The following is a 72,089-nucleotide window of genomic DNA, read 5'->3' on the forward strand; positions in this document are numbered from 1 at the left end:
ACCCAATTCTATTTAAAAAGAGGGGGAGTTTAGAGAGATAGTGTTTTAGATAAAGAGGGCAGTAAAAGAGAAAATTAAGTGTTAGTAAAAGGGTAAAAGTGTCTTCACATACATTTCAAGGGTAGAATAGACATTTTTAGCTTGATAGAGTAATGACATTTGTGTTGGATACCTTTGGCTAAATGGAGATTGACGGCAAGGGTCAATTTGTTACAAATGTGTTAATTGAAGGGAAGGCAAGTGATTTTTCAAAATATAGGGGAGCATTCTGTAATTTACCCTATCAAGAGGTTAGTGTAATTTGTCCTAAATGAATATGTATTTGCTAGAAGTACATGTGATAATTTAGGAGAGTCTTTTGTTTTCTACTCTAATTTTTCCGTCCCTAAATTTAATAATGAGACTTGAAAGAATAGTAACCAATTCTGCTAAATCTTGCACTTATACTATACAATCCAAGCTTAATTAAAGTGCAAAAAACTCTGTAAATTCACTACTAATATTGAGTCCAGTTTCTATTCCTTCAAGCATTCTAGTTAGGATAATATCTGTTTGGGGGTGATTCAGCCTAGACTTGGACACAAATCAGGTGGCCCCACCGCATGGGACCGGCCTAGCACCACTCTTCCAATTTATATTTTCCTGCAAGCTCGCACAATAGAAGCTCTTACAAACATATCTTCCATCACGTATTTCTACATCTCACTATGATTGCACACACAGCACAAGTCCTTCAATCACTATTCATCAAAGTAAAAAAGAACTCTCGACATCCTTCAAGCCTGGAGATCTCAGGCATTTTCTGACACCTTCATACAAAGAACAAAGAGCCAAATGTCTCAGCTCGCTTCTGTCTAAGTCTACAAGGCCGTTAAGGTTATTGGGCAGCCACTCCTCAACGTTGGTATATGACCTTTGTTATCTAGGGATGGATCAAGATCATCAACCTTCCACCTGCATGATGGAAATGGAAAGGAAGTTATTATTGGCAGCAGGAAGCAGTGTAAAAAATGAAATCATAGTAAAGGGCATTGACTCACTTGTATCCACTGCTCAGTCTATTTAAGAACACCAACAGTGCCACTTTTCCCATATTCATTCCCAAGCATGTCCTAGTTCCCAATCCAAAAGGAAAGTAACTGTATGGCTTTTGCATTTCCTGGTGACATGAAAAACATTTCACATTTTTATCATCATCTTATGACAAAAAAGTACTAGTAACAATCTTAGTGTGAAATATCCAAAGCAGAGTACAGAACTTATTACATCAAATCTTGAAGGGTTGAATTGCATAGGGTCCTTGTACAAAGCTGGATCATGATGTATGCGAGTTGCGTCTACGTTAACATGCCATCCCTTCTTTATCTCGAAACCTGCCATCACCACTTGCACAATATTGAACATTTTACTTGCTTGAAGAGAACAATGAGAGAGAAACTATTTTGATTATCATGTCTTGGTGTGCACAGAAATTCTGTATGGATTAGTCATAAATAAGATGGATATTTCTGTCTGAATCTTGTTCAATCTGTTTTCTCACTTTTTTTTTTTTAATTCAATTATATGAAACGGAGGTGAAACTTGCCTTCAATTATGCAGTCATTAAGTGCAACACGCGGAAACCACAATACGATATTTGACATTCTCAATGTCTCTTTGACAACCTAAAAATTGCATGGTAGTAGTATTCAACATTACTCATAGATGGGGCTTAAAATATCATGAACAAGAGGGTATACATATCTGTTTGATGTACAATCCAAATGTGAACAACATAAGCCAACAAAATCTTCATTGATATAGAACAAGTTGGTTTAGCTGTACTAACCTTTGAGCCATAGGACATGTTGTTAAGATCTTCAAGGGTAAGTAAGTATCCATCAGGCTTGTTTCTGAGTATTGCCAATTGCTCTTCCTGTAAGTACATCAAAATAAGAGCCCTTTTTTTTTCTTTTTTTCTTTTTTTTTTTTTTTTTGTATTAATAGGCTGAGCTGATAGTTTGGAGATCTTCTACTGGACCCTGTATGGTCAAGGGTCTCTAGGTTTGATAGAATCACTTAAGTGTTGGAAGTAGGCATAAATTCTCACCCTGAGCTTGTGTTGGGCTTCTTTGTTCTCATCCAAGAACTTGACACTCCACATCATTGCAGCTGCAGTGGTGGTATACCCAGCAATTATTAGTGTCAATAGATTATCCTTAATTTCCCAGTCATCAAGCTTTTCACTGGTTGTATATGAATCTCTCTGTAACATGGACTGCAAAAAATCTTCAGGAGACTCCTTTCCACTCCGTCGACTGGCAATCATCACTTCAAAAGTTTCCATGAGCCTTTTACGTGCCTGCTTAATTTGTTTCAGTTAGTAGCAAATAACTGTTAAGCTAAGGATGAATAAGATATTGTAATTGTATGTCACAAAATTAATGCTCATTTTGCAAAATATAATCCCCTTTTTTTGCTTTCCGTTTCTCTCATTTGTTTTTGTATTTAGTTTTTACAGTGAACAATGAGCAAGATGTTCTATGGTATCAGTAGAAATATATAAAAAGAAGAGAAATGAGAGAATTGCGTAAAGGCTTGAATGATATGAATTGCTCATTCACAGCTCTAGTATTTATAGATAAAATGAGTACATGCTCATATTACAAGAAAGGAAACTAAATCAAATCAAAATCAAATCACAACTTATTTTAAAGCATATTCTATAGCATATTCTATAGCATAGTCAAATCTCTGCTACTATGGTAAGTCATACCATAAATCGTGATATCATATATGCTAATATATCCATAGTCAAATCTCTGTTATTATGGTAAGTCATATCATAAATCATGGTATCATATATGCTAACACTCCTCCTCAAGTTGGTGCGTGGATATTTGAAACGTCCAACTTGGACAATGCATTCTCAAACACAATCTTGTTGACGCCCTTTGTAAGAATGTCTGCAAGCTACTGAGAGCTTGTGACGAATGGAGTGCAAATTTGACCAGAGGTGATCTTCTCTCGAATGAAGTGACAGTCCACCTCTATATGCTTAATCCTGTCATGCTGAATGGGATTTGCTGCTATGCTAATGGCTGACTTGTTGTCGCAGTAGAGTGAGAATGGAAGCGACACTGGAAGGCACAAGTCTATCATCAAGGTTTTCAGCCAAAGCAACTCACCTACCCCAAGAGCAATAGCCCTATACTCTGCCTTTGCATTAGATCGAGAAACAGCATCCTGCTTCTTACTGCGCCAAGTAACCAAGTTACCACAAATAGTGGAACAATAACCTGAAGTAGAACTCTTATCTGAAATTGATCCTTCATAATCAGCATATGTTCAAGCCTCAACACGTAAGTGACCATGATTGGCAAACAAAATACCATGGCCTGGACACCCTTTTAAGTAGCGAAAGATCCAAATAGCTGCATCAAAGTGGGGCACGAAGAGAGTGCATGAATTGACTCACGACACTTACGACATAAGCAATATCAGGTCGAGTCATGGATAAATAGATGAGCTTCCCCACAAGTCGTTGATATTGACCAATATCTGACAACAACTCCCCCTCAGAATCAGCGAACCAATGATTCTGCTCAATCGGAGTATCAGCAGGACAAGCGCCAAGCTGACCAGAAGCAAAAAGCAAGTCAAGAACATACTTGCTTTGAGAGATGAAAATGCCAGTCTTGGAGCGAGCCACCTCAATGCCCAAGAAGTACCGTAGGGGACCAAGATCCTTAATCTCAAACTGACGGCTAAGATAGCTCTTAACCTCATCAATTCTGGTAGTATCATCGCCGATAAGAACAATATCATCGATATACACAATGAGAGTAATTGTCTTACCGCCTGAATGACGTAAAAACAAGGTATGATCAGCTGCACTTTGATGGAAACCAAACTTGAGCATAGCAATGCCAAAGCGATCAAACCAAGCTCGAGGATACTGCTTGAGGCCATACAAAGAACGATGAAGACGACATACCATACCAGAATGAGCAGGAGAACGAAAGCCCGGAGGAGGAACCATGTACACCTCCTCCTACAAATCACCATTGAGAAAGGCATTCTAGCTGAAATAGAGGCCAAGATCGAATTACAACAACGGAAAATAATACACGAATGGTATTCATCTTGGCAACAGGGGCAAACGTCTCCTGATAATCTATGCCATAAGTTTGAGCATATCCCTTGGCAACCAATCGGGCCTTGTAACGAGCAACTGACCCATCTAGATTATGCTTAACTGTAAACACCCAACGACAACCCACAGCCTTTCATCTAATAGGAAGCGGAACCATGTCCCAAGTCTGATTTTTCTCAAGTGCTTGTAGTTCTTCTGTCATAGCATCACGCCATTGAGGTTGTGCTAGTGCATCTGTAACACTAGAAGGAACAAGAACCGAGGCAATAGAAACAAGAAAACTCCGATAGGAGGGTGAGAGAGCATAATCAGAAACAAAATTAGAAATAAGGTAAGTACAAGAACGTTTACCCTTTCGAAAAGCAATGGGGCGATCATCAAGCAAAACAATAGCTTGAGAAGGCGGAGCTGGTGCCAAAGGAACAGGCCAGTCGATCGTGGGAGAAGAAGCTTGTACCTGTTGTCTCCGATTATAAACCTGTGAAAATGGAACAATTCCCCCTGCTGGAGGGGTATAACGAGGAGGAATCATAGAAGAAACAGGTAATGGTAGAGGAGTTGAAGACAGAAGAAAGTGATCATCCATTATATTCAATAGGAACCATTCACTCTAAGAACCAACTGAACCACTATAGTATGGTGTATGCTCAAAGAAAGAAACATCCATGGATATAAACCGCCGACGACTATGAGGATGGTAACACCTATAACCTTTTTGAGAGTGAGAATAGCCCAAAAACACACACTTCAAAGCCTTAGGGTCAAGCTTTGTGCGAGTCTGCCCCAACTGCTGAACAAAGCACACACACCCGAAGACTCGTGGAGGAATCAAAAAAAGAGATGAATTGGGATGTAAGATTGAAAATGGGGCTGCAAAGTTAAAAATCCTATAAAGAGTCCTATTAATGATGTAAACAGCGGTAAGAACTGCATCTCCCCAAAATGACTGGGGAACATTCATGCCAATGCAGATTGCTCTGGCTAAGTCAAGGATGTGGCGATTCTTTCTCTCAGAACGACCATTCTGTTGAAGAGTTTTAACATTAGCCATCTGATGCTCAATCCTAAATTCTGTACATAACCGTTGTACCTCCCCATAAGTGTACTCTGTACCCTGGTCAGATTTGAATTTTTTAATGGTACGACCATATTGAGTCTGAACCATTGTCATAAAATTTTTAAAACTAGTGTATAACTCATTTTTTGTTTTCATAAGATAAACCCAAGTAACACGACTATGATTATCAATGAACAACACGAAATATCGAAATCCAAGACTAGAAGTAACTGGGCAAGGACCCCACACATCTGAATGAACAAGATCAAAAGGTGTTAAAGCAGATTTATTACTACTAGCAGAATAATTGGAACGAACATGTTTAGCCATATGACATGTTTCACAGGATAAATTTGACACTGCCACGTTACAAAATAAGGAAGGAAATAAATGTTTCAAATAACCAAAAGAAATTTGTCCTAAACGCATGTGCCAATGCATAAGCTGGGCTTTATTAGATGAAACACTATTAGAAAATGAAGCTGAATGCGCTTGAGGTGACAAAGAAACATCCAACAGGTATAAACCGTCCACTTCACGCCCACTGCCAATCGTCCGTTTCGACACCAGATCCTGAAAAATACAATGAGAGGGAAAGAACGTTACACTACAATTTAATTGTTTGGTAGCGCTACTAACAGAAATAAGATTTGTAGTCAACTTTGGAACATGAAGTGTATTTGACAAAGTTAATGAAGGAATAACTAATATGTGACACTTCCCAGCAGTGGAAGATGGAGAGCCATCCGCAAGGCAAACCTTGCGTTGGTTAGAGCAGATACTATAAGATTGGAAGAGTGAGGACATACCAGTCATATTGTCTGAAGCACCAGAATCAATGATCCATGGTATTGAAGATGTAGATACGCTATGTGCAGATACAACAGTACCTGAGTGGGCATAAGTGGAGGTTGGCTGAAATGATGCCTCCATTTGGTTGAAGAATTGCTTGAACTTGTCCAAATCAGCTTGAGTCTAGGTAACTGTGGCAGAAGATGTAGAGGCAGGGTTGTCAGGAGTTGACAACGAGACTGGTTGTGTAACAGAAGGTGCAGAGGATCGAGGCTGTTGTTTCTGTTGCGGTGGACGTCCATGTAAAGCATAACAACGAGATTTGATGTGACCAATTTTTTCGCAATGGTCACACCGTCCACGTTGTCGTCCCAGAGGAGGACCGGTGGTAGTGCTCTAAACTGACTAGGATGGTGAAGTTCTTGGAAGGTTGGGAACCTGAACTGCCATAGCAGAACAATCAACAGAAGCAACACCTAATGGATAAGTTCGGCGGCTCTCATCTAACAACACATAAGAGTATGCATCTTCAAGAATAAGGAATGAAGATAAGCCCAATAAATGAACATGAGCATACTCAAACTCATCGTTCAACCCGGCAAGAAACTGAAACACTCGATTCTTCTCCACAATTCCTGCATATAAAACTGCGTCATTTGGATCCTTCCAAGAGTGGAAGGAATCATAATATGACATCTCCTCCCAAATAGCACGAAACTCGGCGATGTAACCTAAAACTGTCAAGTCACCCTGAGAAATCCTGGTGATATCTCGCCCCAGCTGGAAAATTCGTGCATTATTCTGCCTCTGAGAATAAGTGCGTTGAATTGAATCCCAAATCTGCTTAGTAGTCTTCATAAACATATAGCCAATAGCTATGTTTGGTTGCATTGAATTGACTAGCCAAGACATAACCATAGCGTTATCTGCAAACCACTATGGATATGCCTTCTCTGACTCAACTGGCTCTTCATCAGAACCAGTAATATAGCCAATCTTGCCTTTTCCACCAATAATCATCTTGGCAGACTGTGCCCAAATCAAATAGTTGGAACCATCTAACTTCACTGTGGTGATTTAAAGTCCTAGATTTCTGATGAGTTGGTGGGAAAAATGGCACCACCACCCACAGTACTTGAGCCCAAAGAATTAACAGTTGAGGACCTTGAATATGCCATAATTTGTCACACGACAATAAAAAAAACACCAAAAATAATACAAATTCTGTTAATAAATCAAAGGATCTCCTCAGACCATAAACAATAACAATGTTTCCCCAGATCATTCCCGAAAAATCCAAATACATACCTTTTTTAAGGACCACTGTCCACTTACGTATAGCCAGACAACCTCCTTCTTAATATCCGGAACCTTTTTGTAGACTATTTTTTTTTTTACCCAAGCCCTTCTAGGTGTTGGAAACCAACTATCCCAATTTACCCAACCCTAGAAGAGTGAAAAAGAAATTGTAAAACTTAAAAATACATGTTTTCAATCACAAAACAGCAACATAGAAAAACATGTGTAGGCAACGTCACACAATGTCACAAACAGCCTAAGGTAGCTGTCGCACAAGTAGCAAGGCTGCTGAAAGGTGTAGAAAATGTGTTGGCTCTGATACCAAGTAAAAATATACAAAAAGAAGAGAAATGAGAGAATTGCGTAAAGACTTGAATGATATGAATTACTCATTCACAGCTTTAGTATTTATAGATAAAATGAGCACATGCTCATATTACAAGAAAGGAAACTAAATCAAATCAAAATCAAATCACAACTTATTCTAAAGCATATTCTATGGCATGTTCTATAGCATAGTCAAATCTCTGCTATTATGATAAGTCAAGCCATAAATCGTGGTATCATATATGCTAACATATGTATAGTCAAATCTCTGCTATTATGGTAAGTCATATCATAAATCGTGGTATCATATATGCTAACAGTATCTTTGTTCCAAACTGGCCAGTACACAATTGTCGTTCCCATTAAAAGATACTGGAAGAGGCAAATTAGATGCAGAGCAAACATTTGACATCATTTACACAAAGTGACTTGCCTCGGATTTGAATCCAGTCTGTATAGGTGCACCAAGTAATGGCCCCCAAAACAGTCAGACTTCTAATTCCAGGCCCTTTGAGTTGGCCTGGTCAAAGTCCTTGGACATGGAAAGCCAAACTTACCTTAATGCCTTTGTAGTATCTGGTGCCAGGAATCATGACAGGAAAGGATAACATGGCATCAGAAACATCGCTGCAGTCTCTCTCGAGCTGTCGTAGCAAGTAATGATCAGTGATGCTCATCAGCATGTCACACATTGCATCAAATGTTATCTACACAACAGAAATATACAATGAGGTTAGCAACCTGACTAATACTAATTTCTTAATTTTTAATAAATACTAATTTGTATATTTTTATTTATTATTATTATTTTCTATACCATGTGGCAGACCCTATTCATATGTAATAAAGGTAATGACGACGACAACAAAAACAACAAAACACACGATAATTAAAACATAATAAAAGACAAAAAGATAAAAACAGCAAACACCAAATGCGAGTGATAGAATCAGGTTCCTACCTTCATACTTACGTCGAGCATTGGAAAGCTTTTGCCACCTTCTTCTAATTTCTTCAGCCTTTCACAAAGCATGTGATCAAGCTTCTGAACAAACTTAGATAAAGAATTCATAGAGAATTGATCAGAGAGGATACGCCTAATCCTTTTATGACTCTCTTGAGGAGAGCATAGCAAGCTCTTCTTTCCTACAACATCTGCCATTGATTTCACATATCCTTTGTTGAATTGCACAAAGTCATTGGAAAATATTGCTTTTGCACCTTCAACACTTGGAACAAACACATGAATTTTGCCAAGTAGTCTTGTTTTGAACCACTCGCCATGCCTAATTAATCATCAAATCTATATTAGTTATTTAGCTTCCAGGAAGAACTAAACTTTTGTAAAAGTGCATAGCATATCAGCATTTATATTTACAGAAAGTGTCAAAGTGTATACAAATTTGATCCAAGTAAAAAAGAAAGGAATGATTAGAATCTAACAAAAATTTATCGAAAGTCTCATGCATGAATTCTAAATAGTTGAATAAAAAATTATATTTCAGCAAACTTCAATAGGGGGCTGCAGAAAGAATAGCATATCTAGGAAATGAAAATAAAATTAAGAATAAGAAAAATGAGAAGCTAAATATTTTTGTACTGTGACTAAATTGAATTAGGCAGAAGAGAAATACTAACCATAGTCGTCGGAGTCTCACAAACTCGTACGATCCTTTGGTACTATTAATGGCTGAGAAGAAAGAGAGAGTTTCACCAACAAAAGGTAAGCCTAGCCGGCCAGGGATGCTGCCTTTCTTACTTGCAACTCCTCTAAACATGTTTGAGATGAAAAATGTTACTCCTAAACAAAAAATTGCAGCAAAGATGATATCATAATAGTTCTGTACAAGGAAGAGAAACTCTTCTTCTGATAGAATCAACATCTTCAGCCTTCCTTGGAATTAAATCCTGGAGTCCAAGAAAAAAATAAGTTGAAGAGACTCGAATTATGGTTCAGCAGGTCGGAATCTTATATATGGATAGAAAGATGAGGCTTAACAGAACCTGCTTCAGAACATTGCTTTTGACTGCACCACTCAAGAACAATGCCAAGCCGCTCTAGCTTAATTACAAGATTTAATTTGGTATGTAAAGATGGTATCTATACTACATGTACTGCTAGGAAACAGTGAGTCGACTCTGAGTTTAGCTTAGTGTTAATTGTCACGTTGATTAAAGAAAGGGAGATATTTTAACGAATCTTTCAAATTTTGCATGATTACTGATATGGACTAAAGATTGTGTGATGTTTGATATGCCCTGCCACGAGATATCAAAAAGCTTTTCTCTGGATGATATTGTGAATGTAACATATATGCTTGGCGACTACATGTTGCAAATTCTATAGAATGTGTGATGATATTTAATCACAGGAGAAATAGATTATTAATGATTATATAGAAAGGCACCAATGAATGAACTATACTCTAGTTTTTTTTTTTAATTCTTATTTTTTGGTAATCATATCTGGCAAATATAAAAGGAAGGGACTAAGTCAATTTAAAAACAAGGTGTAATAGCACTTAGTTGTCATATTATTAGTAGTGCCCACATAAGATGCCCACTATGAAGAGGGCTTAGTGACAAACTGGAGTCTGTCCACTGATCATTATTGTGGCATGTAGATGTTCAAAAAGTACCCATTAAACTTGGTGTAGGGGGACAATGTTTTATAATATGATGCGACATGAATTAAACTTTTTTTTTTTTTTTTTTTTTTTGGCAAATTAGGGGGAGGAAAGACTTGAACACCCGTTCGGGGAGCTGGGTGCTCTGCCAACTAGGCCACCAGTAATGCGACATAAATTACTCCAATAGAAGAAGTCTAGATATGTGGAGAGAGTTTCCTTTTGTATGGTATGAACATATTGGAATATGGTTTTTGTACTTCTTTTGTATGTTAAATAATGATATATAGTTCAGTGCATATATGAATCCAGTTCATCACTTTTATCAAACAAGTTTTCGAATAATAATAAATTCAGATGCTTTCGAGGCCCACTACACACACATGATGTTTTGAGTGGATTGGCTAATCCGATTGCCTAACCCCACTCTTCCAATTAACTTTTTCCTGCAAGCTCATACATTAAAAACTCTTGCAAACATATATTACATCACATATTTCTAGATCTCATTATTAGCGCGCGCACAGCACAAACCCTTCAATGTCTCTATTTATCAAAGAAAAAAAAGAACTCTTGACACCCTTCAAGCCCTGAGATCTCAGGCATTTTTTGACAGTCATAAAAAAAATGCATACAGAGCAAAATGTCTCAACTTGCCTCTGTACAAGTCTCATTTGACATGGTCGTTAAGGTTATTGGGCAACCACTCCTCAACCTTGGTACATGTGTGTTGCTTTCCAGGGATGGATCTAGATCATCAACCTTCCACCTACATGATGGAAATAGAAATGAAGTTATTAGCAACAGGAACATTGGTAAAGAAGAAAAATGATACATCCCGGAGAATGCTGACCTGCCAACCGGGAGTTGTGCAAGCGGAGATGTGAATCCCATCACCATGACATCATGTGACGCCGTGGCGGGGCGCACAAAACCACTCACGTATTCCCTTCTCGGTATCTCCGAATTCGGACAATCTTGTTAAACAATGAAATCATGGTAAAGGGTATTGACTCACTTATATCCACTGCTCAGTCTGTGTAAGAACACCAACAATGACACTTTTCCCATATTCATTCCCAAGCATGTCCTAGGTCCTGATCCAAAAGGTATATAACTGTATGGCTTTTGCATTTCCTGGTGACATGAAATACATTATTCATTTATATCATCATCTTATAACAAACAAGTACTTGTAAGAATCATAGTGTAAAATATTCAAAGCAGAGTACAAAAGTTATTACATCAAATCTTGAAGGGTTGAATTCCATAGGGTCTTTATACAAAGCTGGATCATAGTGTATGCAAGTTGCGTCAACGTTAACATGCCATCCCTTCTTTATCTCGAAACCTGCTATCACCACATGTACAATATTTAACATTTTACTTTAATAGAACAATGAGAGGTACGAATTTGATTATCATGTTTGCGTGTGAGCAACAATTTAGTATGGATTAGACATAAATAAGAAGGATGTTTCTGTCTGATGCTTGTTCGATCTGTTTTTCTTTTTTCTTTCCTTTTTTTTCAATTATAAGAAACGGAGGTGAAACTTGCCTCCAATTTTGCAGTCATTAAGTGCAACACGCGGAAACCACAATAAGACATTTGACATTCTCAATGTTTCTTTGACAACCTAAAAAATGCAGGAGTTTAGTATTCAACATTACTCTCGTCTTAAATTGATGTGGGTAAAAGATAAAGAAACAAGTGAGCACACATATCTGTTTGATGTATAATCCAAAAGGGAACAACATTAGGCATCAAAATCTTCATTAATATAGAACAAGTTGGTTTAGCGGTGCTAACCTTTGAGCCATAGGACATGTTGTTAAGATCTTCAAGGGTAAGTAAGTATCCATCAGGCTTGTTTCTGAGTATTGCAAATTGCTCTTCCTGCAAGTACATCAAAATAAGTGTCTTTTATAACTTTAAACATTGATCTTTTGAGAAACTGAAATACGACAGAGGACGTTTATTTACTTTTATTTTTTATTTTTTTGTTTGTAATAGGCTGAGCTGATAGTTTGGAGATCTTCTACTAGGGACTATCTGATCAAGTGTGTGTACGTATGATAGAAGCACTTAAAATTGTTGGAAGTAGGCATAAATTCTCACCCTGAGCTTGTGTTGGGCTTCTTTGTTCTCATCCAAGAACTTGACACTCCACATCATAGCAGATGCAGTGGTGGTCTGCCCAGCAATTATTAGTGTCAATAGATTATCCTTAATCTCTAAGTCATCAAGTTTCTCGCTGGTTGGATATGAATCTCTCTGTAACATGGACTGCAAAAAATCTTCTGGAGACTCCTTTCCACTTCGTCGACTGGCAATCATTGCTTCAAAGGTTTCCATAAGCCTGTTACGTGCCTGCTTAATTTGTTTCAGTTAGTACCAAATGCTTCTAAAGTTATAGATGAATAAGATACTATAATTGCTTATCACAAAATGCTCAATTTGCAAAATATATTCCCATTTTTTTGCTTTCCATTTCATTCTGTTTGTTGTTTTGTTTTTGAATGTAGTTCTTACAGTGAGCACTGAGCAGGATCTACTATTGCAACTTTGACGGCAGCCGTTCCCATTAATGAGGATACTGGTAGAGGTAAATTATGACTTGCCTTGGACCCAAATCCATATTTTATTTTAGTGGGTTAGAGTTCTTTACAGGTGCACCAAGCAATGGCCCCCAAAGCTGACAGAGAAAGGATACCTTGATGTATACTAATTTCAGGCCCTTTATGTTGGCCTAGTCAAAGTCCTTGGACATGGAAACCTTGATGTATCTCTTGGACAGTAGTCAAGCTTACCTTAATGCCTTTGTAGTATCTGGTGCCGGGAATCATGATAGGAAAGGATAACATGGCTTCAGAAACATCGCTGCAGTCTCTCTCGAGCTGTTGTAGCAATGTTTGATCAGTGACGCTCATCAGCATCTCGCACATTGCATCAAATGTTATCTACGCAACAGAAATTTTCATTGAGGTTAGCAACCTGACTAATACTAATTTGTTTCCTATTTGTTTCTTTTTTTTACCCTGAACTGTGTGGCTGACCCCATCCATATGGGATAAAAGCATGGATGATGATTATGAATTTTTTTCCGAACCTATTGAAATTTCTTATCAGAATAACTTGCTTTACATGTCACATTGATACATTTGGGTTAATAGCACAGATATTATTTTGTTTTTTTTTTTTTCTTTCAGTTATAGATACATGTGTCAGAACCCTCTCCTCTCTCGACACACTTTTAGAAAATAGTTTTAGATGAGCCGTTGAAGTTCAATATCATATTTTCTATGTTAACACCAATATTGACAACAAAAGGCCAGGTATTGACAACATAATAGAAGACAAAAAGAATCAAAACCACAACACCAAATGCGAGTGATAGAATCAGGATCCTACCTTCATACTGAAATCTAGCACTGAAAAGCTTTTGCCACCTTGTAATTTCTTCAGCCTTTCACACAGCATGTGATCGAGTTTCTGAACAAACTTAGATAAAGAATTCATGGAGAAAGGATCAGAGATGAGACGCCTAATTCTTTTATGACTCTCTTGAGGAGTGCATAGCAAGCTCTTCTTTCCTACAACATCTGCCATTGACTTCACATATCCTTTGTTGAATTGCACAAAGTCATTAGATAATATTGCTTTTGCACCTTCAACACTCGGAACAAATACATGAATCTTGCCAAGTACTCTTGTTTTGAACCATTGGCCATGCCTAATTAATCAGAGTTAATTAGATTCCAGAAAAAAACTAAACTTCTGTACTCTAAAAGTGCCTAGCATATCGGCATTTATATTTACAGAAAGTGTCGAAGTGTATACAAATTTGATCCAGGTAAAAAAGACAGGAACGGTTAGAATCAGACAAAAACTTATTGAAATTTCTCGCGCATGAATTCTAATAGTTGAATCAAAAATTATATTTCAGCAAACTTCAAATTGCCTTGGACTCCTTTCTATGAAACAAAAATAAAATTATAAATAAGAAAAATGAGAATCTAAATATTTTTGTACTACAACTAAATAGAATAAAGCAGAAGAGAAATACTAACCATAGTCGTCGGAGTCTCACAAACTCATAACATCCTTTAGTACTGTTAATGGCTGAGAAGAAAGAGAAAGTTTCACCAACAAAAGGTAAGCCTAGCCGGCCAGGGATGCTGCCTTTCTTTCTTGCAGCTCCTCTAAACGCGTTTGAGACGAAAAATGCTACTCCTAAAGAAAAAATTGCAGCAAAGATAATATCATAATAGTTCTGTACAAAGTAGAGAAGCTCTTCTATTGATAGAATCAACATCTTCGGTTTTTCTTGGAATTAATCCTAGAGTCCAAGAAAAATATAAGTTGAAGAGACTCGAATGATGAGGCTTAACTGAAAATGCTTCAGACATAACATTGCCTTGGACTGTGGTATCTCAAGAAAGATGCCAAGCCTCTAATTTGAAAGATTCAATTTGGTAAAAGACAATATGATAAATTAAAAAATAAAATATTGGCTGTTTAATCAAAGCATGCTTAGGGATATATATATATATATATATATATGATACGTGTAGCCTTCCTAGGAAACAGTGAGTCAATTATGAATTTAGAGTTGATTTGTCACAATGATTAAAGAAAGGGATAATTTTACCTAATCTTTCAAATTAGGGAAATTATGGTTATGCCAAGCCTCTAGCTTCCAAGATTCAATTTGGTAAAAAGACAATATGCTAAATGCAGCCTGCACCGTTGTCTCAACCTCAACAATGATTAATCTTTCAAGTTTTGGATTATACCAGGGGATGCTTGACGATTTTGTTCCTTTGGAAATGCAATACAGAACAGTGATGAGTTAAAAGGCTTGGTCCATGATCAGTGTCTATATAGACCATGAAAACATAAAGTGAATGAATTGATCAAAATTTAAAGATCTACCACTTGTTTCTGTTTCAATTATGGACCTCTTGATGTTTACTAAGCTTAGCAAGTAGTCCATCATTTTTCTTTGCAGGTTTTGGAGCTGAAGACAGGGTGTTTGTCCCTAAAACTTTGCTGTAAAGTCTATATTGTTTGTGTGGGGGCACCTGTGTGCATGGAATAGCTTGCTGTAAAGTTTATTATATGTTTGTGTGCAGGTCTTTTTTCTAGTCCAATTCCTGTGTCTGTCACACTAGGTGAGGGTGGGTGGAGTGTGGGGGTGGAGACCCAGTGATTAATCATGCCAAGACCAATATCGAAGTGTTATGGTGTTAGAGAGATTCTGTCCCACATTAGATCCGAATGGAAAAGAAATTAGGTATATGCAGTCGGGTATGTAGCACTATCTAATAGTTTAAGGTTTTGAGAAATTTTGACTGTTTTGGGGACAGGTAGAGGGTAGGGTTCTCTTTCTTTTGCGTGGGTGACTAAGGATTTAAGTCTCCGCACAATAATGTACATTTAGGTTTAAACATTTTTTTTTTCCCAGAATATCAAGCAATTCTAAACTTAAAAAACCTATGCAAATTGTAGATATGTGAAGTATTTACAGTAGAGTGAGAGAGAGAGAGAGAGAGAAGAGTTTGGGCCAAAACATAAAAAGGCCCATAAAAAAAACAGAGACCGTATAGGCATGACATTTGCAAAAGATCAAGGCTCAATTCCTCAAATTTATTCACAGCCCCATAACTTATACCCAAGCCCTTGTGATCCAAAGCTAGTTGATTTAAAGGGCCCAACCTGGCTCGAGAGTCAAGATCTACACTTAACGAAAGGAGACCCGGGGGAACAGTATCCACAGGTATTCTAGTATATTAAATTCTACAATATTCCAGGTATTATACTCCTAAACCCTTTCAACTGTTAGATTATTCATCAGGTTAGTTTTACCGTTACATCCAACGCCGGAAATCGGAGTAATGGCTTAATTCTTCTCTCTTTCAAAAGGCTTCAATCTCATTTCCATATTTCGCATTTGACATGACTAGCTCGAATAACACTTGAAACAAATATTGAAAAATTGTACATGTCTGTTCTCTCTTTCAAAAGGCTTCAATCTCATTTCCATATTTAGCATTTGACATGACTCGCTCGAACCACACTTGAAACAAATATTGAAAAATTGTACACTTAAACACTTGTTAGGCTTCGTTTGGAGAGAGAGAAAAAAAATTTGAAAGGATCGCCTTGACTTTTGGATAATTTGGAAACAAAAAATTTCACACACATTTATTATTCATTATTATTGGAGTTCTGTTTTATGAAACTCAACACAATTTCTCGGTACATAGGACATTAAGGGTCCGTTTGGATGGCGATAACGTTATATGTTATGGTTTGGTATGATATGAAAACAACCGTTTTGGTATTGGTATGTTTTTAGTAGAAATCGGATCCATGTTTGATAACGATTGTTTTGTTTTTGATAATTGTATATCAGAAACATAATAACACGTTTGGTATTGTCATGCGTTTTAAAGAATCCGAAAACAAAACACGTTTGGGAAGTTAGTTTTGTTATCAAAAATTCTGAATCAATAACAAAAACCTGTTTGGTAAAGACTGTTTTGTTTTTGTTTTGAAAAATTATATATATGAATACAATTATAAGTTTATATATAAATAGTTCATTTTTCTTTATGATTTGAGATAATTTGTTAAAATTAAAAAAAATATATATATTCTGCATTAGAGTTGGAAAAAAAAATTATGAATAAATTTATATGTATAATGGCAACCAAACCAAAAGAAACAAAGCCATTTAGCAGATCTTTGCATTCCATTTATCTTTTTCTTTTGGCTTGCATTCCATTTAACTTTGTTTTGTTTTGTTTCATATATATATATATTATATAAATTCATGATGAATGTAAGCAAGAGATCCTTGTAATTGAAACTAACAAGAAAAGCCAAAACATTGATCTTCTTGAATTGGTCAGAGTTGAGATTTGATGGACAGTGAAGCTTGTGAATAGTTTTACTTCACTGAGATTAGTTTGAAATTTTGTACTGGAGGTCCTTCAAATTGGTAATATTTTTTTTGTTTAGTCACGAGACCATTTCCCCTTTTCTTGAGTATTTATTTTGATAACTGACTTATGAATATTTTATACAATCTCCAACCATAAGCAGAATTGATAAATATGAATACAGATTAAAAACAAGCAATCAAGGAAGATCCCTCTCTTACAAGACTGAACAACATTCACATATATAATTCCACTTATAGTTTTGCTTTGTACATCACAATCTTAAAAACTTGAGTGTTGCACCATTCACATCTATACTTCCACATATAAGGAGCTAGACATTCCTTAAAAATAGTATGTGTGTACACACACACTTCATTACACTTACTTAAAATGTACACAAAACTGGAGATCACTAATATTCATTCCATAAAATGTACACCCACTTCTTTATACTTGCATAGGCCTCCATTTTATTAACTTAGAGATCACTATCTTCCTGGAGTTGTAGCAGCTGGAGAATGCTTCCTATCAATCCCACTGGACATTCCATAAAATATAAAGCAGAGTTAAATTCAATTTTTTTGATTTTTTTTTATTTAAAAAATTCGGCATGATTTCCCCTTAAAAATTGACATTTCCAAAATTCCAAAACACAATATACACAAGGGACACCGCCCACAAAATTAATTCAACAAGGGACACCGCCCACAAAATTCATTTGAATAAGGGACACCGCCCACAAAATTCATTTAATAAGGGACACCATCCACAAATTTAATTCAAGCAAGATATATCTAACCTTTTTTCAGGCTAAGCTGCAAATTTAGAGTGTAAATGACCTCATGCAAAACAAAACACATGAACAATATTAGAGAAAAACAAAATAACATACGGTAGGAATGAAATAATTAGAAGTAGTAAGCAAGATATATCTAACCTTTTTTCAGGCTAAGTTATAAATTTAAAGTGTAAATGACCTCGTGCAATTGGACAAATGGGTGTGTGCGATTACCTAGAGAAAGAAAATAAAAATAACAAATAACAAATAACAAATTTGATTTTTGATCTTGAAACCATGGTCGTACAGTATTGAATTGCCTTTGATGTGATTCCTTCAAAGAGCAGGTGATCATTGGCTCTCAAGACTTTGCAAGGAAAAAATACTCTAATAAGGCACACACAAAATTCATGTGATTACTACATACCACTATCTGAAAACCACAAAATATAGAATGAGAAATGGAATAAGTATGTCAAAATGTCATCCAACAAAAATGTAATACCCCGTAATTTTAAAGAATGTATTTAAATTAATTTTGTGTTAGGTTAATTTATTTTATTTATTTGTGCATACTACATTATTATATTATGTTCATTTAATTGTGCATGTAAAGTAATTGTGTATGTTAAAATAGTAAATTTATTCATTTAATTATGCATGTATTATTAATAATAATTTTATTTGTTGGTTATGCTTATATTAATCATTATTAGCTAATTAAAGTATTATATTTGTGTTATATAGTATTATGATGTTATAATGTATTCTTTTGTAATAATAATAATTATATTAGTTTAATAATAATAATAAAAAAAATAATAATATAATAATCATATAATAATAAAAGTTTATTAATAATAATAATAGTTATAATAAATCAATGTAATGATGGAAAATTAAATACTAGGATAGAATTTCATTTACTATGGTAGAATGGTGGATCAAATATCTTGATTAAAGATAGCATTGTCTTAAAGCCATATAGGTAGGAATATGAGAAATGGGTGAGAAGTTATTATAAATTAGATATTTGTAATATTTATATTATATATTTTGTGTATAAATTAACTAGCTTGCCTTAGAAAAAAAATAAAAGGGAGTTAGAAGCAAAGTATAAATTCTAGAGAGCTATTTTATAAGAGTGAAAGGAAAAGAGAAAGAGAAAGAAGCTTGGACCGGTGTAGGCAATTTTACCCGACTACGCGCAGACCGGCGGATTTATTTTAAATCCAAAAAGGCAAGTTATTATCTACTTTTCCCCTTTGAATTAATAAATTAATTGTTTAGCTTATTTTTATGCATAGAGCCAAGGTTTGGAGGTTAATAAATTATTAATTTTATTTTATTAAATTAATGGAATTTTAATTATATAGGATGGTATATATTTATTTAATGTCCTATGAAATTAATAATGGCTAAAAATAATTAAATACGACTTTAGGGATTTTTCTAGAATTTTCTAGATTTTTCCGGGCATTTTCTGCAATTTCCGGCGACCTTCCGGCGAGTTTTCCGGTCGCCGGCAGTGGGGGAGACGACCGGAGTGATCCGGTGCGACGCGGCACACCATAGGAGGGTGTACGCGCGCATCCTGGCCATTAGTGGAGTCTGATTGATCCGGTGCATCGCGGTCCATGATACCGCGGTACACCCGGATCTGTGGGCGTTGGATGGAGGGAAGATAGGGTGAGATGATCCGGTGTGACGCGAGTACGGAATCCGGATGCAGCCAACCAACCAGGAAGTGACACGTCAGCAAGGCACCCTTAGTGCGCGCGTGGCAGCGCGTGCGCGCGCGTGGGAGCGCGTGGCTGATGCCAGACGCGCGTGGAGGCGCGTGGGAGAGTGGGGAAGGTTGGGCTGCGCGTGGGGAGGCTCTGGGAGGCGCGTGAGGGCGCGTGTGGGGTCCCTACAGCTGCTGGAAATTACCAGAATACCCTTAGGGCCTGTTTTGTAAATTCCAGAACCTTAAACTTGGATTTTTAGGTACTGTGTTGGTAATTACGGGTTAACGGGCCATGAAATTATTATTTTAACACCCGTTACTTATTCTTATGGCTGATTAATCTTTTCTAAGCATTTATTGGCTCGTTCGCAGTACGGATACTAATGTGATTTATTTAACGACATTGTTAAATATAAATAGTGTTATTATCGTATTTAATGGTATCAAACATTACTGTTAAATTAAATAAGGCCATGGTTTTAATCAGATAAATTATCCATGATATCTTATAGGATGTTTATACTGTTAATTGATATATAAACCATGATTATTATGCTGTGTGCATTTCAGGAAATAAATGGACTGTTTAATTATGTCGCATTTATATTATATGGATGTGTTGCCATATAGAACCATATGAGCTGGCTAATAAGTTTAGACTCATTTATACCTTATGCATTCGTTGCGATAGACAGATGTGTGGCTGTCGGGGTATGTGGTTTAATATTATTGGCATGTGTTGCCTAATTGACATACTCGGTATATTTATTAATATTATTGGCATGTGTTGCCTAAATTGACATTCTCGGTACATTTATTAATATTGTTGGCATGTGTTGCCTAATTTATATGCTCAGTATATTCATCAGTACTTTGCGAGGTGTTATCACTGTGTAGTTCGTTATAGTCTGCGTTGTCAGTACCGTACACCATGTATAATAGCTGATTTCCCGGGTAGGGAAAGGCGACACTTGACCACCTAGTGTGAGTCTAAGTGATCACCGTCTATTCTGGTTGAGGTCATGTTATACATCGGATAGTTCCCGTAGGATGTATACAGATATAGTACTCATCCGATTCATAATGATTAATTTATTTGATTCTCTGATTTGGGTCATAGTAGAGAGGACTTGCTCGTGGGGTTGACCCACCATTGTTGTTATTTCAGGATACGGTCAGTATCCGTTTCAAGGCTGAGGTTAGCAGTGTGGGACCATCATCCGAACTCATCTACTCCTACGATCCAGTGCAGGGTAGAAGTTTTATGTAGTATTTCAGTTTCAGTTTTTATTTACTTTTGACGTTGAACTCTCAGGGTTATATTTAGGGATCCCTGACGTAGGATTTCCAAGTTGTAATGAAGTACTGTATTAAATAAAGGATGGATGGATGTTGTATTATTTAATGTTTCTTTCCTGTCTAAATTCTTTTAATTCCATCATTTTGTATTCCATGCTTGTATATTGCCAATTGTTTTGATATCCCTCGTTTTTCGTGTATAAGCCTGATCAACTTATGCGTGAAAAATGTGGGGGTGTTACAGTTGGTATCAGAGCCAGGTTCGAGTGTCTTAGGGATCTGTGATTACTATACTTCCGCGTTGTGTATTCTGATAATTAGAGCCTAAGTATTAGGGTTCTTTGTATTCTTTTAGTCGGTCCATGATAATGTACTGACGTTAGATTCTTTCTGAATTTAATAGAAGGATGTCTCGGCGTGGGACAAGGAATGCGAACCGTCATCGCAGTATTTCCCCAACTCAAAATGAGAATCAGGAATTTTCTCCTCAAGTTGCTGATATCATTGCACGAGCGGTGGCAGCAGGAGTAGCATCTGCTCTACGAAACCAGCAACCTCCTCCGATAGTACCTGTTCCTGAACCAGTGGCACAGCCAATGTCATGGGACAAAGTTCGTCACTCGTTCATCCGGGGAAATCCACCGACATTTGCGGGGTCCACAGATGTCTTGTTAGCATATCAGTGGAAACAGGAGAGCGAGCGTCATCTTCGGATGGTAATCTGTACCGAAGTGCAGAAACAGATGCTGGCTACGTTTATGCTGATAGGCAATGCATTGCAGTGGTGGGAGTCTGTTACTACTGTCGAAGACAGGACCAGATTGACGTATGCTGAATTTCAGACTCGCTTTGACGGCAAGTATTTTCCTATGTCAGTAAGATCAGCGATGAAGACCGAATTTCTGGATCTGCAACAGGAAGATATGACTGTGGCTGAGTATGAACAGAAGTTCATAAATTTGTCATTATTTGCACCAGAGGAGGTCAATACGGAAGAAAAGAAGAGAGACCGCTTTGTGAAGGGATTAATATGGCCGATTAAAGTGGTGATCTTAGGTAGTCCTGCATATACTACTTATATCCAGGTGGTTAATGCCGCCTTACAGCACTGCCAGATGAGGAGTGATTACCGGAAGTCCAAGGGAGATAAGCGGACTAACCGAGACTACCAGACAGTGGAGAAAGGAAGCAACAGTGGTGCCAAGTCCAATGATCGGGGCAGATTTCAAGGACATCAACCTTGGAAGAAAAACAAAGGAAACCTAGATGTGCAGAGGGATGGAGTCCCTAATCAGGGTAGACAAGGTGGGATACCTCAGACCGGACAGGAACAGTGGTCGGGAAATCAACAGAGAAGGCAGGCAGGTCCTTTTACGGGACGTTGTTATCACTGTAGAGAGATTGGGCATCCGGCCAAGATGTGTCCCAAAGCTAAGCAGGGACAGTATGGGCAGCCGAGACCTAATCAGCCGTTACCTCTACCGGCCCCACCGATGCCACGTGGGCAAGTTCAAAATGTTCCGGCACTTCCAGCACCACCATTTCCTCCGGGACAACCTCCACAGCAGTTGCATCATGGCAGAGTTTATAACTTCATGCCACATAATGCGCAAGCTCCTCAGGCTATTGAGGGTATGTTTTCTATACATGGTAGAACTGCTCGTATACTGTTTGACACTGGTGCATCACATTCTTTTGTGTCTAGATCTTTTGTTATCTTATCTGGTATGACGACTCAGTTATGTGACCAACCTCTTAATATTTATACACCATTGGGAGTTGGCGCAATTTTACGAGAGTATAGCGGTGATATCCTTATAGATATGGGCCGACTTCGATTTCTTGCAAATTTGTTAGTGTTAGATATGCATTCGTATGATGTTATACTTGGGATGGACTGGTTATCTCAGTACCATGCTCAGGTTAACTGTTACGAAAAGTCTATTGGATTTTCTATACCAGGACAGGAGATGTATCTTCTTGTTGTACCACAACCTGATAGAGGGCCTAGCACTTATTTATTCGTTCTTGAGGAGGACTCACAGGAAGCGACTGCGGTATCTCTTGACAGTATCCCGGTAGTACAGGAATTCCAGGATGTATTCCAGGAAATTCCAGGCTTGCCACCGAGTCGAGAGATAGATTTCGTTATTGATTTAGCTCCAGGCACTACGCCTATTGCTAAGGCGCCGTACCGAATGGCACCAGTGGAGATGCGAGAGTTGAAAGATCAAATTCAACAGTTGCTCAGCCAGGGATTTATTCGCAGGAGTACTTCACCATGGGGAGCACCAGTACTGTTTGTAAAGAAGAAGGATGGATCTCTTCGTCTTTGTATTGATTACAGAGAACTGAACAAGGTCACTATTCGCAACAAGTACCCGTTGCCCAGAATTGATGACCTGTTTGATCAGTTGAAGGGAGCTACTTACTTCTCAAAGATCGATTTGAGGTCTGGTTATCATCAGCTACGAGTCAGAGAACAAGATGTTCCAAAGACAGCATTCCTCACAAGGTACGGATCTTATGAGTTTCGTGTTATGCCTTTCGGTTTGACGAACGCTCCAGCTGTCTTTATGGACTTGATGAATAGAGTATTCAGAGAATACTTAGATCAGTTTGTCATTGTTTTCATTGATGATATTCTGGTTTACTCTAAGTCGGAGAAGGACCATGCCAGACATTTACGCACAGTATTGCAGACACTTCGAGAACATCAGTTGTTTGCGAAGTTTGAGAAGTGTGAATTTTGGCAGAAAGAGGTCAAATTTCTGGGACATGTAGTGTCAGAAGAAGGGTTAGCAGTAGATCCAGCCAAGGTTGCGGCCGTTATGGAGTGGGGACAGCCTACCTCACCGACAGAGATTCGCAGTTTTCTGGGATTAGCGGGGTATTATCGCCGGTTCATCCAGGGATTTTCCAAAATTGCGGGTCCACTTACTCATCTAACTAAGAAGAATGTACCATTTGTATGGGATGATTCTTGTCAGACTGCTTTTGCTGAATTGAAGAGTAAGTTAACTTCTGCACCTGTCTTAGCCACACCTCAGAGTGGAATCGAGTATTTAGTATTTACCGACGCTTCTCTGAAGGGTTTGGGTTGTGTGTTGATGCAAGAAGAGCGACCAGTTTCTTATGGGTCTAGGAAGCTTAAGCCTCATGAGCTTAATTACCCGACTCACGACCTAGAGCTCGCCGCAGTGGTTTTTGCCTTGCGTATTTGGAGACATTATCTTTTGGGGGAGACTTTTCGATTGTTTAGCGATCATAAGAGTCTACAGTATTTGTTCACACAGAGGGAACTGAATATGAGACAGCGCAGATGGTTGGAGTTCGTGAAAGACTATCATTTCTCTATTCAGTATCATCCAGGGAAGGCGAATGTTGTAGCAGACGCACTCAGCCGCCGACCCTATGTCAGCCTTTCAGCTTTGTTTACAACAGAGTGGGATGCTTTGAAGACTGTTGATGAGTTAGCAGACGCTTTTATGGCATGTGTGGTAGTAACTCCTTCTATCATTCATCAGGTCATTCAAGCGCAACTCTCAGATCAACAGTGTATTGATCGGGTTTCGGAGTTAGCCTCCGGAGATGTTCCTTTTTATTCTATAGGGACTGATGGAGGATTGAGGTACAAGGGACGTTTAATTGTGCCTTCAGCTGATAATTTGAGAAATGTTGTGATGAGAGAGACACACACTTCTCAGTTCTCTGTACATCCAGGGGGAGACAAGATGTATCAGGACATGAAACGCCAGTTTTGGTGGGCCGGCATGAAAAGAGATATAGCTATCTTTGTCTCTAAATGTAGCACCTGTCAGATGATTAAGATTGATCATCAGAGACCGCCAGGATCGTTACAGCCACTTCCCATACCAGAGTGGAAATGGGAGAGTATTTCCATGGACTTCATAGAGGGATTACCTACTTCACAGCATAATCACAACTCTATTTGGGTCATTGTTGATAGATTGACCAAGTCCGCTCACTTTCTGCCTGTTCGGTCAAACTTTACGTCAGAACAGTATGCTAAGCTGTATATTGCAGAAATGGTGAAACTTCATGGAGTACCATTGTCCATCGTATCAGATAGAGATCCGAAGTTTGTATCGGGATTTTGGAGGAGCTTTCAGCAGGCTTTGGGTACAGAACTTTATCTTAGCACTGCTTATCATCCTCAAACAGATGGACAGACTGAGCGAGTTAATCAGATTTTAGAAGACATGTTGCGGGCATGTGTTCTTGATTTTAAGGGCAATTGGGAGGAATATTTGCCGCTTTCAGAGTTTGCTTATAACAATAGTTATCAGAAAACTATTGGTATGGCACCATTTGAGGCTTTGTACGGTAGACCGTGTAGGTCTCCTGTCTGTTGGCTTGGAGTTGGTGAGAACAGCTTTTTGGGTCCTGAATTTATTAAGGACACGTCAGAAAAGATCGCTATCATTAGGGATCGGATGCGTACAGCTCAAAGCAGACAGAAAAGTTATGCTGACCGTCGAACTCGTGCTTTGGAGTTTAAGGTTGGTGATCAGGTTTTGCTTAAGGTTTCTCCTATGAAGGGAGTAATGCGGTTTGGGTCAAAGGGTAAGTTATCGCCTCGTTTTGTGGGTCCTTTTATGATTACAGATCGGATTGGGGCAGTAGCTTATCGTCTGGCTCTACCAGATAATCTTCATAGGGTACATAATGTTTTTCATGTATCTATGCTGCGAAAATTTCTACGGGATGAAGATCGATACCAACACATTGATGTGGGTGAGATTGAGTTGCAACCCGATGCAACCTATTTGGAACAACCTTACTGTATTCTCGATCGTAGGAATCAGATACTGCGCACGAAGACTATTCCATTAGTACGTGTACAGTGGAGTCATCATAGTGCTACAGAGTCTACTTGGGAACGGGAAGATATTATCCGTGCCAAGTATCCAGAACTTTTTACTACAGGTATGTAGTGAATTTCGGGGACGAAATTCCTTTATTAGGGGGGGAGAATGTAATACCCCGTAATTTTAAAGAATGTATTTAAATTAATTTTGTGTTAGGTTAATTTATTTTATTTATTTGTGCATACTACATTATTATATTATGTTCATTTAATTGTGCATGTAAAGTAATTGTGTATGTTAAAATAGTAAATTTATTCATTTAATTATGCATGTATTATTAATAATAATTTTATTTGTTGGTTATGCTTATATTAATCATTATTAGCTAATTAAAGTATTATATTTGTGTTATATAGTATTATGATGTTATAATGTATTCTTTTGTAATAATAATAATTATATTAGTTTAATAATAATAATAAAAAAAATAATAATATAATAATCATATAATAATAAAAGTTTATTAATAATAATAATAGTTATAATAAATCAATGTAATGATGGAAAATTAAATACTAGGATAGAATTTCATTTACTATGGTAGAATGGTGGATCAAATATCTTGATTAAAGATAGCATTGTCTTAAAGCCATATAGGTAGGAATATGAGAAATGGGTGAGAAGTTATTATAAATTAGATATTTGTAATATTTATATTATATATTTTGTGTATAAATTAACTAGCTTGCCTTAGAAAAAAAATAAAAGGGAGTTAGAAGCAAAGTATAAATTCTAGAGAGCTATTTTATAAGAGTGAAAGGAAAAGAGAAAGAGAAAGAAGCTTGGACCGGTGTAGGCAATTTTACCCGACTACGCGCAGACCGGCGGATTTATTTTAAATCCAAAAAGGCAAGTTATTATCTACTTTTCCCCTTTGAATTAATAAATTAATTGTTTAGCTTATTTTTATGCATAGAGCCAAGGTTTGGAGGTTAATAAATTATTAATTTTATTTTATTAAATTAATGGAATTTTAATTATATAGGATGGTATATATTTATTTAATGTCCTATGAAATTAATAATGGCTAAAAATAATTAAATACGACTTTAGGGATTTTTCTAGAATTTTCTAGATTTTTCCGGGCATTTTCTGCAATTTCCGGCGACCTTCCGGCGAGTTTTCCGGTCGCCGGCAGTGGGGGAGACGACCGGAGTGATCCGGTGCGACGCGGCACACCATAGGAGGGTGTACGCGCGCATCCTGGCCATTAGTGGAGTCTGATTGATCCGGTGCATCGCGGTCCATGATACCGCGGTACACCCGGATCTGTGGGCGTTGGATGGAGGGAAGATAGGGTGAGATGATCCGGTGTGACGCGAGTACGGAATCCGGATGCAGCCAACCAACCAGGAAGTGACACGTCAGCAAGGCACCCTTAGTGCGCGCGTGGCAGCGCGTGCGCGCGCGTGGGAGCGCGTGGCTGATGCCAGACGCGCGTGGAGGCGCGTGGGAGAGTGGGGAAGGTTGGGCTGCGCGTGGGGAGGCTCTGGGAGGCGCGTGAGGGCGCGTGTGGGGTCCCTACAGCTGCTGGAAATTACCAGAATACCCTTAGGGCCTGTTTTGTAAATTCCAGAACCTTAAACTTGGATTTTTAGGTACTGTGTTGGTAATTACGGGTTAACGGGCCATGAAATTATTATTTTAACACCCGTTACTTATTCTTATGGCTGATTAATCTTTTCTAAGCATTTATTGGCTCGTTCGCAGTACGGATACTAATGTGATTTATTTAACGACATTGTTAAATATAAATAGTGTTATTATCGTATTTAATGGTATCAAACATTACTGTTAAATTAAATAAGGCCATGGTTTTAATCAGATAAATTATCCATGATATCTTATAGGATGTTTATACTGTTAATTGATATATAAACCATGATTATTATGCTGTGTGCATTTCAGGAAATAAATGGACTGTTTAATTATGTCGCATTTATATTATATGGATGTGTTGCCATATAGAACCATATGAGCTGGCTAATAAGTTTAGACTCATTTATACCTTATGCATTCGTTGCGATAGACAGATGTGTGGCTGTCGGGGTATGTGGTTTAATATTATTGGCATGTGTTGCCTAATTGACATACTCGGTATATTTATTAATATTATTGGCATGTGTTGCCTAAATTGACATTCTCGGTACATTTATTAATATTGTTGGCATGTGTTGCCTAATTTATATGCTCAGTATATTCATCAGTACTTTGCGAGGTGTTATCACTGTGTAGTTCGTTATAGTCTGCGTTGTCAGTACCGTACACCATGTATAATAGCTGATTTCCCGGGTAGGGAAAGGCGACACTTGACCACCTAGTGTGAGTCTAAGTGATCACCGTCTATTCTGGTTGAGGTCATGTTATACATCGGATAGTTCCCGTAGGATGTATACAGATATAGTACTCATCCGATTCATAATGATTAATTTATTTGATTCTCTGATTTGGGTCATAGTAGAGAGGACTTGCTCGTGGGGTTGACCCACCATTGTTGTTATTTCAGGATACGGTCAGTATCCGTTTCAAGGCTGAGGTTAGCAGTGTGGGACCATCATCCGAACTCATCTACTCCTACGATCCAGTGCAGGGTAGAAGTTTTATGTAGTATTTCAGTTTCAGTTTTTATTTACTTTTGACGTTGAACTCTCAGGGTTATATTTAGGGATCCCTGACGTAGGATTTCCAAGTTGTAATGAAGTACTGTATTAAATAAAGGATGGATGGATGTTGTATTATTTAATGTTTCTTTCCTGTCTAAATTCTTTTAATTCCATCATTTTGTATTCCATGCTTGTATATTGCCAATTGTTTTGATATCCCTCGTTTTTCGTGTATAAGCCTGATCAACTTATGCGTGAAAAATGTGGGGGTGTTACAAAAAAGAAGACAACACAGATCAGTACAAAACACTCTAATAAGGCACACACAAAATTGAAAAAGAAAAAAGAAAAAAGAAAAAGGATTTTTAAAAGAGAACAAATTTTACTATCGATCTTGATAATTGATAAAAGATAACTTGATCAATCAAGATGACTTTAGAAAGAAAAGGTGCCAAAAGTTTACCAAAATTGTTCAATCAAAAGATAGTTATACTTGACGATAATTCAGCTCCAGTGCCAACCATATCTCATTGACATTGTAAGTGATCATTCACACACTAAACCACCAGGTTCAAGGGAATAAGCAGAAAGATAGTATTATTTCATTATTTAGACTCCACCTTTAACATATTGAAGTATGTATTTGGTTAAGCAACTTTTATCACACATGAAAATTCAGATGAAATTTGAAAAGTTATACTTTGGCCTAAATTTAAATGTGTGAGTTTCAAAGGTACCACAAAATTTGGAGAGTGGATGAACAATTAATTAATAATTCACTACAAGATTTGTGCTTTCCAAAATTAATCTTTCAATTTAGGTCTTTGGATCAAATAAGTTTCAGGCACAAAAACTTTAAAATCGTCATGATGTAATCAGAAACAACTTGTAATCACTAAGAAGTGACTGGGGTCATAATTTGAGCTTGGTTTTTGATAAGTATTTGAAACCTATACTGAAAGATTAAATTCACACCTACAAATGAGTCTTTGACATTGAAATTTATTTGTTCAGTTGAACAGAAATGTGTACATCAATATAAGAGTATAACAGAGAGAATCATTACCCCCTCGGCCCGGACGTAACCACCACTGATATGCTTGTCACAATGAACGGCCTTGATGAACTTATCCCCAATACTGCATCCAGATTTCTCCAAATGTTCCTTCAATAATTTGAAACCCCAAAATCGCATACAAAAATGTGTACATCGATATAAGAGTATACAAAAGCCTCGAACTACCTCGCATAACGACTGATGAACTGAGAAGGGTTAAAGTTGAAACCCCAAAATCGCATCAAAGAGATGCGCGAAAACAGAGACAAATCATACAACAGACATAGATCTGAGAATCGAGAATTTGGATTTTGCTACTGTATATATATATATAGAGAGAGAGAGAGAGGGAAAGAGCACCTGAAAGAGCGTCGATCTGTGGTTGCGAACAACTCTAGGGTTTCAGATTCGGGTCACAGAAATACATAACAGAGAGAGGATTGAGCTGAAAACCAAGTACGGGAGGGTTGATCGATTTGTATCCTAGCAACGACGATGTAAGGAAGGTTGAGATAGATCTAACTAGCTACGAAGGTGTAAGGAAAAGGATGTCGAATACTTGTCGCCCATGAAATCGCCTGCAAAGGAGCTGCGTGATGAGAGAGAAAATGACGATGAAAAATGGTAGGTTTTCTGATATGTGATTTTTTAAACTTGATATCACCGCTACAGTTAAACGAGGGTTGATATGGTTTTGGTTTAGGTTGATATGGCCGCTACAGTATACCATATCACCCAATATCAACAATTCTTTGATATGGGTTTTGGCCCAAATCTCATAATGTTTTTACACTGTTCAATATCACATCAGCTCACTCCAAACATGATATTGGCCCAAAAATGAAACCAAAACATGAAAACAATAACAGATATGGGCCTTCAAACAGGCCCTAAGCTCTTATACTCTTTGGAAGCCAATTTGGACCAAATTTGAAACAATTTTTCTGCTGTTAGTTTGGGCTGGTTTCGAGTATTTCCTAATTTCTCTATTACCTAAAATATTTCCTAAAATAAAATAGAAGATTAAAAAATAGAAGGTAAAAAGTTGAGTCTTGATAGGAGACGGAAAAAAAAAATGAAAATTTAGTGTTTGTCTGTTCCAAGTTGGAAATTGTTTCTAATCAACTCCTTTCTAAAACAGGATTTGGCCCTTTTATAATAACACGCTATTTCTTCATCAAACACAATACCTAGCTCTCTCAAAGATTCCTTTCACAAACTCCAAACATGTCCTCCAAATCCAAATTATCCAAAGCCAAGGCGGTTCTAACCACCATAGGCTCTCTGGCTGCCACGGCCATGGTGGTCCGCACCGTCGCCCAAGACTTCATGCCACCGGAAGTCCAAGACTACCTCAACCTCCGCGTCCGAAACTTGCTCAAATACTTCTCCGTCGACGAATTAACATTGGTCATCTACGAATTCGACGGCCTCATCTACAACCAACTCTATGAGGCCGCAGAGGTGTACTTGGGCACCAAAATCTCCCCCAACGTTGACCGCCTCAAAATCTCCAAACCCGAGAAAGAAAACAACATCAGCGTCACTGTTGAACCTGGTGAAGAGGTAATAGATGTGTTCGACGGCCACAAATTTAAATGGGTATTGTCCTGCAAATATGTACAGCCCAGCACCCACCACAGAGACACGAAGTCGTCGAGATCGATTCTGCCGTCCGAGCTCCGGTCACTCGAATTGTCTTTTTGCAAGGAACTGAAAGAGAAGGTTCTTGGTTCTTACTTGCCTTACGTGTTGAATGAAGCGAAGTCGAGGAAGGAAGAGGAGAGGACGCTGAAGATCTTCACGATCAACCACTGCAACTTGTACGGGAAGAGCCCGGTTGACGCGTGGACTCCGATCAATCTCGACCATCCGGCCACATTCGACACGCTAGCGATGGAGGAGGAGATGAAGGAGATGGTTTTGGAGGATTTGGAGAGGTTCGTGCAGAGGAGGGAACTGTATAGGAAGATTGGCAAGGCTTGGAAGAGAGGTTACTTGTTGTACGGACCGCCCGGGACGGGGAAGTCGAGCTTGATCGCGGCCATGGCGAATTACTTGAAGTTTGACGTTTATGACTTGGAGTTGTCGGAGTTGCAGTTCGATTCAGAGTTGCGGCTGTTGCTGCTGGGGACCGCGAATCGGTCCATTCTTGTGGTGGAGGACATTGACTGCACCATTGAGTTGCAAGATAGGATTGGTGGGCCTGAAGATTCAGAGAAGAAGACTAAACGTAAATCCGAGGATGAAGATGACAAGGTCGGTTCTTTTGTGCTCGTTTGTTTCTTCTATTCTCAAACTATTATAAAAAACCCCTTTTGTGAAATTATGAGCCCTTTATAAGTCAGTTTTTTTAAATAAAAAAAATAAAATAAAAAAATCAATAATATTTTATTTTTTTATAATTATTCCCCCTATGAAATGCTCAAAACTGAGTCGGCATTATTTGGGCTTTTGAGAGTTTAGATGTCGACACTTGCATAACAATATATTTTGAAAACTCTAAACACAAAAAGTGATTAGAACTTCCTCGAAATAGCTACACTCACGCAAAGCAAGATTTATTTACTTATCGTATATGAAAGTAATATAGTAGCTGATCCTCGTAGCTACTTGGTACTAACTGATTTTCAATCACAAATTTTGTAATGACTCCTACTACATGCAGGTGACATTGTCGGGAGTGCTGAATTGCATTGATGGTCTGTGGTCGACTTGCAGCGAAGAGAGGATCGTAATTTTCACGACGAATCACAAAGACAAACTGGATCCTGCATTGTTGCGACCGGGTCGGATGGACGTTCACGTCCACATGTCGTATTGCACTCCTTGTGGCTTCAAGCTTCTTGCTGGTAATTACCTTGGCATTAAGGAGCATGAGCTTTTCGGGGAGATTGAAGCCCTAATTCAATCCATAGAGGTCACCCCAGCCGAAGTAGGCGAGCAGCTACTCAAGAGTGATGAACCCACTGCAACACTTCGTGGTTTAATTGATTTCCTTCGTCACAAGAGAAACGAAAATGAAGAGGCCAAGGCTAAGAAAGCACTAGAATCAGTTGAGAAAGAAAGCAAGACTTCTGCAGTGGAACAAGAACAAGAACAAGAAGAGATCAGTGTGACATAGAAGATCAGAAACAAGACCTAGACTTGGAAATTTGAAGGTGTCCAATTACTATGTTGTTGAAGCAAATTGAGATAATACAGAATATATACTGACCATTCTTTTATTATCAACTCTACTGATATGATATCATTGTACTTCCATAAATCTTTGTTCAACTGGGTCATTCAATCTAAGAATAACAATCTCAATAGCAGTTTTTCCTTTTTTATTTTCTCAAAGATATTATGCTCAAGAGAAAAATAAGAATAACTTAATCTCAATATCATTTCTTTTTTAGATTGAGAAGAAATAAATTTTGAATGTTAATGTCAATTTTATTTTGGGAAAATTGGTAGGAAATAAAAATTGAGGCAAAGGGAGAAATTAATTTTACCTTACCTTAGCAAACAATTCTCTCACACTATAATTAAATGTAACTTTCTTAGTTTCATAAATAAATAAAAAGTTAAGCAATTAAAATTCAACAAATGATATTACCCAATTCTCAAAGAATTGTCCTATTCAAATTAATCGAGTCGAATTATGCCAAGTCTTCTACAGACACTTCCGAAGCTTAAATAATTTTGATTCTTTATCGGGTTAAAAAAAAAATCACTTCTTCAAAATTTTCACCTCGATTTAATTAGATGGAAATAACAAAAGAAGAAATAATTAAAAACCATAAAAGTTTTTTATATAAAACATAATAATATCGAGTAAGTTTCATATTATTGTATCTATTTAATGCAAGGGACTTGGGCTAATAGCCTTGGGCCTGTGGGTGCCTTGGGTTGGTAGGGGTTGCCTGTTTCTATTGATCGTGGCTTGTATATTTCATTTGGGCTCACCCCACCCTTTGTATATTGTACTTTCTTTATATATTTTGTTTGACCGAATATTATATATATATAATCTAAAGTTAGATATATTTTTCTGCTAAATATTATTGATGGAAATAATATAAACGAATATTATCAATAATAATATCCCAATAGGAGAAGAGTCAACAATTGGTGATAGCACCTCATATATTCAAATGCATAATGAGAATTCCAATATAATATCCCTTATCTTCAAAACAAGACTAATTAATCAAATTAAAATTATAAAATTCAAGGAAAAAAAAACATAGGCAATTATTTGTGAATTTAATTCAATATATGAATAGTAATCAATATATACAAATTACAGTTGAATTTATGGTCATAATTATGACAACAAAAAAATAATAATTCTTTCTACCATGGCTTTTCTGGAAGATAAGGGTCTGATACCGCTAGGTCACCGTTAGTAATATTAGAAAACTTAAGCAATTATTTGTGAATTTAATTCAATATATGAATAGTAATCAATATATACAAATTACAGTTGAATTTATGGTCATAATTATGACAACAAAAAAATAATAATTCTTTCTACCATGGCTTTTCTGGAAGATAAGAGTCTGATACCGCTAGGTCACCGTTGGTATTATTAGAAAACTTAAGCATAATATTAAAAAACTTATTTGTTTAATTTAATAAAATAAAATCTAATTAGAGAATGAAAAATATAATATTAAAAAACTTATTTATTTAATTTAATTCAATAAAGAGAAATCTAATTATAGAAAGAAATATATAATATTAAAAACTTATTTATTTATTTAATATTATAGATTTCCTTCTCTAATTTTGTTTCTTTAAATTTACCTTTTTTAATGTAAATAATTTTTATTTTTTTGAATTGTATATCACCTATAAGTAATATGTTTGTACCAAAATTCATTCAAAATATCATAGCACATATTCTGGTCCTTTAGCCAACTTAAAGCCTTTTTGTTGGTTTGGTTTGTTTTTCTTTAATTCTTATTGTTGGAGGGGGACGATCCCCCTTACCGAGGCTGGTCCATTAAATTTTTTTTAATATGTTTAGACATATTATTTGTAAAATATTACTTTGTATCTCCTGAAATTTATTTCTTTCAAAAATATTCATAAACCTTAAATAATTTTTTATACATATAGGTAATTAGGGGTGGCAATTCTTATTTGTGGATATCGTGTCGTGTCAATGTAAGGGTATTATACTAAATAGGTAAATCCAAACACAACCCATTTAATAATCGTGTCAAAAACAATCCATATTAACCCAACTCATTTAATAAACAGGTAAAGATGTTAACCCGTTAATAACATATTTTTCAAAACGAGACTTTTAATATTTAATTAAATAATAAATAACAGAAATAAATTGTCACAATTAACCCAAATATTTAAAATAAAAAGAAAAATCATAAGGCATAGATAAGGTTTATATTGAAATGACTTAACTATTCATAGTAATTGGGTTTAAATAGGTAACATATTAGATAAGTCATATTCACAATTATAACATATTGAGTTAAACGGGTCATAAACGGGTTACGCGGGTTGAACTTCTCAACCTAACCCGACACGATTAAATAAAGAGGTTAATCGTATCAATTCATTTATGACCCGACCTTGTTTAAGGTTAATCCAAACCCGTATTGTAGGTGCAAAATTTCGCTCAACCAATAATGATTGAGAAAAATAAAACAACTCACTCAAAAAACAATAAGAATAAATAAGAACAATGTATAGAGAAGCGTAGAATTGCTTGATCCCTTTATTGGAGGTCTAAACCTCTATTTATATACAAAAAATTGTAAAATTATAGTAGGACTCGCGTTACTTGCCCTCCAATTCTTTCTATATAAACATTTTTTACTAATAGAGTTCTTTCCATTGTCTAATTTTCCATACATAGAACTTGCCTTGTACAGAACTTCCTATCTCAGAATTTTCCTTCTACGGTAAATCCTTCAACTGGTAGGACGTGTGCATTCTTGAATAATTGGGCTGAACATACTTTGATCCGGCTGAGCTTAAGTAACGGACCGGATGTTAAATATTAACAAGTTGGGCTGATGACCTCTTGATTCGGCCTTGATGGAGGTTGGAGGACAAATAACAATGGTCTTGGGCTATAAATACCCTCAATTTGGGCTTGAGCATGATGGGCCTTATATGTCCTTGGAATGTAGATATGTGTAGTGATGACACGTGCGTTTTTTATTGGAAGGAGTTTTTTTGCCTCCACACTTTACCCCAAATTTCATTTTTAATTGAGTGACGGCTCCTATTAAAGAGGGAATTGAAACCGGTTTTTTACTTTGCTTCAGAAACGGTTCGAGGTCTTTCATTATTACTCCGTCATACAAGATTTTGCAAGAGTTACATTCGCCCTTGCTGCACTTCTGCGTTCTTCATTCCATCGCTTTGTCAGGTTAGTTTTTTTCGCATCTTTCTCTTCAATCTTTCATTATGAGTACTTCATCTACTCCCGAACGTATAGACATTGGGGATTCTGAATCCACACCTTCATCTTCCCCCGTTCGCATTAGGGCTCCCCTTCCTAGGGTTTCTACAGATCGTCTTTCGTTGAATCAATTAGGTACTTCCCCCCTTCCAGCCGAGACATCCACCTCAGGCTCTGATTATGTTCTTACTCATGAAGAGAGGAAAACAATCATCTCTATTCGCCGCATCAAGTTCTCTATTGCTTCGGTAATGGAAGAATTTGATATTCCTGAGGGAGTAGAAATTGCAGAATATCCCGAGGGTGCTGATTTTACCTCCGGCGAGGGAATTGAAGAGAGTGAATTGCTTCTTTCGGTAGGACATCTTAACACCCTCCGGTTCCCTCTTCATCCCTTCTATCATTTAGTTTTCAACAAGTTAGGTCTTGCCCTCCTTCAGGTAAATCCTAATTTCTTTCGCATCCTTTCGGCACTGTTGGTGAGCCGGAAATTAGAGGCTCTGGATTTGACCTTTGCCGACCTTCTGCTTACTTACAATATATCTAAGCATGGGACCGAGCCTGGTCGCTTCTTTTTTACCTCTCCCCTTCATCAGAGGATATGCACGAACCTTCCTTCATCCGAGAAGAAGTAGAAAGAAAGGATGGTTATAGTTAAAGGAAAATGGTTCGTGCCCCAATCAATTACGCTCCCCATCCCGCGCAAGTTCGGGAAATTAGGTATAGAATACTTAACCTCCCTTCATACCAAGTGTTCTAGCTGTTTTCCTTGCCAAGTCTTAATGGTTCGCCGTACTTATGAGTTTCTTGGTGTTTTTTCAGCTACATTCCCATCCTCCGTAGCAAGGAACAGACTTTCTTTTCTTGAGGAACGAGTTTGGAGTGACCCCTCGCCTATCGAGGACCTGCTAACTTCTTCAAACCTCAAGGATATTGCCTCCAGTGCTGTTGCTGCAGACCTCATGGATCTGTCTCTACCATCCTTTGACAGTTTCCCTATGACTGAGGAGGAGATACGGAGGGCTGAGGCTTTTAAAAAGAAAGCCGAAGATGCCCAACCCTTGGTCGTTATTAGATCTACTGAGGGTGAGGTGGAGGCTGAGGAACCACCAATGAAGAAATCTCGCCTCAACCCCCCATCCTCTGGCAAAGGCAAGGTCCCTTTTAAAAACAGAGGGAAAAAGGCTGGAGAGGCCGAACCTGAAGATGAAGTCAGGGCCTTTGTTCTGGCTGAGACTGGGGCTCCTTGGACTCCTTCCTTCACCAAGGCTGACAAGTCAGTCCTGCACTCAGGGGATTCTGTGATCACAGACCCTTCAGTTGCACTGGCGGTGGCTCGAGGGATGTGGCTCCCAAAGGACGAGGAAGCCATCAGCCAAATGGGGTTGGAACAATTACTCCCCTCTGCCCCGGTCCGGGCCATAGAGGTTCGCATTGCTCCTTCAGAATTATATTACTCTTGCTTGCTTATGTTTCCATTTATGCTCATATTTGTTCCTCTGTTATACAGAGTCTATACCACACCATGGCCCTCTGTGCCACTGCTGAAGCCCAATCCCTCTCCATCAAGAAGCTGGAAAAGGATCTTGACAATGCAGAGAAGAGAGCCACCACTGCCTCTAGCAATCTGAAGATAGCTTCCGAAGCCAAGGATGCGTATAAGAGGCAGTTGGCTACCTCTGAGGCTAAGGTGGATTCTCTTCAGGCCGAAGTTCAACGCCTGACCGAGGCTCTTAATACTTGCTTCAAGGCGGGGAAGCAAATGCAGGGGCGCTACTCCTGTCTGGCACACCTGGCTAGTGCTAAAGCGTTCCGGTCTGGCTATAATCAGGGCTCAGGCCCTAGGACGATGGATCCGGATGCTTTTGACAAGCAGGTGGGGGTGCACTTCCCATATGATGAAGGGCCAGAGGCTTTGGAAGCTGAAATCCGCTTTGCCGAGATGGTGAAGGCGCACCTGAAGGGTACTCCTAGCTCTTCTGCCCCTGCGGCTTCAATTCCTCCTACCCCAAGTCCTACTGTAGTGGATGCTTTTGAATCTACTCCCTTCGATCCGAAGAGAAAGTAGAACCATGTATTTTGTTTTTATTGACAGTATGTTTGGGATAATGAATATAATTTTTTGTCTTAGGCTTTCAATACCTGATTTGTTTTTGCTGTATGCTTTTGATACTGTTCATATTTTTCTGACTGGTAATGTTTTTATGACAAACAAAACACATTGTCTTTATGCTTCGAATTTATGCTATCCGAGAAAAAGCAAGGATGGTGGGAAGAAGGAGATCCTTTTAACAGTTTAGTTGATATTTCAGGATGATTCATATGGACAATGATTTAACTGTTAAGTGAACTCTCCTTGCCTTTGACTCGCCTGCAGTAGACGAGTCATGATGAACTTATGATATATCCAAATCCACAGGGTATTAAACACTTGGAGTCCGGAGGAAAGAGTTCTGATCCGGGCACCAGAGGTCTGAAGCGAATTATTCCTCGGCACTGAGTGTGGAAGAATATTGCTGAATAGGACACTTAGGGTCCGAAGCTGTCTCGGACACTTAGGATCCGAGGCGAATTAAACACTCCCTGGCGCGGAGCCGGAGGGGAGGTTTTGCCGAGCCGGACACTTAGGGTCCGAGGTGAGGTTTTTGCCGAGCCGAACACTTAAGGTCCGAGGCGCTGTCTCGGACACTTAGGATCCGAGGCGAATTAAACACTCCCAGGCGCAGAGCCGGAGGGGAGGTTTTGCCGAGCCGGACACTTAGGGTCCGAGGCGAGATTTTTGTCGAGCCGAACACTTAGGGTCCGAGGCGAATGACCTACTCCCCGGCGCTGTGCCTGAGGGGAGGTTTAAATGTATTACTCCCAGGCGCTGAGCCAGAGGGGAGGTTTAAATGAATTACTCCCAGGCGCTGAGCCAGAGGGGAGGTTTTGCCGAACCGGACACTTAGGTTCCGAGGCGAATGAATTACTCCACGGCGCTGAGCCTGAGGGGAAGTTTGTTTATATTTTTTCTCAAACAACTTATCATGAGGCCGAGGATTCAAAAATGATAAGAGGCCAAGAAAGCGAGTAACAGTGGCTGTGAAGTTTCCTATTTGTTGACTTTGGAGACTTTCCTCCTCCACTGATACTCCCTTCTTGGCAATCAAATGTTGTGGACCACGCATATATGAACCGCATTTCTTTTCTATTTCTATCCGATGTGGGATATAGACTGAATTTTGTCAAAAAGGTCGGTGTAAGGAATGCCTCTGGTATCGAGCTTGACAGCCTTAACTACCAGTGGGCCCTCCTTACACCGTAATTAACTATTTGAATATTCCCATATATAACAGAATGTAGCACATACTTTTTTGTCGATATGGGATAGAAAGTTTTAAGCATAGGCCATAACTCATGTTTTTTTTTTTCTTTTTTTTTCTTTTCTTAAAAATCATTGTGACGAATGCTTTTTAGCAGTTTGCTTCTAATTGCATAAAAATTGCATAGTGTGACTTGGCATGCATAAAAATTGCCTAATGCGACGCATGCATAAAAGTTGTATAATCATAGAGTAATATGGCCCCCATTTTTATAGAAAGAAAAAAAAATAGAGTAGAGTTGTACTGAATATAGAAGCAAAATAAAGAAAAGTTTGGCTGACTGTGGACATACTCAGCCTTATTTGTGAAGAATTTGTAGCAAAATTGACAAACTTAACTAATGGAAATACCTTTTAAGGTGTATTGCGTTCCAAGGACGCGCAATGGGACGTCCGCCAGCTTCGGCCAAACAATATGCTCCTTTCCTCACTACTTCGGTAACCCTGTAGGGTCTGGTCCAATTAGGTTCCAGTTTCTTTACACGAGGTGTCTCCTGCTTCAAAACCCAATCGCCTACCACAAAGCTCCTGAATCTGACGCGTTTGTTATAACTGTTACACACCTGCTGTTGGTATGCCGCGAGCCGAATTGCTGCTGCATCTCTCCTTTCGTCCACAAGATCAAGGCTATGTTCGAGTTGTTGCTCATTGTTCCCTTCCAGTACCAAGGATGTCCGAAGGGTTGGGATTATGGACTCGGTAGGAATGACAGCTTCGGATCCATATGCCGTAGCAAATGGGCTTTCTCCCGTGGGTCGTCTTGGAGTGGTTCGATAGGCCCAGAGCACTTGAGGGAGATTCTCGTACCATTTTGTCTTTAATTTCTCCAATTTTTTCTTTAAGCACCCAAATATCGTGCGATTAGTTATTTCAGCTTGCCCATTGCCTTGTGGATGACTAACTGCAGCCAATTTTTACAGGATTCCATGTTCGCTAAAGAACTTTCTTGTACTTCTGTTATCGAGGTTCTTACCATTGTCCATTACGATGACTTTTGGTACCCCAAACCGGCAAATAATGTTGCTCCAAATGAAATGCTTTACTTCTTCGTGGGTGACGCTAGAGAAGGCTTCAGCTTCCACCCACTTGGTGAAGTAATCCGTAGCCAGAAGCACATGCTCCTTTTTTTCCATGGTTTTGGGTAACGGTCCTACTACATCAATCCCCCATTGGGCGAACGGCCATGGATTAGCCATGGCGTGCAAACCTTCGGCAGGTTGATGCTTTATTGGACCATGGCGCTGACACTTGTCACATCTTCTTGAGTATTCTTCGGCATTCCGAGCCAAGTATGGCCAAAAATAACCTTGGGTTAGAATTTTGCGTGCAAGAGATCTTCCTCCCGAGTGATTTCCACAATCTCCTTCATGAATTTGTTTTAGAATTGTGAGAGCTTCAATAGGGGTTAAACACTTGAGATAAGGACCGGAGAATGACCTTCGGTACAACTGGTTATTGATGATTGAGTACTTAGCCGCGGTAAGCCTAAGCTTCCTTGCCTCAGCTTTTTGATTTGGGAGAACTCCCTCTTTGAGGTAGGCCTCGATTGGATCAATCCAGCATGGCTCGCGTGAAACTTCCGGGATCACCATCACCTCTTGCCGGGGATTAATGCTGGGTTCTTCGAGAACATCGATTGGAACAAGCCGAATCAACTCTTCGTCTGAAAATGATGCGGCTGCGGCCAATCGATCTGCTTCGGCATTTTCATCTCATGGTACCTGATGGAATTCGATTTGATCGAACTCCCAGATAGCATTCTCTACAGCATCTTTGTATGACTTCATACGTTCCTCCTTGGGATAATAGTGCCCTGTCACTTGATTGATCACAAGCTGTGAGTCACTAAAAACTTTTAAACACCGTACCTGTAGCTGTTTAGCTAGCCGAAGTCCGGCAAGCAACGCCTCATACTCGGCCTCATTATTAGTAGCTGGGAAATTTAGCAAAATTGACTGCTGCAGCTTGGTACCCTCGGGTGTTGTGATGTCAATCCCGGCCCCTGCCCTTTTCTGGTTGGAAGAGCCATCAACCCGTAATTCCCAGTACGGCTCTTGAAGTGTCGGTTCCTCAGATTGATCTTCATACTCTAGTAGGAAATCCGCTACTGACTGCCCCTTGTGAGATACCTTCGGTGCATAGGTGATATCAAAAGAGCCAAGTTCAATAGCCCATTTTGTAATTCGACCAGACAAGTCTGGTTTAGCTAGGATAGCCCGTATAGGGTAATTTGTAAATACCACTATGCTGTGAGATTCGAAGTAATGTCGAAGTTTCCTCTTTGCATAAATTAACGCCAGGATTACCTTTTCCGTCTTGCTGTACCGTGTCTCGGCATCCGTCATCGTTTTGCTTGAGTAAAAGATTGGGTACTGAACCTTGCCTCCTTCTTTAATCAACACTGCACTTGTTGCTACAGCTGATACTGCCAAGTACAGGATGAGAGTGTCTCCGGGCGTTGGAGCAGAAAGGATTGGGGGTTTTGTCATGTAGCTTTTCAATTGATTGAGAGTTTCCTGCTGCTGAGGTCCCCACATATCTTTATTTTTGGATCGAATAGCATCAAAGAAAGGTTTATACTTATCAGATAATCGGGATATGAACCGGCTGAGAGCCGCAATTCGGCCGGTTAGAACTTGCATTTCTCTGCGGGTTTTTGACTCTTGGTTCTGTATGAGTGCCTTTGCCTGAGCTGGGCTTACTTCTATTCCTCTTTTATTTACGATGTGCCCGAGGAACTGTCCTGACGAGACGGCGAAGGAGCACTTGGTGGGGTTCAGCTTCATATTGTACCTCTTGAGAGTATCAAAGACCTCCTGGAGGTGCTTCAGGTGGTCCTCTTTCCGTATACTTTTGACCACCATATCATCGATATAGGCTTCAATTGTATTCCCCAGTAGATTATTAAAAATTTTATTGACAAGTCGCTAGTAGGTGGCTCCGGCATTCTTTAGACCGAAGGGCATCACTCTGTAGCAGTAAGTGCCCGTCTCTGTGATGAAAGCGGTTTTCTCCTCATCTTCAGGATTCATGGGAATCTGATTATAGCCGGAGTATGCATCGAGGAATGTGAGCCTCTCATAACTTGTCGTACTATCCACCATTTGATCAATCTTGGGCAGAGGGAAGTTATCTTTTGGGCAAGCTTTGTTAAGGTTGGTATAATTTACGCATACCCTTCATTTCCATTCTTCTTTTGAACGACTACTACATTTGAGAGCCATTGTGGGTATTGCACCTCTCGAATGAATCCTGCTTGTAATAGTTTATTTACTTCCTCGGCTATTATGCGATTCCGTTCAGGTGCGAACCGTCGGTGCCTCTGTTTGACTGGCCTAAATTCTAGGTTAACCCTCAAACTATGGCATGAGACCGTAGGATCGATCCCCACCATGTCCGAGTGATCCCAGGCAAAGACATCCGAATTGCACCGAATGACCCTGATCAATGCTTCCTTCTCTTCGGCTGTGCAAGATGAGCCAATGTAGGTGACCTTCTGAGGGTCTCCGAGGACTACCTCTATAGCTTCGAGGGACTCCTCGGTAGGTGCTTCAGCCTCGGCTTCTTCCTCTGCCTTAAGATACTTGGGCAGAGGATACTGTAACTGCTATTTGATTGCGTCTTTGGGATTCGCCTCTAACTGAGGTGATTTCGACGCCTTCTTTGCTTCATGTAGCGTTAGCATGTAACATTCTTTTGCAGCAACCTGGTCTCTCCAGAGGTCGATGACCTCCCTGCCATCTGGGGATAAACACCTCATTACTTGATGAAGGGTAGAGGGGACTCCGTTCATACGATGGATCCAACCTCTCCCTATAATGAGGTTATAAGATGGATGAATCTCCGTCATGACAAAGTTCTCCTTCAGAGTCCTCTTTGCTGCAGTAACGGATAGATCGATCACCCCAAGCGGATTCACCTTAGTACCATCAAATCCCATTAGGGGGCTGGAAGTTGGCCTGATGGACGATGGTGAAACCCCCAACTGATCAAAAGCTGCTTTTGTAATGATGTTAGCGCTACTTCTCGGATCTATCAGCACCCTCCTGATCATATAATTTGCTACTAGGAGGCTAATGACCAAGGGGTCCTCATGCGGGCGCTGGACTCTAGACAGATCATTGTTACCGAATCCAATGTTGATGCTGCCTGGTGCAACCGTGTTTACCGAAGACAATCTTCGTATCTTATGAGCCTCTCTCAGCCTGGATCTGTACAATTCTTCAGACTCTTCGTCATCCTCTGACCTTCCGTGTATGGCATGGATAACCTTTACCTGACCGCCCTTCACCCGTCGAAGGTTAACCTCCCGAGGTTTTACGTACTCCTTCGTGGCAAGATACTCCACCAACTCTCCTCTCGCTATCATGCTTTCTACCTGTTGCTGAAGGGACCTGCAGTCATTGGTGGTATGTCCATAGTCTCTATGGTAGGCACAATGTTTGCTTTTGTCCCTCTGCTCCAAGGGTTGTTTCATGGGCTGAGGAGTTGCGAACCTCGTCTTATTTTCTTGGAATAGGCGCGCTAAGGTAGTACGGAGGGGGGTAAGCCTGTCCTCTGTCCTTCGCCTCTTCTCAGGCGCTTGGGTGACTTGTGTGGCGGTATGAGGAACCTTCTGCATCCTTGTGCTTGCAGCTTTCTCTCGAGATTTGTTTTCCACTGTGACGAGAGTAGCGTGCTGTGCACGGTGGGCTACGTTTTCCTCCAACCGAATGTAGATTTGTGCCTTAGCGTTCAAAGTCTGCATATCCGGGGGGGAATATTTGATCAAGGATGTATGAAACTTGGTTCCCTGGATCATTGCCAACTTAAATGTTTCGATTGCCGTGGCAGGGTGGCAATCTGCTATCTCCGAGGCTTCCATGTTAAACCTGGATGAGAAATCTTGCAGAGTTTCTCCCTTCCTTTGCCTTATGGTGAAAAGGCTGGCGATACTTTTCTTCTGCTTCTTATTTCCGCAATACTGGGCTAAGAACATAGTGCACAAGGTCTCATAATCAGGGATAGACTTGTGTGGCCTATTCCTGAACCATTCTAACGCTGCTCCGGTTAAACTGGTAGGAAAAACCTTACACATCCACGGATCGTTATGATCGTCCAGTACCATCTTTTGCGCATAATGATTGAGATGCCGAGAGGGGTCTCCTGCCCCATCGAACTGGGTGAAGGATGGCATAGTGAACTTCTTTGGTCTCTCCACAAGGTACACATCGTCAGTAAAGGGGGTCTTGACCAAGGAGTTCTTGTGCTCTTTAGCCATCTCGGCTGGTGTCTAAACTCTTAATAGCTTCTTTTCGTCGAAGGCATCTTGTACGCGTGCGCCATCTGGAATGCCATTGGACCATACCGTAAGCCTATGGCTAGACTCGGCCTGTTCGTCCTGTGTGCGGCACGGGAGATTATCCGAAGCAATCGCCTCGGACCTTGTCCCTTGCTTTTACTGAACCTCATTAGGTCGAGCCCCGTTGGGTGGTGTCCCGTTGGCCGGAGGCTCGTGAACTGGAGGTAAATTCTGGGTGGGAGGTGGTGCTGCAGCATCGCCTAGTGGTAGTTGTGGCGTTAGCCTGGCCATTGCCGTGTGCAGCGTATGAGTCTGCTGCTGAAGCGCAGCTATCTGGGCGACACTCGTATCGTTTGCTTGCCGGAGTGTCTCAAATTGGTGCAAGAACTCCTCTCGCATCTTTTGCATCAATTCTATCTGTTGATTCATTGCTGACTCTCCGTTTGACATTCCAGATACGACTAAGGATTTGATTTGAAGAACAAGTGGGATTATATTTTTATACGATTCCCACAGACGGCGCCAAAGTGTAGGTGTAAAATTTCGCTCAACCAATAATGATTGAGAAAAATAAAACAACTCACTCAAAAAACAATAAGAATAAATAAAAACAATGTATAGAGAAGCGTAGAATTGCTTGATCCCTTTATTGGAGGTCTAAGCCTCTATTTATATACAAAAGATTGTAAAATTATGGTAGGACTCGCGTTGCTTGCCCTCCAATTCTTTCTATATAAACATTCTTTACTAATAGAGTTCTTTCCATTGTCTAATTTTCCATACATAGAACTTGCCTTGTACAGAACTTCCTATCTCAGAATTTTCCTTCTACGGTAAATCCTTCAACTGGTAGGACGTGTGCATTCTTGAATAACTGGGCTGAACATACTTTGATCCGGCTGAGCTTGAGTAACGGACCGGATGTTAAATATTAACAAGTTGGGCTGATGACCTCTTGATTCAGCCTTGATGGAGGTTGGAGGACAAATAACAATGGTCTTGGGCTATAAATACCCTCAATTTGGGCTTGAGCATGATGGACCTTATATGTCATTGGAATGTAGATATGTGTAGTGATGACGTGTGCGTTTTTTATTGGAGGAAGTTTTTTTCCCTCCACAATAGTTATTAAGGTATATTTTGTATGTCGCATGATCAATTTACTGGTGAGATATTACCGGCCGATCGCCGGATGGAATCATTTGCAACAAAATTGTATAGTTTAGAGGGTTTTTTTTACGGTTTTTGTAGTTCAGGGGGTTTGTTACTGATTGGCCAATAGTTTAGGAATTTTTTTTTTTTGCATTTAACCTTAAAAATACAAGTAACAATTTATTTGTATTAAAAAAAATTGAATGATTAAAATTCAGATCATCCAATTCGATCCGTGTTGAAATATGGATCCGTGTTGAAATATGGTAATGTGTGCAATAATGTATCAAATATTGAATATGTTTCCGATCATATCTTCCTAACACCTCACATTAGCAGAAAAATAATTAAACTATCAACTTTTTGTCTGTATTGATCATTTTTTAATATCGAAAGTGTAGAAAGAAGTATACCCAAAAAAACATTTGATAAGAATACCTTCTTACCGAAAAAAAAATATTGAAACAAAAAAAGGTTACAAGGATGCAGAGGCTGAGTCTTCCGGGTATCATCGATGAAGTTTCATCTAAACCTTTTTAAGATCACACAAGAGGCCCGTTTTCACTTGCTCTTCCCAAATCCCAAGACAACGGTGGATCAAACTCCATAAGCAATACACTAGCAAAGCCAACGAAACTTCATATGGGGATTTATATAGTTTCATTGCATCTTCCCCTCTTTTTCCTTGTTGCATCTCTCTCTCCCTATAGTCTTTGGGCATGGTGTCTATATAAATAGAGTGAGTCTCCAAGACGAGAAAGGCCAAATTCACTTATTTCTATTTCCAACCATGTTTTCCCTGTCAGAAATGTCCTCAGCCATGTCCAATCTGTTATCGGCCTGCGCCTCATTGGCTGGTTCGCTGGTGCTGATTCGTACCTTGGCCAAAGAAATCCCGGACCCTGTTTGGTCTTACCTCGATTCAGGCATTCGCTACCTCTTCACACCAAACTCAAATCAACAAACCATCGTCATCGACCAGCATTGCTGCGGATTCTCCTTCTCCCCCAACCAAATCTATGATGCCGCCGAGATATACCTCCGCGACAAGATCAGCCCCTCCACCAAACGATTCAAAGTCACCCAGCCACCCAAACAGAAGAATCTCAACGTCGCTATCGAAAAGTCACAAGAATTGTTCGACAAGTACGAAAACATCAATCTCAAATGGAGATTGGTCACGGTCGACTCCCAATCCCAATTACTCGTTGGTCAACCCGCTGTTGAAAAGCGATCCTTGGAGCTCCGTTTCCACAAGAAGTTCAAAGATAGAGTACTCGACGACTACTTGCCTTCCGTTTTGAAAAAAAGCAAGGAAATCAAGGACGGGAATAAGGTAGTGAAACTTTATACCCCGAGCGGCGGTCAAGTTCCTGGTCTCGGAGGAGGAGCTTGGGGATCGATCATTCTGGACCATCCGGCGACGTTCGATACGTTGGCAATGGAACAGGAGATGAAGAAAATGATAGTAGATGATTTGGACAGGTTCGTGAAGAGGGAAAAGTATTATAAGAAGGCAGGGAGGGCATGGAAGAGAGGGTACTTGTTGTACGGACCGCCGGGTACAGGAAAGTCGAGCTTGATTGCGGCTATGGCGAACCATCTCAAGTTTGATGTGTATGATTTGGATCTGACGATTCTGCGCTCCAATTCCACACTGAAGAGCATGCTGATGTCGACGACCAACCGGTCCATAATTGTGATTGAGGATATAGATTGCAATGTGGAGATGCAAGATCGCAAGATTCCCCGGTATGGGATGGATCCTGTTGACAAAGAGGTTGGTTGAAACATATATACTGCACTCAATACTTTTCATAATATTTTCTCCAACTTGTTGCTCCATGTGTGTTATTCCTGCAGTTGACACTGTCAGGTTTATTAAACTTAATAGATGGGCTGTTGTCCAGCTGCGGCGAAGAGCGGATCATTGTGTTCACCACCAACCACAAGGACGTGCTCGACCCTGCTCTATTGCGGCCTGGTCGCATGGATATGCACATTGAGATGTCATATTGTACTTTTCAAGGATTTAAGCAATTGGCCTCCAATTACCTTGACATCAAAGGTGATCACGGGCTCTTTGGCGAGATAGAGGGCCTCATAGAGAATGTAAAGGTCACCCCAGCTGAAGTTGCTGGAGAACTAATGAAGATTGAGGATCCCAATAATGCTCTTGATGGAGTTGTCAAATTCCTCAAGCGTAAGCATATGGAAGTCATGGAAAGCAAAATCAGTAATGTTGAAGCTCCTGAAGCAAAAAGGATGAAAGTTGATGGGAGTGAAAAGAAATCGCCGACAACAGGCAGAAAAAGGGGCGTTAAAGTCAGAAGTCGCAAGCGGTGAACTAAAAAATATATATGTATTTGTTAGTATTGCTTGGTAGAATAATTAAAATTCGAATCATAAAGTGTTGAAGTCTGGGTTTGAGTTTGTGCGGTTTCTTTAAGCCTTTTATAAAGAGTGAATTACTGAATTGTATTGTATAAGTAGGAAGGGACCTGGGCAGCGGCACGCATGTATCTGTGTTTAAATGTTTTTTTGATTGGTAGAATAATAAAATTGCATTTTACGATATTTTTGTGTTTGTGGGATAGGCAATATCAGATGAAGTAGAAGATGGGAAGAATGAAATTGATCCAATATTAACTTATTGTTGGAAACGGGGTATACAAAATAAAAACTTTGGATGAAATTTGGAATAGATTTCGCTAAGAATTTTTTGCGGATCTATAGACCAGCGCGTTACTCTTCACAAGGAGATGAACGTGGTATATTTACTTTCTCAAATCCGTTTCTGGGTGAATGAGAAATTAGATTCAAAGTGAGGTGTTTGAAAAACCTAAATGGAAAAAATGTTGAAACCAATTGAAGTTTAAATAAGTCAAGCTTGGGCTTGGATTTGGGCTTGGGCTTTGGCCTAATCGTAAAGTCCGAATTATTCCTTTTATTAAATAGAATTTTAGATTGGGCCTATTTTTGGGTTGGGCTTATTTAAATGGGTTTCACAAATGGGTGGGTTTTTTGGGTGGTTGGTTTTTTGAATTAAAAAAAAACTACTTTTTAGTTTTTATAAAGAGTTACAACTTTTAAATTAAAAAAAATAATTTTTTAGTTTTTCTAAAGGGTTACAGCTTTTAAATTAAAAAAACCACTTTTTAGTTTTTTCAAAGGGTTACACCTTTTTCCGAACTATCATAACCCGTGGTTGCACCCACCCGAAAAAGTACCTTACTACCTATAAATACCCCCCTTTGGATCATTTGCAAATTACACCAAATTCAGAAAATTCTTCTTCTTCCTTCTCTCTTTAGTCTGTGGGTTCGAGCCTTAGTATTTGGGTTCGAGCCTTAGTCAGTCACTCCGAGTCCGAGTTCGAGTCAGAGAGTACTACACCGAGCCGGTTCGCCTATTCCTTTGGTTTGCAGTGCTACTACCGAAGGAAGACAAGTCGTTGTATCCTGGGAGATAAACGCCACTGAGTCCGTAAGCACCATAACGGGGCGAATCTGCCTTAAGGACATAGAATCAAATTCTAACTTCGACTTTTAATCAGGTTCCTTTATTTATAATTTTTATTTTATTTTATTAAACTATACATTATAAGTAATTATATATATAGATTATTATTTTATAATATTTATATATATAAGCATTATATTATTTTATATTTACAGATAATATTTAAATAAATAATACTATAGTATATGGTATACTCAAATCGTATTTTTGGACAACAATCTTAAGACAGATTCATAGTATACTATAATTTAATTATTTAAATATTGTTGTATTTTATTTCTGTAAATTTGACTGTGATCTGTATATTTAATTTTAATCAGACAAATGGCAAGTATGAGTACTACTATGCCTAATGTTCTCGTCAGTCATGGGGAGAAGCCCGAAAAATTCAATGGGGCGGAGTTTAAAAGGTGGCAACAAAAAATGATGTTCTACCTTACAACTCTGAATCTAAGCAAGTATCTAACTGAGACTGTGTGATACCCCTCGGATCCGAGACACGGGTTGATCAGGCCCAGGCCCGAGCCCGAGAGAATATCAAACAATTAAAGTATTTATAATGAACACGGAATACAAAATGAATTAAGAAATGAAATTAAAGCTGAAAAGAACTAAAAACAGAATTTGCAAAATATTATAATTATCAAAATCCATCAAACCTAAACTCCATCAGTTTACAACTCGGGAATCCATCCATTGGACCCCTTATTTAAATTCTCCAAACGATACTGAAATAATAAAAACAAAATCCAAAGCTAACATAGAGAAAATTCCTACATAATCGGAGGAGTGAATAGCTGTATCTGCTCTGCACGTCCAAATTCTAACCCTGGAACTGACGAGCACCTGAAAAATAAAGAAGTGGGTCAGGCCCACATGCAAGTCCTGATCTACTACAATCCAAACAGTAATCCGATACGCAGATACATCCTAGGAAGACTCAACAATATCTAGAGTAGTCAATATATGTCTATAGTACACACTATAGGACGCTCGCTAGTCCAGTAGGTTTGTCTCAGCCTGAATAGAAGGCAACATGCGAATACGCACCCTAGGGTGGGCATGAGTACCTAGACCTACCAGGGAACAACACCTATGTCCAGTTATCCATCCTAGGCGATATACGCGCCCTAACCATGGTCCTGAGACTCAAGCTCATACCATGGCACATATAATAAATATATAAAGTCCATACTCCTCCTAATACATAGTACCATCCATCTGTGTGGTGGTCTGGTATATGTATATCCATCCGTCCTAAAACCATATTAAGTCATTAAACTATTTTGTTGACATGACACAAGTAGGTGATGAACTTAACTTATAGGGTTAATCCATACCTTAATCTAAAGTAGATAGGATTTAGTGTTTGACTAATCCATACCTAGTATGTCACCGTCCCATACCGGTACATACAATCCTCCAATTAACGAAGTTGACAAAAACAAAAATAAGTATTTATCAACCATGCTCCAGAATTAGCACAAATATAGTTTAACATGTATATAACCAACTTATGCATTCAATATAAGATTTAGAATCCCAATTACAGTCCGTTAAATTGATAGAGTAGAATTACACAATCTACCTCTCCAAACAGTACCATAACTGATGCAATGTAAAATAGATTTTAACACCAGTTGATCCCAACTAAGCATACATATAACTATACAACAGTATACTTATAACACAGCTACAAAACATGATTTATAAATCCAAGTCATGCAGAGAAATAAAATTCCAAAAATAGTAGACAATAGAAATTAATTTTCAAATCATCCACCCACGGGTTCACTGTTTAATCTTAGATTAATTCCATTCTTAGTTCCTATTTGTAATCATACTTCCCAACAGTTTTACAAGTCTTAAACATTAAATTACAACATCCAGTAGCCTTTAAATAATTTTAGAAAATCCAATTTTAGCCAAAAAGTCCCTAAAACTCAGTTCTGTGCGTTTTAAAATGGAGCAAGCTCTTTAAAAACTTTGAGCCTGCTCAAAACCATTTGGAGCCTGCTTTAGAAAACTTTTAGAGCTTGCTCTAAATCATTTAGAGCCGGCTCCAACTCTTTGGGAGCCGGCTCTAAGGGTTTTGGGAGCCTGCTCTCCCTCCCTTAGCAGCCGTTGTCCGTTCCAGTTTCGTTTTCTCTGATTCCGGTGATTACCAGAGCCTCTGTAACATGTTTTAATTTTTATTCTAGGTTCAATCCCAGTCCTAGGTACATATTTGAACCACTGATATTCAATGATAGCATGCATGGAACATAGGTTTAGAAGCAACGATCACAGAACCTTAGTCTGAAATTTTAAGCAACTCACAACAGATTAATTTGGTGACATTCAATACTGTGTTAATTACTTATACAAGGGTTCATTTAATGTCTCAGACTAATTCTCAAGCATAAATATATATTCACAACAAGAATTTAACACAAGATTCAAAAACAATCCGCAGCAAAATCAAGTAGCAGGAAAATCAACAATCTTTGCAAAGCAGTTAATTCACGAGAGTAAATGAAATTCATACATGCATATAAAACTTGTTATAAAGTTTATTTAAGTCCATTTTATCCTTGTTTTAATCCCTGGAGTCTTAACTAAGTATGCACAGAACACAGATTAAAGGGATAGAGTGGAACATAGACTTGCCCTTGAATTTCAGATTTGAAATTCTAATTCACCGTCTCTGTGTGATATGCTTGTATCCTACACTGTAGTTCCCCACTACCACGCTCCTTCCTCCTTGAGTTGCTTTGCTAATCACTCAAGTTCACTTCGTGTTTCCCTTAAATCTTTCTCTCTGTAACGTACGCAAACTCCCTCTCTGTTACTCTGTACCCATATATTTATAGAGTTATACCAAAACCCTAAATTAATTAAAGCCCTAACTAAATCCTAACCGGCCCATAGAAGTTAATTAAAACCTGTGTCGGCTAATACGTGAATATACAGAAAACACAATCCTACTTTAAACCAATTTAATTAAATAAACCCCATTATCAATTAAGTCAAATAAAACATCATAAAACAATTTAATTTAAAACAATGTAATAAAAGAAAACCAAACAATTGAATCAATTAAAATAAAACATCATAAAACAATTTAATTTAAAACAATGTAATAAAAGAAAAAAAAAACAAATTTAAATAACCATGGAAGAAACACACAATTAAAATAATTTAAATAAAAGATTAAACAATTAAATAAATGCCAGGACTATCCTTTAAAAATTAGGGGTATTACAGACTGCCCCAGTGTTAGATGAGGGTGAGACTGACATTACCAAGCTAGGAGCTGTTGATACATGGAAGCATGGAGACTTCCTATGCAAGAACTACATCCTCAATGGATTGGACAACACTTTATATGTGATACCCCTCGGATCCGACACACGGGTTGATCAGGCCCAGGCCCAAACCCGAAGGAATTTCAAACAATTAATATTTTATAATGAACACGGAATACAAAATAAACTAAGAAATGAAAATTAAAGCTGGAAGGAACTAAAAATAGAATCCGCAAAATATTATAATTATTAAAATCCATCAAACCCAAACTCCAAAACTCCATCAGTTTACAACTTGGGAATCCATCTCTAGTGGACCCCTATTAAACATCCAAACGGAAGATAGAACAACTGTAATAAACATCCAGAAATAAAACTATAGAGAGAGCCCTACATCGTCGGAAGAGTGAATAGAGACCTCTGCTCAGCACGAACACATCTAAGCCTGCAACTGTCGTGTACCTGAAAAATAGAAGTAGGTCAGGCCCACGCGCAAGTTCTATACTACTACAATCCAAACAGATGCCCGATACGCATGTACATCCTAAACAATTCAACAATAGCTAATAGTCTGTAAATATATATATAGTCACACTAAAGGACTCCCACTGGACTACAGGCCGGTCTCAACTTGAATAGAGGTAACATGCTAAAACGCACACGAAGTGGGCATATGTACCTATACCTAAATAGGGTACACCTCTAACCATCATAGCGAGCTACACATCCCGATGCATATACGCTCCCTAACCATCGGTCCTGAGGCTCAAGCTCATACCGAGGCACCATAACAGTACATATATAAAATCCATCCAAAATCCCTGGTATTGCCGCTCAACAAGTAGTTGCCATGACAATACAAATCCACGGGACTTAACTTTTAGTTAATCCCATCCTTATTCCAAGTAGGTGGGTAATGGTATTGTTTTAAACACCAAACCCATCCTTAGTATGCCACCGTCCCATACCCGTGCCTACTTTCCAATCCTCCAGTAGTCAAAAATACCAATAAACCAAGTATATATCAACTAAATTCCAACATCCAACATTCAATGTTAACAGTGATAAAATAAGCATTGATAAACAGGGTCACAGCAACAACATATACTTGCCCAGTTTAAGTTGTTCCCTTTAGTCTGATATAAAGACAGAATTAATTAAAACTTCCATTTAACACCTTACAAATGACATACAGATATGTAGGGTATGTATCACAAAATCCTAACCTCCACAGTTGATATTAACTGTGATAATGTAAGCATCAAAATAATATTCACAGTATGTATGTAGACATGCTCAAATTATAGTGTTCCACAAAACCGATCTAGTGTTAAACTCAAATCCTCCTAGTATTTAAGTTCCAACAGTTGCTATTACAGAAGTTAAGATAGCTATCATCTAGACCCATCCTTCCAATAATTTATACTAGCAGTGGTAAGGAAAAACGTGAACCACAGAACCACAATGCATCCACAAACATGCTTAGTCTAGGTTGAACAAGCATACAACACTACTGTAACTACCAGTTTCATAGCAAAACAGATATCATTTTAGTTTGGTTTAATCTTCATTAATCCTGAAATTATTTAAGAGTGCAAAGAGTATGAAGCCTAAGGGAAAGAGTAAGGATAGAATCTTGCCTCAGAAACTTTTGTTCAAAGTTTCAACGTCGTCTTCGTAAAAAAAGTCCCGGCGAGTTCCAAAACTCGGTTACTGTTCATGGGTACGAAACACTATACCCGAACTCAAAATCTAATCTTCACCGTTCAGATTGTGCGACACTGAGTCATGAACCTATCCTCCAAATTTCAGCTCGATTGGACCACGGACGAAGCAGGATCGGATGTTTGATGAAATCTGGGCAGAATGGAAAAAACCTGTGCGACCCAGTTACTGTTCACGAGTACGAATCACTGTTCCCGAGGTCAAACTATAATCTCCACCGTTCTGATTGTGCGTCACTGAGTCATGAACCTCTCCTCCAAAATTTAGCTTGATCGGACCACGGACGAAGCGGGATCGGATGTTTGATGAAATCTGGGCAGAATGGAAAAAACCTGTGCGACCCAGTTACTGTTCATGAGTACGAATCACTGTTCCCGAGGTCAAACTCTGATCTCCACCGTTCAGATTGTGCGTCACTGAGTCATGAACCTCTCCTCCAAAATTCAACTGGATCGGACCACGGACGAAGCAGGATCGGAGCTTTGATCAAACCTTGGCAGAATGTGAAAAACTGCGTTTTTCCTTCTCCACTTCCACAAAACGTGTGCTTTGTTAAAAAAAACCCTACACAGACGTCTACCTTATACTTATAGAGTTTTCCTAAACCCTAGGTTCATTTAAGTCCAACTCATAATCCTAACCGGCCCATCCAATTAACGTAGAAACCTACGACGGCTATAATATAAAACCCTAATTTAAACTGTAATTAAAACCCTAGTTAGATGTATTTACCTAATTACCCTATTCACCATTAAATACTTAACAAATAATCTAATTGAACAAAATAATAATTAATAAACCCAATTAAACCAAATAAGACACACATAAAATAAGACACACATAGAATAATTAAACCAATTACACTTAAACCATTAATGCCAATTAAATAATTAAAACACTAACAAGTAATTCCAATCAAATAACTAAAAATAAATATCATTTAAATAAATTAAATCATCACAAAAAAAAAAAAAAAATTAAGCACCTAATAATAAAAAAAAATAATGACACATAATCAAATAAAATGCACGTAAATAATAAATTAAATACCATTAAATATCTGGAATATCATTTTTTTAAAATTAGGGGTATTACATTCTTCCCCCCTAACAAAAGGAATTCCGTCCTCGAAATTCACTCTTACCTTCTTCCAAAATTTCAGGAAACCGTGAGCGAATGACATCCTCTCGTTCCCAAGTGGACTCAGACTCATTGTGATGACTCCACTGAACACGAACCAAAAGAATAACTTTATTACGAAGAATCTGATCTCGTCGGTCGACAATACGACACGGTGGCTCTAAATAAGTTGCATCCGGCTGCAACTCAATCTCCCCAACATCGATATGCTGATACCGATCCTCATCTCGAAGAAATTTCCGCAACATGGAAACATGAAACACGTTGTGGACGCGATCCAAAGTATCCGGAAGTGCCAACCGATAAGCAAAAGCTCCAATGCGATCCATAATCATGAATGGACCAACAAATCGCGGTGACAACTTCCCTTTCTTCCCAAAGCGCATAACACCCTTCATAGGAGACACTTTGAGTAGAACCTGATCCCCAACCTAAAACTCCAAAGCACGAGTACGACGATCAGCATAGCTCTTCTGCCTACTTTGGGCAATACGCATGCGATCTCGAATAAGAGCAGTTCCACTCAGTAATGAATAGAGCAGAAGGACTACCAACAGGTCGGCGACTGAGTGCATCCGCCACTACATTCGCTTTCCCTGGATGGTACTGTATAGAAAAATGATAGTCTTTTACAAACTCCAACCACCTGCGCTGTCTCATATTTAGCTCCCGCTGAGTGAACAAGTACTGCAGACTCTTGTGATCACTGAATAATCTGAATGACTCACCCAACAGATAATGCCTCCAAATACGCAAGGCAAAGACCACTGCTGCAACCTCCAAATCATGTGTTGGATAATTAAGCTCATGAGGCTTAAGTTTCGGAGATCCATAAGAAATCGGTCGCTCCTCCTGCATCAATACACATCTAAGACCCTGCAACGAAGCATCCGTGTAAACAAGATACTCTATCCCGCTCTGCGGAGTAGTCAGAACCGGTGCAGAAGTCAGCTTCCTTTTCAGCTCATCAAAAGCTCGCTGACAGTGTTCATCCCACACGAACTGTACACCCTTCTTGGTCAGATGAATGAGTGGTCCTGCTATCTTGGAGAACCCCTGGATGAATTTCCTGTAATATCCTGCCAGACCGAGAAAACTCCGAATCTCAGTAGGTGATGTAGGCTGTCCCCACTCAACTACCGCTGAAACCTTGGCCGGATCCACTGCTATCCCCTTTTCTGACACCACGTGACCCAGAAATTTCACCTCCCGCTGCCAAAATTCACACTTCTCGAACTTGGCATATAACTGGTGCTCACGAAGCGTCTGCAAGATTATGCGAAGATGTCTAGCATGATCGTCCTCCGACCGAGAATAGATCAAGATGTCATCAATAAAGACAATAACAAACTGATCCAAATAAGCCCGGAAGACTCTACTCATTAAGTCCATGAATACTGCAGGTGCATTAGTCGTCCCAAACGGCATAACTTGAAACTCATAAGAACCATATCGCGTGAGAAATGCTGTCTTAGGAACATCCTGCTCCCTGACCCTCAGCTGATGATACCCAGAACGCAGATCAATCTTGGAGAAATATGTGGCTCCCCTTAACTGATCAAACAAGTCATCAATCCTGGGCAAAGGATACTTGTTACGAATCGTAACCTCATTCAACTCCCTGTAATCTATATACAGACGAAGCAAACCATCATTCTTCTTCACAAACAGAACCGGTGCTCCCCAAGGTGATATACTCCTACAAATAAAACCCTGGCTGAGTAACTGTTGAATCTGATCCCTCAGCTCTCTCATCTCTACCGGTGCCATCCTATAGGGTGCCCTAGCAATAGGCGCAGTGCCTGGAGCTAAGTCTATCACAAAATCGATCTCGCGACTAGGTGACAACCCTGGAATCTCCTGAAATACATCCGGGAAATCCTTTACAATCGGTATGTTATCCAATGACACAGTAATCCCCTCCTCGTTTTCCTCCTCCACATGGAACAAATAGGTGCTACCGCCCCCTTTAAAACGTGGCATAGCTACTACATACATATCCTGACCAGGTATGGTAAAAATAATAGATCTATCAAAACAAACAACTTGGGCATGGTAGTGAGACAACCAATCCATCCCAAGTATTACATCATAAGTGTGCATGTCCAGGACCAATAGATTGGCTAGAAATCTGAGTCTGCCAATATCTAGTGTCACAGGCCCATCACTCTCATGTATAATAGCTGTATCACCCAATGGTGTAGAAATACCCTGAGGTCTAGTGCATACCCTCGTCCTCATCCCAGATAAAGCAACAAAAGTCCTAACTACAAATGAATGTGTAGCACCCGTATCAAATAAAGCACGTCCATGCAAACCATGAATAATAAACTTACCCTCAATAGTCTGAGGTGCCTGAACATCCTGTGGCATGGGGTTATACACCCTGCCATAGTGCAACTGCTGTGGTGTCTGTCCCTGAGTCTGCGGTAGTGCCGGTAAAGCCAGATGTGTCTGTCCCTGAATCCGTGGAACCTGTGGAGCTGGTAGAGGCACTGGCGCCCTCTGTCCCTGCTGCACATACTGTCTCTGTCCCTGTCCTTGTCCTACTTTAGGACACTGCCTGGTGGTATGACCATACTCTCCACAAGTGTAACAACTACCCTGGAAAGTACCAAATGGCCTCTTCTGTCGGTTAGCCTGTGGCTGACCCTGTCCTGCCTGTGGTCCCCCATTCTGTTACCTCTGAATATGTGATACCCCCTAATTTTGGAACACGGATTGATCAAGTCCGCGCACAAAATCGAGGGATATCAAAACAATTTAAGTATTTAACAAGCACAGAATACAAAGATGAATAATAAAGAATAAATAAACCGCTGAAGAAAACTAATAAATAAATATTACTTAATGATTCTCCAACAATTACAATTCAGAAATCCCATAACTCAAGGACCCCTTAAACATTATCCAATAATCCAATACTATTTAAAAGTACACAAGATGAATAGACGAATGACAGTCTCCCAGCTGCGGATCCTCAACCTCGAGACTGGAACCTCTAATAACCTGAAAACTAAATCGTGGGTTAAACCCTACGAGCAAGTTCACTCTACCAGGCCTCTGAAAACCAATAAGCAGATCATCTCTGATCAAAACCAAACCTAATAAAGTTTTAACTTTAATAAAGCACGATATACATGTCTATATATAATTATATATACTATACTAATCACATCCATTAATAGGTTTATTAAATTTCCATACCTATTAAATAATTATTAAAATAATATTCATACCTAGACCAATCTACCATTTCATTTTATAAAAACTCCTTTGACCTTAATCCCATCCTAGTCAGTTGTTTAATCATTTAAACAACAAATTATAATAAAAGAAATACTCTATTTAATCCCAACCCGATAATGATTTTAATTGTTTAAATCACATATCCAAAATCCAAGTTTTGACAAATCATCCACGTCTTCCCCAATATTATTTTATTAATGTAAAATAATACACTAACCAGTAAGTACTAAACTATTCTCATTTAAGAATATCTAACCTTAATCCAATCTATACATACAACAACTATAGATGATATTTTAATCATCTAACACATAACAACGTAATTATGCTTTGGCAAATCAACCATGCCATTGTAAATATTTTTATTTATATATTGGCAATTCAACCATGCCTCCATAAGTATATTTATTTATACATTGGCAATTCAACCATGCCTCCGTGTATGTATATTTATACATTGGCAATTCAACCATGCCTCCACAGGTATATTTATTCATACATTTAATTAGCAATTCATCCATGCTTTCCATATATGTATTCTATTCATACAAATATTTAGGTAATATATTTAATCATTTGACAATTCATCCATGCCCACACTTTAACCATGAATTAACTTTAAAATTAACAATACGCTAAATCATACATAGCCATCACATGCATATTATACGCATATTATTAATTTAACAACCAGCCTATTAAGATATGCCAAATAAGAATGATAATATTAATCATCTTAATGATTTATATATATATATACCTACACATATGTTATTTAATGTATTTATGTGTTTAACACCTTCTTTAATAATCCTTGATTATTTAAAATCAATATACATACATACATACATATATATATATTCATCCTTCCATACAACTCATAGACAAATTAAACTATATATACACATATATAAATAATTATATATATATATATATATATATACACTTCCTTCCATAACAAATTATTAATTTATTATATTTACCCAAATTAGTGCAACTAAATATGTCAGAAATAGTTTCCTTTAAATACTCCATACCGGTTTAAATAGTTTTCCGACACCGTCTCACTAAAACGTAAATATCTCTTATTAGGATAAGAATCTGATAATGAAATTGGTACCATTGGAAAGAGGACGAAAAATCCTTGAATTTGAGCTCAAGAACGACCCAATTTCGATTTAAGATGACTAAGTTATGACCGTTTTAATTTTATGTCACAAATAGGCAAAAATAATTGGCTGAGCTTAAACGCTACTGTGAGCGCGCCCACACTGGATTAGCTCACTTGAGCTCACACAAATGCACCCACACCAGATTAATCTTCTGTTGACCAAACCTAATCCATGGTCCAGATTCACATGCGCACCATACTTCAATGTACCGCGAAGCATTAGATCAATCCACTTATATCAAACTTTTTCAACAGCCTAGATTAGCAATCACACCATCATTCCATGCGCCATCCCACACTGGATTACAACCCTATACTTGCGCCAACTACCGACGTCTCCTCCTGTGCATATATGTCTAAATAATATATATATATATATATATATATATATATATATTTCCAATAAATATATAATGATAAATTCTAATAAATTACTAAAAATACCAGAAAAATATCAAAAAATTCCAGAAAATTTAAGAAAAATTCCAGAAATTTTAAAACACTAATTAACCTGTCTTGGGTCCAAATCCAGCATATCTGTTGATGTAAACAAAATATACAACACATATATACAACAATAAAAATCTAAAATTTTAAAAAAATAAAATATAATAATTCATATTTTAAATATTCCGTTCTAACCATCCTTTAATCAATAAATTTAACCTTAGATTTTACTATTCAAGGTGAAATCCTTATGAGTTCTAAGAGGAAAGTTAGAGAAGAACTCGCCTGAGGGTTTCAAAACGAAACCGAAGCTTCAAGCCTTGATTGCTTCCTCCAAATCCGACGTACTCTTTCTCTAACCCGGCCTCCTCTTTGTCGGCCTTCTCCTTCTCTCTTTCTCTTATTTTTCTAACGTGTAAATTTTTAAACCTTATGTGTATATTTATACATTAAAACCTAAATCCTATTCCAATTAGGACTACCTAATAAGATAATAACCGTTAAATAATATAATGTATATAAACATATATTATATTACACCCATATATATATTTATCTTCCATAATTAACCATTAGTTAATTAAATCATATAAACCTATATATATCCATAAATATATATCTCTCTATATATATTTTCATAACAATTAATAATTAATTATATTTATATAAAATTATATATATTTATAATTAATACAAAAATGATCATTTAAATAATTAAATAATCATGGGCCTTTATTAATTAACCCAATAAGGCGTCATACAAGCCCAATACCCCATCTTTTGGTCCAACTTCCCTTAATCCCAAATCCAATTAATTTAAATAAATCAAATAATTAAATAGACACTTAAATAATAAAAACTAAAAATTAATTACACTAAGCACATAAACAAAACAATAAATTACAATCAAGTTATACCATACCAATAAAATTAACACGCCAACAATTCAATCAATAATTAAACACACTGACAACAATCATCATATCAATAATTCACGAAATATAAATAAAATAAAATAATTAATCTAAGCACTCAATAAAACAAATCAATTAAAAATTAAAATAAATGCAATTAATTCAAATTAAATCAAATACATCATTTAAAAATAAAATAAAAGTAATTAATTTCAATTAATAAATCATTTAAAATATCGGGGTATTACAGAATAGGTGCCCCATTCCGGTGAGCATCTGAACCACCTTTGTGCTTCTTCCAAGGCTGTTGTCCTTGGAACTTGCCTATGTCATTCTGCCGGTGACCATTACCATTCCCCTTTTCAGCTAACTGATTAGTAGAGTCTTTATCTCCCCGCTTCTCACCACGAGCCTGTCTGATGTCCACAGTCAACTGATACTGTTGTAGAGCGGCGTCTACCACCTGAGCATAGGTAGTATAGGCTGGACTACCTGTAATAGCTCTCTTGATAGACCACATCAGTCCCTACTCCGGTGCAAAGAGAGACAAGCGTGTGAACTGCTGCTCATACTCCGCCACTGTCATGTTTCCCTGCTGCAGACTTAGAAACTCGGTCTTCATAGCTGCCCTGACTGCATAGGGAGAATATTTCTCATCAAAGCGAGCACTGAACTCATCATAAGACAATGTCAGCCTCTCCTCTGAGGTGGTAACTGACTCCCACCACTGTAGTGCATCCCCAACTAGCTTGAAAGTAGCAAGCATCTGCTTCTGAACCTCTGTGCACTGAACCAAACAAAGATAACGCTCAATGTCCTGTTTTCACTGGTGAGCTGCTCTCGCATCGGTTGAGCCTGAGAACACAGGTGGACTCCCCTTTGTGAAAGAGCTCCTAGCCTTTCCCCAAGAATCCGTCTGAACCACTGGTGCTGGTACAGGTGCCGGCTGTACCTGAGGCTGATTCCGAAGTGCAGCTGTTATCCCAGCCTCTATAGCCCGAGCAACGAGGTCATTGAGGTGAGGAGGAATCTCTGGATCTCTGACCTGGTCCAGAGTCTGTTGAACATTCTCCTGTTCCTCCTGAAACTGATCCATGTCATCTTGAAACCCAAGTCTTTGCTGCTCTTCCTCCATTTGCTGACGCCGTAGGATATATTGTTGCCTACGTGCCGTTCTCCTTTCCTTCCTAGTTCCTTGCATGTTCTGTCCATTTCTAGCGTTAACCATCTGTTAACACGAAAAGACAGACGTCAGTACCCTTTCTATACGAACCATAAGGAATACAATGAATCCTAACTTAACCTCTATTCAAGAAAAAACGCTACGCGGAAGACTTAATACGAAAACATCCTAGAGACACTTGAACCTGGAGTGCTCTGATACCAACTGTGATACCCCTCGGATCCAAGACACGGGTTGATCAGGCCCAGGCCCAAACCCGAGGAAAGATCAAACAATTAATATTTTATAATGAACACGGAATACAAAATAAACTAAGAAATGAAAATTAAAGCTGGAAGGAACTAAAAATAGAATCCGCAAAATATTATAATTATTAAAATCCATCAAACCCAAACTCCAAAACTCCATCAGTTTACAACTTGGGAATCCATCTCTAGTGGACCCCTATTAAACATCCAAACGGAAGATAGAACAACTGTAATAAACATCCAGAAATAAAACTATAGAGAGAGCCCTACATCGTCGGAAGAGTGAATAAAGACCTTTGCTCAGCACGAACACGTCTAAGCCTGGAACTGTCGTGTACCTGAAAAATAGAAGTGGGTCAGGCCCACGCGCAAGTTCTATACTACTACAATCCAAACAGAGGCCCGATACGCATGTACATCCTAAACAATTCAACAATAGGTAATAGTCTGTAAATATATATATAGTCACACTAAAGGACTCCCACTGGACTACAGGCCGGTCTCAACCTGAATAGAGGTAACATGCTAAAACGCACACGAAGTGGGCATATGTACCTATACCTAAACAGGGTACACCTCCAACCATCGTAGCCAGCTACACATCCCGATGCATATACGCTCCCTAGCCATCGGTCCTGAGGCTCAAGCTCATACCGAGGCACCATAACAGTACATATATAAAATCCATCCAAAATCCCTGGTATTGCCGCTCAACAAGTAGTTGCCATGACAATACAAATCCACGGGACTTAACTTTTAGTTAATCCCATCCTTATTCCAAGTAGGTGGGTAATGGTATTGTTTTAAACACCAAACCCATCCTTAGTATGCCACCGTCCCATACCCGTGCCTACTTTCCAATCCTCCAGCAGTCAAAAATACCAATAAACCAAGTATATATCAACTAAATTCCAACATCCAACATTCAATGTTAACAGTGATAAAATAAGCATTGATAAACAGGGTCACAGCAACAACATATACTTGCCCAGTTTAAGTTGTTCCCTTTACTCTGATATAAAGACAGAATTAATTTAAACTTCTATTTAACACCTTACAAATGACATACAGATATGTAAGGTATGTATCACAAAATCCTAACCTCCACAGTTGATACTAACTGTGATAATGTAAGCATCAAAATAATATTCACAGTATGTATGTAGACATGCTCAAATTATAGTGTTCCACAAAACCGATTTAGTGTTAAACTCAAATCCTCCTAGTATTTAAGTTCCAACAGTTGCTATTACAGAAGTTAAGATAGCTATCATCTAGACCCATCCTTCCAATAATTTATACTAGTAGTGGTAAGAAAAAACGTGAACCACAGAACCACAATGCATCCACAAACATGCTTAGTCTAGGTTAAACAAGCATACAACACTACTGTAACTACCAGTTTCATAGCAAAACAGATATCATTTTAGTTTGGTTTAATCTTCATTAATCCTGAAATCATTTAAGAGTGCAAAGAGTATGAAGCCTAAGGGAAAGAGTAAGGATAGAATCTTGCCTCAGAAACTTTTGTTCAAAGTTTCAACGTCGTCTTCGTAAAAAAAATCCCGGCGAGTTCCAAAACCCGGTTACTGTTCACGGGTACGAAACAGTATTCCCGAACTCAAAATCTGATCTGCACCGTTCAAATTGTGCGACACTGAGTCATGAACCTATCCTCCAAATTTCAGCTCGATCGGACCACGGACGAAGCGGGATCGGATGTTTGATGAAATCTGGGCAGAATGGAAAAAACCTGTGCGACCCAGTTACTGTTCACGAGTACGAATCACTGTTCCCGAGGTCAAACTCTAATCTTCACCGTTCAGATTGTGCGTCACTGAGTCGTGAACCTCTCCTCCAAAATTCAGCTCGATCGGACCACGGACGAAGCAGGATCGGATGTTTGATGAAATCTGGGCAGAATGGAAAAAACCTGTGCGACCCAGTTACTGTTCACGAGTACGAATCACTGTTCCCGAGGTCAAACTCTGATCTTCACCGTTCAAATTGTGCGTCACTGAGTCGTGAACCTCTCCTCCAAAATTCAACTCGATCGAACCACGGACGAAGCGGGATCGTAGCTTTGATCAAACCTTGGCAGAATGTGAAAAACTGCGTTTTTCCTTCTCCACTTCCACAAAACGTGTGCTTTGTTAAAAAAAAACCCTACACAGACGTCTACCTTATACTTATAGAGTTTTTCTAAACCCTAGGTTCATTTAAGTCCAACTCACAATCCTAACCGGCCCATCCAATTAACGTAAAAACTTACGACGGCTATAATATAAAACCCTAATTTAAACTGTAATTAAAACCCTAGTTAGATATATTTACCTAATTATTCTATTCACCATTAAATACTTAACAAATAATCTAATTGAACAAAATAATAATTAATAAACCCAATTAAACCAAATAAGATACACATAAAATAAGACACACATAGAATAATTAAACCAATTACACTTAAACCATTAATGCCAATTAAATAATTAAAACACTAACAAGTAATTCCAATCAAATAACTAAAAATAAATATCATTTAAATAAAATAAATCACCACAAAAGAAAACAATAAAGCACCTAATAATAATAAAAAAAATAATGACACATAATCAAATAAAATGCACGTAAATAATAAATTAAATACCATTAAATACAAGGAATATCCTTTTTAAAATTAGGGGTATTACATTATATAATGTGTACAGTCCAATAAATACTGCTAAAGAGCTCTGGGAGTCACTAGACAAAAAGTATAAAACAGAGGATGCTGGCTTGAAGAAGTTCGTGGTCGGACGATTTCTGGACTTCAAAATGATAGACTCCAAGATAGTCATGAGCCAAGTGCAGGAGCTCCAGCTGATCCTACATGAGATACATGCTGAGAAGATGACATTGAGTGAATCTTTTCAAGTAGCTTCAATCATTGAAAAGCTGCCACCTACTTGGAAAGATTTCAAAAATTACTTGAAGCATAAGCGCAAGGAAATGGGGCTCAAAGACCTGATTGTCAGGCTAAGAATTGAAGAAGATAACCGCTCATCTGAAAAGAAAGCCGGGAATTCTTCAATGGTGTCAAAGGCAAATGTAGTGGAAGTTGGACAGAAGAATAAGAAGAGGAAGTACTCTGGCGAAGGTCCCAGCCAAGGAAACTACAAGAGGTTCACTGGGAAGTGCTTCATATGCGACAAGCTAGGATACCGAGCTAAAGACTGTCGTAGCCGCAAAGCACAACACAACCCCAAGAAAAAGACCACTGAGGTGCATATTGCTGAGGAAGATAAGTTGACAGCTGATGTGTCAGAGCTAAATCTTTCAGCTGTGATTTCTGAAATCAACCTGGTGAGCAACAATAGAGAATGGTGGGTGGACACAAGAGCTACTCGTCATGTTTGCTCTGAAAAGAAGATGTTCACTACCTATGAAGCTATAGATAATGAAGAACAATTCTACATGGGGAACTCTTCTACTACAAAGGTTGAAAGATAAGGAAATATCAAGCTACTAATGACCTCAGGGAAAGAACTCACTCTTAATAATGTGCTGCATGTACCAGACATCAGGAAGAACTTGGTCTCTGGGTGACTTCTAAGCAAGAATGGGTTCAAGCTGGTCTTTGTATCTGACAAGTTTGTGCTGACTAAGAATGGGGTGTATGTGGGCAAAGGGTATCTAAGTAATAGACTATTTAAGTTCAATGTAATGACTGTTGTACCCAAAACTAATAATAATAATAATAATAAAGCTAATGCTTTTTCTGTTTATATGATTGAATCATCTGATGTGTGGCATGGTAGGTTAGGACATGTTAATTATGATACAATTCGTAGATTAATTAACTTAGAGTCTATACCTAAATTTAGTATTGATTTAAATAAAAAATGTCAAACATGTGTAGAAGCAAAATTGACTAGAACCTCATTTCACTCTATAGAGCGGAGTACTAAACCTCTAGCATTAATTCACAGTGATATCTGCGACTTTAAATCTGTGCCAACTAGAGGTGGGAAAATGTATTTCATTACTTTTATTGATGATTGTACAAGATACTGCTATGTATACTTGTTAAGAAGTAAAGATGAAGCCTTGGAAATGTTTAAACATTACAAGAATGAGGTTGAGAATCAACTTGGCAAAAAGATAAAGGTGTTTAGAAGTGATAGAGGTGGTGAATACGAAGTACCATTCGCTGACATTTGCTCAGAACATGATATTATTCACCAAACTACCGCTCCTTATTCACCGCAACAGAACGGTGTTGCTGAACGCAAAAATCGTACCTTAAAAGAAATGATGAATGCTATGTTGATAAGTTCTGGTTTAACCCAGAATTTGTGGGGGGAAGCTTTGCTTTCTGCTAATTATGTTCTTAACAAAATACTTTAAAAGAAAACAAATGTGACACCTTATAAATTATGGAAAGGTCAAAAACCTTCTAATAAATTCTTAAAAGTGTGGGGGTGTTTCGCTAAGGTTGCGGTTCCTACTCCTAAGAAAGTTAAGATAGGACCAAAAACCGTTGATGGTATTTTCATAGGCTATGCACAGAATAGCAGTGCATATCGTTTCCTTGTGCATAAATCAGACATTTCTGACATCCATATCAATACAATTATTGAGTCAAGGAATGCTTGTTTCTTTGAGGATATATTTCCTTGTAAAAATCCTCTTAAAAGAAATCATAATATTGCTAATAGCAATATACAAGAGAATATAGACCAAGAGTCTGTAGATGATGAAAATAAGGAAGAACCTAGACATAGCAAAAGAGCCAGAACGTCTAAGTCATTTGGTCCTGATTTTCTGACATATATATTGGAGAATGAGTCACAAAGCTATAAGGAAGTTATGTCTTCTCCTGAAGCTCCTTTATGGAAAGAAGCTATAAATTGTGAAATTGAATCCATCATGCAAAATCATACTTGGGAGCTGGTGGATCTTCCTCCTGGTACTAAACCTTTATGGTATAAGTGGATTTTCAAGAGGAAGATGAAGCCTGATGGTTCAATTGATAAATATAAAGCCCCACTTGTTACTAAGGGATACAGGCAAAAGGAAGGCATGGATTATTTTGATACATATTCACCAGTCACAAGAATAACATCCATTAGATTATTACTAGCTATTGCAGCATTGCAAAATTTAGAAATACATCAAATGGATGTTAAGACTGCCTTCTTAAATGGTGAATTAGAGGAGGAAATCTATATGGAACAACCTGAAGGTTTTATAGTTCCAGGAAAAGAAAAGAAGGTGTGCAAACTTGTAAAATCCTTATATGGATTGAAACAAGCACCTAAACAATGGCATGAAAAATTTGACAAAGTGATGTTGTCAAATGGTTTTAAAATTAAAGAGTGTGATAAATGTGTTTATGTGAAAAACAATCAAAATGGATATGTCATTGTGTGCCTATATGTGGATGATATGCTAATAATGGGTAGTAATGATGTTATAATCAAAACTACTAAAAAGATGTTGACCAAAAATTTTGATATGAAAGATTTAGGCATAGCTTATGTCATACTAGGAATCAAGATTTTTAGAACATTAGATGGTCTAGTATTATCTCAATCTCACTATATTGAGAAAATATTAGAAAAGTTTAATAAGGAAGATAGTAGTCTTGTAAAGACTCCTGTTTACATCTTCATATATCGAAAAATACGGGTCCTAGTGTGATACCCCTCGATTCTAGAGCCACGGGTGATCAAGTCCGAGTACAGATCCGAGGGATATCAGACAATTAATATATAAACAAGCAAGAATAAAACTGAATTAATAATAAAATAATGATACGCTGAAAAGAATTCTAATTGTAAAACCTCCAAAATAAAAGTTTTAATATAAATAAACTTTCCAATCCGTACAACTCGGGAATCCATCTAGTGGACCCCTAATATTTCCAACTGGTAAAACATTTACAGAATTAAAATCCAAAACCAAAATAAGAAAGAAAATCCTATGTAGTCGGAAGAGTGAGTGACTGTATCTGCATCACCACGATCAAACCCTAAGCCTGGTACTCACGAACACCTGAAAAATAAAGGTGGGTCAGGCCCACATGCAAGTTCCATCCTACTACAATCCGTACATAAACCCGATACGCAGATACATCCTAGATAGCTCGGCAATATCTACAATAGTCCATAGATATATATATACACACTATAGGATGCTCACTAGCCTATAACATAGTTCAGCCTGGGTAGAAGGTGACATATAAAACACGCTTTTCAGCGGCCAAGTACCTAGACCCACCAGGGAACATTAGCTATATCTAGCTACTCAACCTTTGCAATATACGCACCCTAACCGTGATCAGGAGACTCAAGCTCGTATCACAGTACCATAAATATATATATAAATTCATTCCTAATGCCGAAAGATAAAACAAGCATCCATTATGTCGTTCAACTGTTTTAGTTGACAGGACATGTATCCATGTAGGAGTTAACTATTTTAGTTAATCCATTCCGTATGTAAGAAGGGTAGGACTTAGCTTTTTGATCTAATCCATCCCTGATATGTCACCGTCCCATACCGGTACATATAATGCAAATGATCCATAAACGATGCACATTCATTAGAACATCAAATAAATCCAGAAACCAGCATAATAGAAAACAGATATTATTAAGATCCTATTATGCATCCAGTATATGATTATAATCATTAATCCTTCAAATAAATTGTTAAAGTATTGATAAACAATTTATATTATCCACATCCATACAATTGATAAAACAGAAGTTAAACAGTTCATCAATTAACATCCATAACCTGTTATAATGATCAGCCAGAAATATGAACTAAATACATTATACTAAATATCCCAAACCATCCTCTCATACCATATTATTTAAATTGCCAAAACAAAGACAAGTAATGAAATCCTCCATAAATCCTTAACAGCATGAAAGTTAGCATTTACACCACATGACGTCCCTTTGATCCTCCACTCCAAAACCTGTGCCTGATATAATATGACACTCTGAATTCCAAACTGCTCGTTATATGAAACCCCAACAGTATTCCCACACTAGTCCATTTAGTTCGCTAAACCAAAACTAGCAACTAGAATTCCTACCACTCCTGACAGCATACCATTTAATATTTAAGTTAATACTGTCTATGCCCATATCCTACACCGAACTTTCTGGCCTCCATTAAATTATATAAATAATTTATATAATATCCCAAAAGTAATTCGATACCAGTCAGTTTAAGTTATTAAAACAAACTTATTAACTTAAACATTCATCCTTCCTTGACAGCATGCCTATTCCACGTTTCTGTTTCCTGATGCCCCTTAAGATTAGCACCCTAACATAAACCAACTATTTAAGGGTCTTAATAGGTTAATTTTAACATATTTGAAACCCCCTTTAATTTTCAGTATTTGCGTTTAACCCCAAAACTCCGGAAAAATTGCAGAAAACACCCCGTAGGGGTTTTTTTCCATGGGAGCCGGCTCCCCTTTATTGGAGCCGGCTCCTAGGCTTCTAGAGCCGGCTCCCCCTCATGGAGAGCCGGCTCTCTCTTCATGGGAGCCGGCTCCCACCATTTAGGAGCCGGCTCTCACCCCTTAGAGCCCCTCTGCCTCGTTTCTACTTCGTCCGATGATTTTTCTGCGTTTCCGGCGAAGTCCGACGTTCCTGTCCCAAGTATTTTAACATTCCTAGGGTTCAATTTAAATTCTTAAAGCCCTAGAAACTTCTCACCATCCAGCATGCATTAATTGACAAAAATCTAAAACAAAACAAAACCGTATCCAAAAACGCCATTCACAGTTTACTGAACATATGAACAATCTAAAGTCTGATCACATGTGTCAAAATTCCATTATAAAGGTTAACTAACTTCCTAACCATCCTAACAACACCTCACATTGCATTATGAATTAATTTACAGAGGTTTAACACATAATCTAACAATTTATGCAAGAAAAGCCATCTTCAGTTATTATACGGTTAACCAAATTTCAGACTAAACTAATATGCATAAAATTTGTTTTAAAAGTCTTAATTAAATTCCTGGAGTCTGTTTAGAATGCACAGAACACAAGTTTACAGGAAGGAGAGAATGAAACTTGCCTTTAGATTTCGTTTTGAAACCTTACAGCCGCATCGTCTCTAAGTTTCAGAATTCTCTTATACTGCTCCCACCTCTGACCATTGTTCCATTCCTCTGTTCTTCCTCCTTAGCTTCATAGATTAATACTACGTGAATAATGTTTTATTTTTACCCGTGCAGACTACACAAGAATATACACATTGAAGTGTATACAACCCTCTCTATGTATCTCTGTTTTTCCTCTTAAATTACCCCTACGTGAATAGGGTTTTTTCCCAAAACCCTTGCAGCATATATTGTTATATATATATAGACTCCTCTGAAACCCTAATCCCAAATCCAGTAATCCTAACCCTAAGTCCAGCCCAACTACAATTCGGCTACCTAATTACTTAATCATAACACCCTAAACCTAATTAAGGAAAATAAATAAATAAGGAAATTATATATCAATTCAAAATACCAATTCAATTAAACAATTAATTTAAAACCAATCAACAAGTAAAATAAATCAATTAATCTAAAACAAATAATTCACACTTAATCAATTAAACAAACCAATCCACTATATAACAATTAAATTAAATACATACAAAATAATAATAAATCAACTAATTTAGCCAAATAACAAATAAGTCCAATAATTTAAATAAAAATGAAAAACAAACCAAAATATTCCCATTTTATCCTTTTGAAAATTAGGGGTATTACACCTAGCATATCACAACTTGAGTATTCTCGCATTATAGGAAACTTAATGTATTTGATGAATTCCACACGACCAGACATAGCATACTCAGTTAATAAATTGAGTAGATATACAAGTAACCCAGGAAAGAACCATTGGACTGCAATAATCAGGGTTCTAAGGTATTTAAGATATACCATAAGATATGGATTACATTATTCTAGATATCCAGCAGTACTTGAAGGATACAATGATGCTAATTGGATATCAGATACAAATGATTCTAAATCCACAAGTGGCTATGTCTTTACTATTGGAGGAGGTGCCATATCTTGGAAATCTTCAAAACAAACTTGTATTGCCAGATCCACTATGGAATCTGAATTTATTGCTTTAGATAAAGCTGGTGAAGAAGCTGAGTGGTTTCGTAATTTCTTAGAAGATATTCCAAATTGGCCTAAACCTGTGCCCGCTATATGTATACATTGCGATAGTCAATCAGCAATTGGAAGGGCACAAAGTAATATGTATAACGGTAAGTCTCGATATATACGTCGACGACATAATACCGTTAAACAATTGCTCTCAAGTGGGATAATCTCAATAGATTATATCAGGTCAAAAGATAATTTAGCGGATCTGTTTACAAAAGGTTTGACAAGAGAGCAAGTG

At 38.2% G+C, this 72,089-nt stretch overlaps 3 protein-coding genes across 5 annotated transcripts; 2 read left to right on the plus strand and 1 right to left on the minus strand.

Annotated features, from left to right (window-relative positions):
• Positions 1-332: 332 nt before the first annotated feature.
• LOC132285616 (abscisic acid 8'-hydroxylase 3) lies at positions 333-14,677 on the minus strand. Of its 3 annotated transcripts, XM_059787805.1 has the most exons (10): positions 9,615-9,809; positions 9,249-9,518; positions 8,572-8,896; positions 8,168-8,317; positions 2,090-2,341; positions 1,829-1,915; positions 1,586-1,664; positions 1,267-1,373; positions 1,041-1,159; positions 351-954 (listed from the first exon to the last, which is right to left on the minus strand). In XM_059787805.1, exons 2-10 carry the CDS (start codon positions 9,491-9,493, stop codon positions 861-863), a joined length of 1,458 nt encoding a protein of 485 aa, XP_059643788.1. In that variant the 5' UTR covers positions 9,494-9,518; positions 9,615-9,809; the 3' UTR covers positions 351-860. The 3 variants fall into 3 exon arrangements, with proteins under 3 accessions (XP_059643789.1, XP_059643788.1, XP_059643787.1); XM_059787806.1 differs by lacking the exons at positions 8,168-8,317; positions 8,572-8,896; positions 9,249-9,518; positions 9,615-9,809 and adding exons at positions 13,049-13,198; positions 13,650-13,971; positions 14,309-14,677 and having other exon boundaries at positions 333-954; XM_059787804.1 differs by having other exon boundaries at positions 9,249-9,809.
• Positions 14,678-30,509: 15,832 nt separating this feature from the next.
• LOC132282100 (AAA-ATPase At3g50940-like) lies at positions 30,510-32,670 on the plus strand. The gene is made up of 2 exons (XM_059783726.1): positions 30,510-31,805; positions 32,215-32,670. The coding sequence occupies exons 1-2, from the start codon at positions 30,774-30,776 to the stop codon at positions 32,668-32,670; spliced, it is 1,488 nt and encodes a 495-aa protein (XP_059639709.1). The 5' UTR covers positions 30,510-30,773.
• Positions 32,671-46,548: 13,878 nt separating this feature from the next.
• LOC132284885 (AAA-ATPase At3g50940-like) lies at positions 46,549-48,411 on the plus strand. The gene is made up of 2 exons (XM_059787023.1): positions 46,549-47,544; positions 47,628-48,411. Exons 1-2 carry the CDS (start codon positions 46,555-46,557, stop codon positions 48,108-48,110), a joined length of 1,473 nt encoding a protein of 490 aa, XP_059643006.1. The 5' UTR covers positions 46,549-46,554; the 3' UTR covers positions 48,111-48,411.
• The last annotated feature ends 23,678 nt before the right edge of the window (positions 48,412-72,089 follow it).

This window comes from Cornus florida, unplaced genomic scaffold, assembly GCF_030987335.1.
Source record: "Cornus florida cultivar Cherokee Brave unplaced genomic scaffold, ASM3098733v1 CherokeeBrave_3.0.0_Hap2_Chr11, whole genome shotgun sequence".
Lineage (NCBI taxonomy): Eukaryota > Viridiplantae > Streptophyta > Magnoliopsida > Cornales > Cornaceae > Cornus > Cornus florida.

Excerpts from the sequence above, each read along its gene's own strand:
- LOC132282100 (XM_059783726.1), top strand. The coding sequence starts at position 30,774 with ATGTCCTCCAAATCCAAATTATCCAAAGCCAAGGCGGTTCTAACCACC. Across the intron at positions 31,806-32,214 it reads CCGAGGATGAAGATGACAAG|GTGACATTGTCGGGAGTGCT; the intron begins GTCGGTTCTTTT and ends TACTACATGCAG.
- LOC132285616 (XM_059787805.1), bottom strand. The coding sequence starts at position 9,493 with ATGTTGATTCTATCAGAAGAAGAGTTTCTCTTCCTTGTACAGAACTAT. Across the intron at positions 2,342-8,167 it reads GATACTACAAAGGCATTAAG|GCACGTAAAAGGCTCATGGA; the intron begins GTAAGTTTGGCT and ends CAAATTAAGCAG. Across the intron at positions 1,160-1,266 it reads TCAACCCTTCAAGATTTGAT|GAAATGCAAAAGCCATACAG; the intron begins GTAATAAGTTCT and ends TCATGTCACCAG.
- LOC132284885 (XM_059787023.1), top strand. The coding sequence starts at position 46,555 with ATGTTTTCCCTGTCAGAAATGTCCTCAGCCATGTCCAATCTGTTATCG. Across the intron at positions 47,545-47,627 it reads TGGATCCTGTTGACAAAGAG|TTGACACTGTCAGGTTTATT; the intron begins GTTGGTTGAAAC and ends TTATTCCTGCAG.